Raw genomic sequence first — 68213 nt, 5'->3', positions numbered from 1 at the left:
TATGATGGTGTCCTATATCTAATATTTGAAATTTTTGTAGTTAAAACCATGATACTATAAATAACATGATACAATAAATAACAAGATAATATATTGCGCATCTCGAACAGAAGGGAGTCATGACGTAACTGGAGACCCAAGTTTGTAATGATTCGTAATGACCGAATGATTTCCGATTAGTTTGAATTGCTCGCGGTTGTATCCGCTGTGAGCTCGTACGTAGAGGGGATATTTACAAATTCTCGAGCGCCAGTAGTGGCAAGTCTGTAAACGTTTACCGGAAATTTGACATAAATGTCAAAGTGATTAATAAAGGCCCCGTCTCACCCATAGAGTTATATATTAGCATAGAGAGAGTGTCATTCAGAGCGAAGTGACGACACCATCTTTTTTATTTGGATTAGTGCTATTTCACTCTTACGCATAGTAAAGCTGCTACAGTTGCCCTCCTCTTCCGTGCCTATATTCACACTGAATGTCATCATAGATTTTCGATACAATGTGTTAGAAAGAGATGCAGCAAACCAGTCCATGAGATCTTGTCGTCAGGAAGCGCGGAAGGTAGACTCCCTCTATGTTAATATATACCTCTATGGTCTCACCATCAAATAATTGACAGTTATTTGATCAAACTTGACAGTTAGTGACACAAAGTGACAGTTAGTATGTATAGTTTGTGTCACTAGTCAAGTTTGACTGTCAAGTTTGATCAAATAACTGTCAATTATTTGATGGTGAGACGGGGCCTTAATGTAAAATTAAAAACATTAATTATAAAAAATATTAGTTGGTCAAAGCTGTGGTATATATTTTTACCTTAAATATACTTACGTTTTAAATACTGAATTTAAGTTTTTTTAATGTTCCGTAATATGTAATTATAATTTAATCTAAAAATCTTAGCGCCATCTACACGATAATTGTGAAAGTATCCGAAGTAAGAAATTCATATTTTATCAATAGAACGTCAAAATGATTAGCAAAATCTTAAAAAAATCGATTACAATTTAATTAATTTTTTGCGTTGTAAATGTTAAGCGATAACAATTAAATAATAAATTTAAAAATTACCGGTGAAAGATAATTCCAGTAATCCGCTAGGAGCGCCACCAGCGAAGCTCAGAGCGTATAGTCCAGGCTGTATGGTCGCCCCCGTTAGGTAAATTATTCCGATTCGATTTTTTTGCACAAACTTACTAAAAAAGAGTTCCTTATAACAAATTCGCAGGGTGTGGGGGTGCCGCAATCAGAAAATTGTTAAAACAATTTTTTTAAATGTTGTTCTGAAGCTATTTCCTTGTGGCATTTTTTATAATTAACTATTTTCTATGGGAAATAAGCCACAATTTTACTAAAAAAATGATTTTATTAACGTTTCGAAGCCCAAATCGGGTTTCGTTGTCAAAATACAAAATACTTCTAATTTTTTTAAACAAATTCAAAACATTAATTTTTTCGATTCGTTCTATTTTCTTAGATTTTTTGGATCATTATAATCCCGCGTATCAAAAAAAGTAAAGCAAGCTGAAAATCTGTTAATAGCTTAACGGTGTCTAGTCGGACAAACTTTGATGTACTGGAACAGGGGAAGTTTTAATTGTGGAACAGTTTAAAAATTTGAAACGTCAGATTATGAAAACGTCCCATGTATTTTGTCGGACAGAACATCCAATTGATTGACTCATTCATTAAACTCTCCTGCAAAAATCAGACTGCTATTACTAACCAACATGATTTCTGTCATTTGACATGTTCTTCGTGTTCCACTCGTTAAAATGCCCAGTTGGTGATAAACACCAGTCTGATTTTTGCATGAGGGTTTAATGAAATGGTAACAAATCAATTGGAAGTTGTCCGACAAAACACATGGAACGTTTTCGTAATTTGACGTTCCAAATTTTTAAACTGTTCCACAATTAAAACTTCTAATGTTCCAGTGTTCCCATACATCAAAGTTTGTCCGACTAGACACCGTTAAGCTATTAACAAATTTTCAGTTTGCTATTAATCAACTGTTTTTGGTAAGCGGGATCCAGGTCTCTTGTGATTCTTCTCTAAAATTTATTATTGTCGAGTTATAGCTATTTAATATTTGAAAAACGCGAAAATCGCCATTTTCAAGGCTTAATAACTCAGTTAAAAATTATTACTATGAAAGTTAGAAAGTGACCAAATCAAAGTTTAAAGTCCACCCTACAAAATCCTGAAGAAATTTTTGTCATTATTTTATTACTAAGCTGTTATTTTTAATTATTAACAATGAGCGCTAACTGCATATTATAGGCGGCCGTCAATAGTGAGTGCGAAAGAGATGCACCATTCCGGCCGTGTAATGGTGCATCTCACTTGCACTCACATTGACGGCCGCCTCACTTAGCGCTCTTGGTTAACAATTAAAAGTGACAGCTCAGTAATAAAATAATGACAAAATTTCTTTAGAATCCTGTAGGGGGGCTTTCAAATTTGATTCAGTCACTTTTTGACTTTCATAATAATTTTTAAACGAGTTATTAAGCCTTGAAAATGGCCATTTTCGCGTTTTTCAAATTTTAAATCGAGTATAACTCAACAACAGTCAATTTTAGAGACACATTACAAGAAACCTTTTCGGTTCATAATGACTCAAATAATGAAAAAAAAATTATATCTACGAAGTGAAAAATATGATTTTTTGAATTTGTTTAAAAAAATTGTATAAACAATTTTCTGACCGCGGCACCTCATGTCACTCTGTATATTTGTTATAAGGAACTCTTTTTAAGTGAGTTTGTGCAACAAAATCGAATCGGAATATGTTACCTAACGGGGGCGACGATAGAGCCTGGACTATAAGCTGACTAGAAGCTAACAACAAGAATTCAAATTCCGGTCTCCAGTTACGTCATGCAATGCGCGAACTCGAACGTATTTGCGCTACGGGAAGATACTATCTTGTTATTTATAGTATCATGCCCTGTATGACACTATGCAAGTTCTTGTATCGAAAATTGAATGAAATTCGGAACGCGATTGGTCGAAATTTTGTTTGTCACCACGGTTCTTAGACATTACTATAATAAAGTCTAATAACCGTGGTTTGTCACCCTGTGTCACGTTACATTTGTATGGTAGTACTGCGTCTACAGCTAATTTTAAGGATTTTATAGAATTTATAAACTTTTCAAAACTACCAGAATTTTTACGTTGACTGAGATTGATTATTTTTGTCTTTTTATTTTGTTTTGATATTTGTACTAAAATAATATTTGCATTAGAATTATCTTCACTTTGATCTAAATTAGGAACTATTGTATCTTCCTCTATTAAAAAAATAATGCAACACAATGAAAGTCAAAGTTATCGTTTGAACTTATATAGAGTTATAAATATATGGTTATTAGTAGAACAGTAATCCATACCAAACGGTATATTAAGTATCAATAAAAGATTTATAAATAATACCTACAAAAACACAAATAAATTCATCAAAACATATGATCCCATTTTCAGCCGCTATTATGACATTTAGATGTACCTAGATGTTTTACCAGCAGGTTTCACGTTTTTGCTCTTTGCGCAGTTCTTGTACACGAATCTGTGTCTGACACAAATTCTTGTATCGTTTCTGCATAGGGATTACGAACACTCGATACGAATCGTATCCGCTGTTTTCCCGTAAGGCGCTATGGTAAAACATGGCGGATACGATTCGTATCGATTGTTCGTAATCCCACCTCTGATATCTGTGTATGACACTATGCATTTTTTTGACATATCAGAAACCATACAAGAAAATGCATAGTGTCATACAGCCTCTTGCGGTGAGGTTACCTACTATAGTTTGTTTAGCACTGTCTACGGACAACTATGCTTGTCCAACACTTCTGTACTTTTGGGCCAATGTACTCGGTATTTTTGTCGTAATAGCAATATCACTCACATCACCTATTTCTTTAATTTGCTCAGAGCCTATTTTACTTCAAATCAGGCCCGAGGCACTATATAATTTTCGGGCCCCTAACAAAAATTTAATACAAATAATAATTTTTTAAATGTATCAATTATTTAATAGAAATATAGTTGCACCAGGAATTTAAATTTTTATTAACAATAAATAAAATTTATATTTAAATAATTAAACATTGTTGAATTGTTTAAAGTGCAAAAACTACCGTGGAATTTCTCTACTATGTACAGCATATTATTATAAAGTCCTCACGTAAGTATATTATAAACCAGCGGCTCCAACCACTAGTAGAAAATATTAATTAGAGAGTATCCAACGGGCTGCAGACGGGGACGATCGACAATGGATCAAATATTTACAGTCAAGCAGGTCTTGAGCAAATCATGGGACACGGCATTCATGTTCACAACAACATGTCTTTAGACTTCATACAGGCATACGACTCAATCAAAAGGAACAGACTATACATATGATCAGCTTATTTCAGAAAGGGACTCGAGTCATGTTAACTAACTTTCGAGATATGTATATGCAAAAAACTGTCTGGATATAAATTGCTTTTCTATAGTAAACGAGAAGTACGCCATACGATTTGTCTATTATTATAATATATTTAACCTGGTTCCTTTCTACAATAAACTATATGTCTATCACCGTAGTGAATAAATCCACTCTTAACAAAAAATAATAAAAGACTGACCTTTCCCTTTATGTAATAAGCTGTTCATATATTGGCTGAATTGGCAATACCACACAAGCTAATTAGACTAATTAAAGCCACAATGTATGAAACTCAGGCATGTGTACGAGTACAAAACCACCGGACAGACTTTTTCAAAGTCTCGTAGGGATTGAAGCAATGGAGATGGGCTGGCCCCAACATTGTTTAACCTGGCACTGGAGTATGCGGTTAGGCAAATACAAACTGGACGAGAAACCTCCTGACCAACAGAACCGTTTAACTGGCCTCTTATGCCGATGATGTTAATATTATGAGTAGAACATGAACAGGAGCACAGGAAACATACGCAGAGTTAAAAAAGCAAACGAAAAGGCTAGGTCTGGAAATTAACATAGAAAAAAACAAAAATATTGATACAGACGACAAGAAAAAATATAGTCCCACAAAACATTATATCTGAAGATGACATTGAAACGGTTGGAAAGTTTACATACCTGGGAGTAGAAATATGCCGACAGATCAGAAAATGAAGAAATACGGAAAAGAATACCGCAGGGAAACAAAGCTTATTTAGTCCGCTCCAATATATTTCGGTCTAAAAGTGTCTACCGAAATACACAGATGAGAATCTATAAAACCTTAATTCGACTAATAGCATCCTATGGCAGTGAAGTATGGGTCCTGAAAGAAACATCCAAAAACAAACTAGACACATTCGAAAGGAAAGTACTGAGGAGAATACTAGGGCCTGTGAGGGGAAACGGAATCTTCACAATTCGATACAACAACGATCTTTATCAACTTTATAAGGAAACACCCCTGTCAGACTTCATTAGAATAGAAATATTGCAATGGGTTGGATATGTGATTGTGATAAAAATGGGAGAGGATAGGCTATAGTCGATTCGCTAATCGGAGACACAGCTGTCTACACTACAATCACAATAAAGATGCACTAGAAATAAACAAGTACGAGTAGCACTCCCAAATCATGATTTGGGAGTGCTCCTCGAACATTCAACGTGTCTTGGTTTGTTTATTTCTACATAGTGCATTTTTATTGTGATTGTAGTGTAGACAGTTGTGTCTCAGATTAGCGAATCAACTATATCAAAAAAAGCAATGAACGCTAGGATGCAGGGAAAGAGACCGGTTAGAAAGTCTAGAAGTGCTGGGAAGACACAGTAACCAGCGATGCACAAGTATTTTTAGAAGTCCGTGTATGGATAAGAGCAGTCACAGATAAAAAAGTGTGGGGGCAAAAAATAAAGAAGGCCAAGGCTCAATTTGGGTTGTAGTGCCATAGAACAAGAAGAAGAAGAACATAATGGGAGGACGAACTTCCTTTTTGAGCACTATTTTGAGGTGTAAAATAAGATAATATTTCATCTTTTTGTGCCTGCCGTTTCTGTTCTCTTAATTTTTTGCTTTTTTCATTTTTTACTTACACTTAAATGATTGTAACTCATGATAACGAAACGATTACTTAGATAAGAAAAATAAGTGTTTACAGAAATTTAATAAACGACTAACGATTAATGAATAGATTAGTTGAACTAACTTAAAAAGCACAGGACTGAAAACTAATACATACAATCAAGCAATACCTTATCTTTGCATAAAACGGCATTAAACATCAAACTAAATATTAAATTTAAAAGTGCATTTTAAATAAATATGACAATACGTGACGATGCCTCTTTTTAATTCTACCTCTTGGCTCTTGTATCTGTAATTCTTCGGAGTGGTGTATAAATTTTGCTTATTGTTATTGGTGCCGACAAGGCAATCTATTGTACCTACTCTTATTGAATTTTTATGATGGTTTATGGTTTAAGAATGATTTATGGACTTATGGTTCATGAATATCACTCTAACCTAATTTGTTATCATTTCCTGTTCGTAAAATGAAATAATTTTGAAAATTTATTTTGTTTTTTCAATAAAAAATTTTCTTTTAGTGATGTTTTCGGGACCCAATAAAATGCGGGTCCGAGGCAGGGGCCTCATGGGCCTAGTGGTAAAATAGGCCCTGCACGAGCCGCCACTGATATAGATACTTCCGGTTTCATGCACGTCTGTCCGCCCTTCTGTCTATCCGCCAATAAAACTCCACTCTTATTGCATTTTTATGATGGTTTATGAATGATTTATGGACTTATGGTTCATGAATATCACTCTAACCTAATTTGTTATCATTTATCATTTCCTGTTCGTAAAATGAAATAATTTTGAAAATGTATTTTGTTTTTTCAATAAAAATTTTCTTTTAGTGATGTTTTCGGGCCCCAATAAAATGCGGGCCCGAGGCAGGGGCCTCATGGGCCTAGTGGTAAAATAGGCCCTGAATTTGCTTAGCAATATTCTGCACTTTTGCTATGTGTTGAGCGATAGTATCTAGGCTACTTATATTGATAAAATCGTTCATGCAACATCATTTTATTTGATTCTGATTTCTGCTCATAAATGGACTCAAGAGTCTGCATAATCTCTTTAGCAGTATTACAACTTTCAATCAAAGTAATCTGATTAAACTCACCGCAGATGTTAAAGTGAACATAGCCTGTGCATCCTTTTTAAACTAGGCGTGCCATTCGTCTCCTGCTGCTAGTTTGATTAACGAGCCATCAATAACTCCATAAATACCTTATGCTCTAAAGGCATATTTAAGTTGGAACTTCCACTGCTGGAAGTTAAAGCCACCAAATTTACTAACTGTGGTTATATCTATTTTGTCACCCATTGTTAGCTTCAAATTTCACGGTGACACACGCCACTCTAGTTCTTTCTTTCACTGGGGCAAAGCCCTATACCCGGACACACCGGAAAAGTCTTTTCTTGCTTTTCGGACACACCGATACGTTTAAACTACACAATATACGCAGCAGGTAAGTATGATCTGGGGCCAATAACCTATTGGAGTTTATGTTTTAATTTAAAAAAGAACTAGGATTTTACTTTGAGTTAAAACTGCTTTTATTTATTCGACAACTACATTCTTATTTTATTAACAACAACGACCTACTTTGTTTTTAATATTATCATTAGACTTAGGCAAATATGCAAATAAAAAGGTATGAAATATGCGCATAAATATGCAGTATTTTACCCAAAAATATGCAAGATTATCTAGAAAATATGCATGTAATAAAAAAATATTTACAACATTTTTTAATTTACAAAAATATTTAAAATATCTTCACATGTTGTATTAATTAACATGTGTATGTACTTTATAAACTAAGCTTATGTAATTAAATATTTAAGTATTTTAACAAATAAATGATATTATTTCGAATTGTGGTAACAAAAAAATGAACAGAAACATATGGCTTCTATCTGAGTACATAGAAAAACTTCTTACGACATCAACTGATGTAACTGGGGCATTTTTCAAATTCACCATAATAGTTGGCTCTAAATTAAGTGGTTAGGAAAATATCCAAGCTCTACTTGAACCACTTCAGAAAGAACCTGGTAACCACTGTTTTTTCCATGGTTGTTGGAAAATGTTTGGAAAGTTTTCTTTCCAATATATTTTACTTTTAACGTTTTGAGACAATGATTCAAATTCTTTTATTAAAAATGTACTGTCTAACATTGATAATTTGGAGGAATCTAATTGGGTAATAGTTTTCTGAACGAAACTATAGTTTGATTTTATGAATGACACTGAACACAGGTGTTCACGGCTTATTTTACAACAAAATTGAAAAGGACCGTCAAACTAAAAAAATTTACCTAGGCCCGGTTTCACCAACAAACAACAAATAAATCAATGAATATTTAGTTATTCTTCGAATAAAATTTATTAGACGTTTATATTTTTATTTTGTTTCAATATAATTCTGATAATTTAAAGTTAAATTGACGAATATACTTTCTTGTAAATATTTACAGTGAGATTAACTTGCCAATTTGTTCGAAGATTGTTGTAGATCGTTAAAAACCTCCTTCCCTTAGACAAGGAAAGAGAGAGGACGAGTAATCCTATGACCAAAAGTGAAGCCAAACTGACACCAGAGATTTTGATCATCGACGTATCTTTGGGGTATTGTTATGCATTGAGTATTTAAAATAAAAACATGAAATGTATTTAAAATGAAGAATTTGTGTACGGTAAATGTTTTATTAAGTTTCTCATATTACGTGCATATGTTTCAATACATACATATGTTTTTATTACGAATTTTAGATGATGATTTACTTTATTTTTTATGAAATTTTAACCTTCAACGAACAGCCACCACTGGCAACCCATTGTTATTTTTGACGTGACCGCCATGTTTCTGGTGACAAACAAACCAAAAACTGGCTTCACTTTTGGAACGTGTGTGTTAAATGAGTGTTACCCGTCCTCTCTTTTTTCCTTGTCTAAGCTCCTTCCTGTCGTTTTTCTAATAAGAAGAAGAGAACTGACAGATGATAGAGGTTAGACATGTTATGTTAACCCTTTAATCGGTAATCCCGCCATAAGGCCGGCATTCAAATAATCGAATTATTTTAAAATGGAAAATTTATTTGCTCTCATATCGACTACACCGCTTTTCGGCAAGAATAGTGTCGACCAGTGGTAACGGTTTAAAAGTTGTAGGTTCAGTTACTTGAGAGATAATATGGTCAACTTGGAAACATGCAAGTGAATCGTACATAGAAATTATTGCTCTGGAACACGTGTAATCGAACCGTAAAATAAAATAGTTCTAGTTGACCAATTGATTTCATATTTTTTTTGGTAAGTACTTATAGTATTTGTGTGATAGTTTACTAGCGTATTTGGTGAAACATATAAAATTAGTGCTGTTTTTGAGTGCTGAGTGATACCCGCCTTTTGGCCGGCATGTCGGTGTACGGTAAAATAAATCCTTCGCGTATTTGAATAAAAGTACATATTTGTATTATTCTACTTTTATTATTTATACATTTCTTTCTTTCTATTGTAGAATATGGAAAAAATAGATCTCAAAGACGAAGAATGTATGGTGCGAAAAGGTATAACGAGCCGACAGACGCGGAAAAAGGACAAAATACGATCTTTCCACAATAACCGATGAACAAATCGACGAGATCATGAACTCTAATCTTGATTCAGATGACGAGATAGTTTACGAAGATGATGATGATAGCACAGCCGATCCGGATTATCACTACGTGTTCACAGCCGAGAACGATGAGATCATTTTTCCTGTTTACGTGAAAATATTATTGATTTGGAACTCTCCATGAACCTTCCGTTGGAGCTAAGTAATATCACTGATGTTAGTGTTTTAGTAGGATCACTGGTTTAGTGGGTGTTTTAGAATCACATGCAAATATATCTACTTCTGAAATGGCAACATTAACTTTGCCGGAACTTATAATATCAGAAAATACATCACCAGAAGTTCCAACAACTATCCGGATACTCAAATGGACGTTTCAGTATCACCCGTACCGTTAGCATCAGAAGAACCAATTGCATCCACTTCCACACAACTAGCAACAACCACTAAATTCAAACCAAAGAAAAGACCCAGATCCCCGTTACCAACTGTAGAAGCTACGGGACCCCAAATAGTACCATCAGCGGGGGCTTCACTGGCACAGGCATCTAATAAAACACGGAAAGTCACAATCCCAGGCAACCAAACGACGTTTTTATAACGTAGATAACACGTCATAAAAATGACCAATTGACGTGTTTCTATGACGTAGTACTGACGTTGAAAATCACGTGTATTTGTCTCATCGATTTGACGTTATAATTGTGACGATTTTAAAACGTAATCGTATCTACGTTTTTTTGACGTCGAGATCGTGACGATTTTTAAACGTTAAAAATATGACGACCTTTATACGTCGTTAAAATCACGTCTTTAATACTTTCAAAAAGTGAACTCTTTCAGATTTTTCAAAATAGTATAAAAAATAGCTAACATGAAACCCATAGGCCTCTACTTCCCATGTGTCGAAGATATACTACCACTTGTTTAAGATCGCTTGTGCGCTAGAAGCAACATTGATTCTGCATGATTGTACCAACCCTCACATTATAGAATTTTCACTAGTTATATATACCTACTTACTGTGTCAAAACTGAAACAACGTATATATCAAACTAATAAATAATTTATTAACAAATTATCCAGCATACTTAATATCTTAATTTAACGCTGTCTTAATATCTTCATTTAACGCTTAATTAAAAACAAATAAACATAACCTCAAATAGTTGTCAAGAAGAATTACTGCATTAAACTAACTCACTGAGCAAAAACGCATAAAAATCTCTTAATTAACACGTTTCTTCAACTAAATATCTAAATGAAATGTCTTATTTTATCACACAAGACACAACCGCGTAAACAATAAATGAGAAATTTCTTATAAACATTTTAGCGTTATACCACAGATTAACCCAACATGTTGAGTTAATCTGTGGTTATACCTAAACGAAATGGTTTGGAGTCAATACAAACAAGCAAGCTCCTCCCAATTTTGTGACGTCAGACTTAGGCTGTCTGAAATTAAAACGTTTTTTAAACGTAATTTTAACGTCATTAATCTTACGTATTTATAATCACCTACAAAAGACGTCTATATGACGTTATGTTTAAACACGTGTTATATTCAACCAAAAACTGACGTTTCCTCAACGTTATATGACGTCACTTGGTTGCCTGGGATGTAATACTAATTTTTTCTCTTTCTTTGAGTTGACCTCATGAATTCTCATATGGGGCGAAGTGGTCCATTTTCTGGATATGGTTGTCACAAATGCGTTCATTTTGTATCAGATAGATCATATAATGAAGATGCTGAGAAAACAGATTTCAAAGAAGAAGGAGCTTCACAAGATAAAAACATAAGACTATTCCAATTTCGTGTGAAAATTGCTCAAGTTCTGTACTCTTCTCTTCAGAAAAGACCCATTTGTCGACCTTCAAATTCACTGCTCGCTCACTACTAATAGTACTAAAGCTGGTATAAAGGCAGCACATCCTGTTGTAGACGTATGTTACGATGGAGTAGATCATGTTCCTGAATGGATTCCAGGTAGCAAAAAGGCCTGCAAATACTGCAAGAAATCAGAAACACACACTTTCTGCCTGAATTGTCAACTACATGTATATCATTAAGGTGCCAAGAATTGTTGGAAAGACTACCACGTCCGTCGTTAATGTATTTCTTTCATTAGTATTTACCTGATAATTTTTTTATCAAGTTTATATCAATAACAATTTAAATGTTTTTATAAGCAACAAAAAGCACTAGTTAATTTTTCCCTGTAGAACGATATACCGGCCGTACGGCCGGCATTCTTCTTTTTCACTTTGTGGCTGAGTCAATGACGATATCAAAAAATTAACTTTCCATTCGTGTTTCACGTAGCACAATTGCCCCGAAACCAAAATTTTCAGAAAGTTGAACCCCCTATTTCTATTTTGCCGATTAAAGGGTTAAGAGATAAAATTTGTATTTTTGTAGTAATCCAATATAATCCTAGGAAATAAATGATAAATATGAAAGCAGCCTCTTTTATTAATTAGACCAGTTGATGATTGAAGTAAACAAAAGGTTATGGCCCAGTTCACGGATGAAAAATAATAATAAGGTATCAATTAGCAAATATAGGTTATACACATGTACACGATGGAACAAAGAAAAATGTATAATATTGAGGCCCTAACAAGTGAGAATTACTTATCATGGAAGTTTCGGATGGAAATAATATTGGCAGAAAATGAAGTATTAGAGTGTGTAAAAGGCGAAACAATCACAACAGGTCTAAGCGAGAACGAGATGAAAAAATTCCAAAAATGCAACAATAAAGCCAAATCAATAATTGTTCAATGTGTTTCCGATGCACAGTTAGAGATATTGCGGGACAAACAACAGGCCTACCATATGTGGAAAAGTTTAGAAGAAAAATATGAGAAAAAGGGGCTACCAGGACAACTGTTCCTAAAAAGAAAGTTGCTGTCCATGAAATTGAAAGAAGGTGAGTCATTAGAACGATTTATTGGTGAATTTGAGGAAGTCCTGAGACAGTTAAAAGCCACTGGGGTAAAAATTGAAGATCAAGATATAATATGTAATTTGCTGTTAACTTTGCCAAAATCCTATGAAACTGTGGTAACAGTTATCGAAAATTTGTCGCCTGGTGTACTATCATATGAAGAGGTAAAGAAAAGGTTATTGAGTGAAGAAGAAAAGAGGTGCCAGGGTACAAGTGCAAGTCGAGTAGTTGGTGCTGAACAAGTTGCTTTCAATGTTGACACATCTTGTTATGGGTGTGGAAAGAGAGGCCATTATAAAAGAGACTGTCGAGCAAGAGTATCCACAAGTTATCCAAGAGGGTCTGGCAGATTTACAAATTTTCAGAGTCAAAGAGGTTTTCAGGATGATCTTAGAGGAAATGGGTCAAATAGAGGTAACAATTACAGATCAAATTTTCAGAGTCAAAGAGGTTTTCAGAATGATTTTAGAGGAAATTGGTCAAATAGAGGTAACAGTTATAAAGGTTCGAGAAACTTACATCACAACAGAGGAATGCATAGAAGCAACTTCACCCAACAGCAGGACGGGTCACATGAGATTGATGATATAACTGATGAAGTGTCTAAGGTATGTTTTATAACTGAAATAGGTAAAAATGTAGTTAATAGTGAAACAGTGAACAACTTAGAATTTGTGATTGATTCAGGATGTACTGATCACTTACTAAATGATAAAAGTATATTTACAGATTTGGTAATTTTGGATAAACCTATAGATATAGCATTAGCAAAAAATGGTAACTATTTACCTGCAGTTGGTATTGGAAGTATTAATGTTTTTAGCAATGTATGTGGTCGACAAGTAGAATGTAAAATTGAAAATGCTTTTTATGTACCAGAGTTACGAAAAAATTTACTTTCTGTAAAACGATTAGAAATGTCTCACATTACTGTAATTTTTGAAAATGGTGTTGTAAAATTAATTAAAAACGGTTGTTTAATAGGATTAGGTAAAAGAGATGGTTTATACAAGATCAATTTTGAAGTAGTTCAACAAAAATGTTACTCTGTCCAAAATGACCAAAATAAAGAATTTATTAGATGGCATGAAAGGTTTTCACATTTAAATTTTAAATCATTAGAAAAATTAATCAAAAGGAATTTAGTCGTTGGAATAAACAAGGACATAAATATTAGCGGAGTAAATTTTTGTGAACCATATGTACAGGGAAAGTTTTCAAGGTTACCTTTTTCAACCAGGTCAAAAAGTAATAGAATTTTGGAAATAATTCATTCTGACGTCTGCGGCCCAATCAGTCCACAAACAATTGATGGTTGTAAGTATTTTGTCACTTTTATAGATGGTTTTTCAAATTTTACTATGCTTTTTTTAATTAAAAATAAAAGTGAGGTTTTCAGTAAATTTAAGGAATATTTGAGGGTTGTTGAATCAAAATTTAATTCAAAGGTTTCTAAATTAAGGTGTGATAATGGGGGTGAATATGTTTCAAATGAATATAGAGAGTTTTGTAAAGAAAATGGCATTTTATTAGATTATACAGTACCGTACACACCTCAACAAAACGGTAAGGCAGAGAGGATGAACCGTACTTTGGTGGAAAGAGCTAGATGCATTATGAATGCTTCAATGGTTCCTAAGTCTTTCTGGGGAGAAGCTATAAGGGCATCATGTTATGTGATAAATAGGTCACCTTCGGAAAGCCTGGATAGAGACGTTACACCAGCTGAAATATGTAACGACAAAAAACCAGATGTTAGAAATTTAAAAGTTTTTGGGAGTACTTGTTATGCTCACATTCCTGATGAATTGAGGAGTAAGTTTGATGATAAGGCAGGAAAATGTGTAATGTTGGGCTATGCACCTACAGGTTATAGGTTGTGGAATACAAATAAAAATAAAATAATTATTGCCAGGGATGTAAGGTTTAATGAAAATGAATTTTATTTTAAAGGATTGGCAACACTAGATGAAGACGGAGAAGTTAGGAGCAAACGTGATGAAGATATGGATAGCGTAGACAATATTGCAAAACAAGAAATGAACCGCAGAAATGAAATAGATCGAGTTAGTATTAATGAAGAAATAAGAAATGAAGAACAGAGCACAAGTCGAGCAGAAGGTAGAGCAAGTAGAAATGTAAACCCACCAAAATGGTTAGAAGATTATGAGACTTATATGGCTCTATGTGCCATGAATTTGGTTGAAGATGTGCCACAGTCATTTGAAGAAGTAAAAGAAAGGGATGATAAAGATTGCTGGGTTAAGGCCATGGAAAGGGAGATTGATTCGATAAATAAAAATGGTACCTGGGACATAGTCGATAAAAAACCTGTTGGAAAGAATATTCTGGATACGAAATGGGTATATACTTTTAAACCTTTTGAAGAGAGTAAATGTGATAAATATAAGGCTCGATTAGTAGTTCGAGGATTTGCACAAGAGAAGGGAACAGATTATGAAGAAATTTATTCTCCAGTAGCGAAAATGACCACCATTAGAGCGATCTTGGCTATTGGAAACCAATTTTCATTTTATTTCAGACAACTAGATGTTAAGTCAGCATTCTTGAATGGAGCTTTGGAAGAAGAAGTCTATATATATTCGCCAGAGGGAGTAGGATGTAAAAGTGAAGTATATAGGTTAAATAAAGCATTGTATGGGTTGAAACAATCATCAAAATGTTGGAACATAGAAATTAACTCTTATTTACTTGAAATTGGATTTATGAGGTCCGAAAATGATTTTTGTTTATATATTACAAGTAATGATAATTTTGCAACATATCTTTTAATTTATGTAGATGATATAATAATTTGTGGTCCTGATAATGATTTTATAAACTATATTGTAAAGCAGTTAATGAAAAAGTTTGAATTGAAGGATAAGGGTAAACTTGAATATTTTCTTGGTTTAGAAATAAACTATGATAGAGGCAAAGGTATTTTACATATTAGTCAGACAAGATATATTAAACAGATCTTAAGAAAGTTTGGTATGGATTCTTGCAATCCTACTTCTATACCAATAGATCCAAAATTGAATTTGACATGTAGTGATAATAATAATTCAAATAAACCTGTGAGACAATTAATAGGTTGCTTAATGTATCTTATCTTAGGTAGTCGACCTGACATATGTTTCGCTCTTAATTATTTCTCTAGATACCAAGACAAGGCATCAGATGAAATATGGATTCATTTAAAAAGAGTATTGAGATATTTAAAGGGGTCTGAAAATGTGGGTTTGGAATATTGTAGGAAAAATGAACAGCCAATGGTAAGTTTTGTAGATTCTGATTGGGGAAGTGACCAAATTGATCGAAAATCAGTTACTGGTTATATAATAAAGTTATTTGGAAATGTAGTAACGTGTGATCCAAAATTATTGTCACCATAGGTGGCTCTGAACGACAGAGATAGCTATACAGTGCATGTCTATTATTAATTCAGATATAATTTCCAGTTTACGTCAACTTTGACAGATACTTGTCAGTGTACATATGTCAACTTAAAAAACACTATAATTGAACATAAAAAGTAGCAGAGGAAGCAAAATTTTAACTTAATACGAATTAAAAGGTCTTGAGATGGGTATCTTTTCAACGTGTTTTCAATCGTTATTCTTTATTTTGGAAAATCAAAGTGATCATAACAACACTGAATATAGCCGCAGTTGTTCGTGACGTCACACTCCGGCTGTCTTTCAGATTAAAACAAGACATACGTAATTTTTTCCACGGATTGCTTTGATCCCAATAATTGTGGATCGCTCGTTATCATGGGTAACAAGAAAACAAAACTGTATAACTTTATCAACAACGGAAGCTGAACTAGTAGCTTTATGTGCTTGTGTCACAGAAAATTTATTTATAAGAAAATTATTAATTGATTTAAATATTGAAGTGAAGCGAATAACGATTTTTGAAGATAACCAAGGGTGTTTAGCACTTGTGAAAAATCAGGGAAATAACAAGAGAGTGAAGCATATGGATTTAAAGTATCGATTTGTTACTGAGGGCGGGTTGTTCGAACGCTAATCAACATTGATCACTATCAAATACCTAATTACTGTCACAACTGTCAATGTCAACTTTGGTTGGGTTGCCGAAAACATAATTATTGATGACAATTATGAAATTAGTTAATCAATTATGTTAATAATTGTTATGTTAATTGACTAACTAATCTCATAATTATAATTAACTATATTTTGAGCAACCCAACCAAAGTTGACATTGACAGTTGTGACAATAATTAAATATTTGATAGTGATCAATGTTGATTCGCGTTCGAACAACCGGCCCTGAGTGTATGGAAAAGGGAATTTTAGATTTAAGGTATATTAATTCTAAAGAGCAAGCTGATGGGCTTACAAAAGGCCTACCCGTAATAAGTTTTTCGATATTTAAGAATTCTCTATGTTTAAAAGGTTTTTAACGAGGGAGGGTGTTGTAGATCGTTAAAAACCTCCTTCCTGTCCTTTTTCTAATAAGAAGAGAACTGACAGATGATAGACGTTAGACATGTTATGTTAAGAGATAAAATTTGTATTTTTGTAGTAATCCAATATAATCCTAGGAAATAAATGATAAATATGGAAGCAGCCTCTTTTATTAATTAGACCAGTTGATGATTGAAGTAAACAAAAAAGATTAACTATTTATTTAATAAATAAATAAAATAAGTCTTATTTGACGTTAGTAAAATGGAGTAATGCCAGTTTATTGGTCGAATAACTTTATTCATAGAATAAAATACTAATTGTCGTTGGTGAAACCGGCCACTATATAGTGATATAAACTGGCAGATTTTGGAACCCTTGTATCAAGGAAAAAACGTGACAAAATTATGCATAAGACGGTATCTTTTATTAGTTCCGATAACAAAAATTTGAATACCAAGAGTCTATAAAACAAAATTAAATATTGAGATTTCCAAGCTATTTGTTATATGAATATTAAAATATATACACCAAACTTTCAAATTATATGTACTTTATGCACATTTATATGAAAATATGCAAAATTGGATATTTTTGCATCTTTTATGCATAATATGCAATTTGCATATTTGCCTAAGTCTAATTATCATATATCATTCCTCATTGCTGTCAATTTTTTACATATTCCCGTAATTTCCAACGTTACAAAACATATTCCAATAGCTTGTGTAAATAATTTTGGGGATATTGTGTCCCCTTGCCTAATTCCTCTACTTATTTTTATTGGTTTGGTGTGGATGTTTTACTGTGACTGTTGCTTTTTCGTAGAAAGTTTCATCTTGACCAAATTGTTTAGAACAAATTTCACACTTTAAAGACTTTTCTTAAGTGTGTATTCTTAAATGCTCTTTCAAATTTCCATCTTGACTGAATTGTTTAAAACAAATTTCACACTTGTAAGGCTTTTCGCCAGTGTGCACTCTTAAATGCTTTTTCAAATTTCCTGCTTCACTAAATTGCTTAAAACATATTTCGCACTTATAAGGCTTTTCTCCAGTGTGCGATTTGATATGATTTTTCAAACTACCTGCTTGACTAAATTGCTTCAAACAAATTTCGCAGTTGTAAGGCTTTTCCCCAGTGTGTATCCTTAAATGATTTCTCAAACTGCCATCTTGACTAAATTGTTTAAAACAAATTTCACACTTGTAAGACTTTTCTCCAGTGTGGAGCCTTACATGCACTTTCAAATGGTCATTTCGACTAAATTGCTTAAAACAGATTTCGCACTTATAAGGCTTTTCTTTAGAGTGTATTCTTAAATGCTTTTTCAAATTTCCTACTTCACTAAATTGCTTAAAACAAATTTCGCACTTGTGCGGCTTTTCTCCAGTGTGTATCCTTAAATGCTTTCTCAAACTGCCATCTCTAAATTGCTTCAAACAAATTTGGCACTTGTAAGGTTTGTTCCCAGTGTGTATTTGCAAATGCCTTTTTAAAGCTTCTGCTTTACCAAATTGTTTAAAACAAATTTCACACTTGTAAGGTTTGTTCCCAGTGTGTATTTGCAAATGCCTCTTTAAAGATCTTAACACAGTAAATTCCTTCAAACATGTTTCACACTTGTACGAATTTTCTCGTGTTTGTGTTATCAAAGATCCTTCACATTTCGTTTTAACTTCATTCTGACGTAAACCTAAAATAAAAATCCAACTATAAAACGTTGCATGTAGAAACGGCAGATCGTAAATAGAATGTAACAAGTTGAGAATAAATAAATAAAGTAAAAACCACACTATGACAAAAGGTCAGGTGATGATGATAACTAAGTCTTGTGCACAGATTCTAAAGGTGCCGGTGGAGGACGGTGGCTATGCCTATATACTATTATAGTAGGGTCTAGGACATTTCGCCGTCGCCATTTCGCCGTCGCCGTTTCGCCGTCGAGCCATTTCGCCGTCGCCGTTTCGCCGTCGAGCCATTTCGCCGTCACCATTACTTGTATATAAGTTTTGAATGGTTTTCGAACGATTATATTTCGAACACTTTTGCATAATGAAGTTTTTTATTTTTGATACAGTAAAAGGGCCATTCCATTTCAAATCACTCAATTTTGGAGCAAAAAAATTTTGGACCTCCGATTTGTCTGAAAATTGGTATATAGCTTCTACGGGACGTAAAAATAAGATATTTAAGGTCAAAAAAAATTTCTTCTTCTTTTTTTCTCAAAATGTTATTTTATGCGATTTTACAGTGATTTGGTGTTTATTTATACAAATTTGCATTTTCTATCGTAAAGTATCAATGGAAAACATATTATTTTAATAGAAGGGACTCAAAAATGTCATTATATGGCATTATAATAAGTTACTTTGATTCAAGACAAGCTTTTGATCAAATTTTATAGTGTAGAAAACGTTAAAATACCGTTTTTTTACATTTTTCTCCATTCCCAAAATACATCATAATCGATTTGGCTGAAAATTTGCCCACAGATAGACAAAACATAGGACTTTAAGTGGTGAGAAGGATTTGAATTATAATACAATACCAAAAAAGTTACATGCAATATTATAGTCAAAAATATAGGCGTCTACTGTAAGTAAAATTAACTCGAAAATATCGACCTCACGACAAAAATTGTTAAAAAGAAATTGTAATAATTGTAAATACGATTTATTTGGAACAATTTCAGTTCCTACCATTTTTGTCGAAAATTTAAAAATGGCGGAGATATTGAGCAAAACAGGTTCTCCTTTAAAATCAAGATGGCTGCTAACGTAACGGAGGAATTCATTCGTGATTTTAAATTTAGGCTACTGTTGACTCCCCTAAAGATCAGAAAAATAAAATTTTGGGCAGCTCGGCATTCAAGGTCAAATGTTATCCCGACTAGACTAATATATACTTTTGAGTCTGATATTATTGCATGCAACTTTTTTGGTATTGTAATATAATTCAAATCCTTCTAACCACTTAAAGTCCTATCTTTTGGCTATCTGTGGGCAAATTTTCAGCCAAATCGATGATAATGTATTTTGGGAATGGAGGAAAATGCAAAAAACGGTATTTTAACGTTTTTTACACTATAAAATTTGATCAAAAACTTGTTTTGATTCAAAATAACTTGTTATAATGCCATTTAATGACATTTTTGAGTCCTTTCTATTAAAATATTATGTTTTTCATCGATACTTTACGACAGAAAATGAAAACTTTTTTAAATAAACACCAAATCACTGTAAAATCGCATAAAATAACATTTTGAGAAAAAAAGAAGAAGATTTTTTGACCTTAAATATCTTATTTTTACGTTCCGCAGAAGCTATATACCAATTTTCAGACAAATCGGAGATCCAAAATTTTTTGCCTGAGTGATTTGACATGGAATGTACCAAAAACAATTGAAATTGAAATCCCTTTTCTCAATATTGTTTATTTCCGGGAATCTGATAATAGTCATATTTTTAATACTGTAAAAATTTTATTTTTCAGACGAAAACAATGTATAGTTGAATATGAAAATATAACTTGGTTTAACTACCAACATCAGCATTTTATTTACACTGACATTTAGTATAAAAAAAGTTAGTATGTTATCACGTTCTTGTAAACTTAAACAATGCCGGGATGGCGACGGCGAAACGGCCGACGGCGAACTGGCTCGACGGCGAAACGGCCGACGGCGAAGTGGCTCGACGGCGACGGCGAAATGGCGACGGCGAAACGTCCCAGTCATTTATAGTAGGTATATGAGAGAGAAAATGTTCGAAATAATGAAATAGCAAATAATATAAAATTTGTAATATACAGCATGGTTAGTGTAACCAATTCAAATTCAGTCGAATTCGGGACAATGCTGAAAAAAATAGATACCTGAAATCGGGGACATTTTTATGTTGACAATGATATTTTTGATGGGATTAAGCCACAATTGGTTGTAATGGTAATTACATTTTTGTTAATTTTTGACGTCTGGACTTTCAATCCGGAAATCGTTCTCAAACTTTGAGAAAAATTATAAAATCAACTGATGGATTTCCATGTAAATATAACCTTAAGTTAATAATATAAAAAATTAATTATGAGTAGTAGGACATTGATAATTGACAAAAAATTTAATAACAGATTTCAAAAGCTTGTTGCTTGCCTCCACCTACGGCGTCGGTCTGTTTCTAATAAGCAGCCAGCTTGAGAAATCTGTTATTAAATTTTTGAGGATTTATCAATGTTCGAGGATTATTCGAAAGAATTTTTTTGCTGGAGTCCGGTCCTGAACATGGTAACACAAACTGTGTTTACATTTCAGTCCCAAAAAATCATCTTTTTTCAAGTAGTTTATATCCAAATAAACTTGAAAATAAGCAAAAAGTAATAGTATATAGTGCAGTTACCTTACGGAATAAACCAGTGAGTTTTTATTATTTATTTATTCAAAACATTACAAAGCATACCGTTTGTAAGGTTAAGTGACGGCCGAAAGGCCAGTTCTCGGAACTAGTTCTGGTTCTGAAACTGGTTTATAATTACTAATGAGTATACCAAATGATACCAGATCCGACCTAACTAATTTGTCAACAATCATGACTGAAGATCATCAACAACCTCAAAACAAAACCTCATATTCAACTGTGCTTAACAATGCTTCTTCAATTCAATTTCCTTCAAAGCTGCAAGCAATTTTATTTAATTCGCTATCTGATACTAAAATAGAACAGTACTTAATAGCACTTGGTGAAGTTGTTCATCCACGGAATATTTTATTTTCATCAAGGCTATCAAATAACAGAATATGTATTTATCTCTCCAGCGAATCCCTGGTGGAAAAATTTATGTCCGGTCCAGCAGAAATAACAATTAAAGGCGAAAATCTAAAAGCACGAAAACTGATAACTCCAAACGAAAGACTGTTACTATCGGGTGTTTGCCCCTCTATTCCACATATTCTAATAGAGAATGAGTTAACCAAATTTGGTCTTAAATTAATGTCACCTTTAACCTTCCTTAGAATCGGTAGTCAACTTCCAGAATTTCAACAAGTCCTCAGTTTTAGAAGACAAACTTATATTCAACCACTTGTAGATATAGACCTTCCCTCTTCTTTCTTAATGACATATGATCAAACTTCGTATCGCATATATTTAAGTTTAGATAAACCTTCATGTTTTATCTGTAAGAACACAGGTCACGTTGCAGCAAATTGTTCAAATCATAATCAACAAAATGATTCCTCTCATATCCAACACCAACCGCAACAACCAATACAACAACAACCAATACAACAACAACCAATACAACAACAACCAATGCAACAACAACCAATACAACAACAACCAATACAACAACAACAACCAATACAACAACAACCAATACAACCACAACCAATACAACAACAACCAATACAACAACAACCAATACAACAACAACCAATACAACAACAACCACAAGAATCCCCCAAGTCTATTCCATCACCCCTAGAAATGGAACCAAATCATCCAGTCAGTAATTCTAGTGCCGAACCTTCACTTAACCAACAAACAGATACTAATTTAATGCCCCCCGTATTAATTATGGAAACTAATTGTATATCTAAGGATCAGTCAACGACCAATAAGAGAACAATTTCGGAAATTAATACTACTCCATCTCCCACTGAAGAATTAAATAAAGAATTTAAAGTACCAACACAAACCAAAAAGAAACAAAAAAAGCAAACTGAATCTACCAGATCAATTCAGGAAATAATGATGCCAACAAAAACAGTATTTCACGATACGTCAAATAATTTTAACTTAACATATGAACAAACACTTGACTTTTTTGAAAATTATACTAGCTCGACTGATCCCATTAGTTTATTATAAACATACACAACGGATATACCCAACTTTATTTACATGTTAACAACAATTAAGCCATATTTTACAGAAAAAAGCATGAAAACTAAATGCACTAAATTAATAAACAAAATCGAAAAAATGCTAGACGATCCCGCTTATCAAGATAGTGATTGTTCGACAAATTCAGCTCCAGAAATAAACTAAAATCTTCGAACCGATACTACAATGGAATGTTAACGGGTTTTATCCCCGTTTAGAAATGCTTAAACATTTATGTTCAATAATCTCACCATCAATAATATGTTTACAAGAAACAAACTTTAAAGGATATCATAGTTATGACATGAAGAATTATTCTTGTTTCCATAAAAACCGAGACAACGCAAATATCGCTAGTGGAGGAGTTGTTACGTATGTTAACAAAAAATATGAATCAGAAGCATTAGTAATCAATAGTAATTTAGAAGTAGTAGGAGTATCAGTGTCCTTTCCACAAAAAATGAATATCTGTAATATTTATATTCCACCTGACTTACCTATCACAGAAGCAGATATTTCAGATGTATTAGATCAGATTCCCACTCCCAGAATAATCGTTGGTGATTTTAACAGCCATAATCCAATATGGGGATCTCTTGGAATAAATTCCAAGGGCAAAATTTTAGAAAACATAATTACCTCAAAAAACCTAAATGTACTGAATGATGGACAATCAACAAGATATAATATTCATACAGGTACTTCATCAGCTATCGACCTGTCATTATGTGATCCTGTACTGTCAGCAAAGTTTTCATGGGATGTAATTCCGTTTTTATTTGGAAGTGATCATTATCCTATTAAAGTCTCTTTTAACAGTAATTATGAAGATACTAATACAACCCCAATTCCAAAATGGAATCTAAAGAAAGCCGATTGGTATTTATTCAAAAAGTATATTCAACAGAACTGCCATAGCTTAAAAGAAGTCACCGAAAATCATCATATAGATGAACTTTTGAATTCGTTTATATCATTAATCCATCTTGCCGGTGAAAATCATATAGGTAAAACACAAACTCTACATAAAAGAAATTCATTACCATGGTGGAACGCAGAGTGTACTGATATAATAAAGAAATATAAAAAATCCTTTAACAAATTGAAACGTCACAAAACACTTGAAAATACTATAGAATATAAGAAGTTACGGGCTCAAGCTAGATATATAACTAAAAAGAACAGAAAAAAATCTTAGCAAGAATTTATGTCCTCTATTAATTCCACTATGCCTATAAGCACCGTATGGGAAAAAGTTAGAAAAATATCTGGAAGTAATACCTATAAAAAGATTCCATTTCTATGCAATAACAAACAGATAGTAACATCTAATAACGAAATAGCAGATTTATTAGCAAAACAATTTGAAATGAACTCCAGCAATAACAACTTTTCTAAAGAATTTATCAATACCAAGATGATTTCGGAAAATAAATTAATAGATTTTAATTGCATTGAAGATAATCCTCTTAATATAACATTTACCATGGAAGAGCTTAATCACTCTTTAAGTACCAGCAAAAAATCGGCGCCAGGACCAGACGATATTCCTGTTAGTTTCTTACAAAATCTACCAGATAATGGAAAACAATATCTTCTTAACCTATACAACAGAATTTGGACTAATAATGAGTTTCCCACAAAATGGACGCAGGCGATAATAGTTCCATTACTAAAACCAAATAAACCACGAACTGATCCCGAATCCTATAGGCCAATTTCGCTTACCAACACAATGTGTAAAATCTTGGAAAAAATGGTGAATAATAGACTAAGGTAGTTTTTGGAAAATAATAAATTAATAATCAATGTTTCGCAGGAACAGATCCACTATAGATAATTTAATTGACCTAGAATCCGAGATAAATGAATCGTTTGCAATTGGACAGGAATGTCTTGCGGTTTTTTTCGATATAACAAAAGCGTTTGACATGGCTTGGAGATACGACATTCTTAACACACTAAGTCAGTGGGGCGTCAAAGGTAACATGCTATATTTCATTCAAAATTTTCTTAGTAAGAGACAATTTAAGGTTAAGATAAATGGTACACTATCCAGCACTAAAGACCAAACAAATGGAACACCTCAAGGATCTGTTATTAGTTCAACACTATTCTTAGTAGCAATAAACAAAATCTTAGAAAACTTTCCAAAACTTGTTAAAGCGAGATTATACGCTGACGATTTAGTTATATATTCAAGAGGAAAAAATATTCTTTCTATACAGAAAAAATTACAATGTGCATTAAATCACCTTGAAAACTGGTCGAAAGCTGTAGGATTGCAATTCTCTACAACCAAAACTAAATGTATTTTATTTTCAAAAAAACGGCAGTCTACAACTCCAGATCTTCAGTTATATGGAAACAACTTAACTTATGTGGAACACTTAAAATTTCTAGGAATGATCTTTGATAAAAAACTATCTTGGAAGTACCACATTATGGACATTAAACAATCCTGTCAATCTGGTCTCAATTTAATGCGTACACTGTGCAATCGTAATTGGGGTTCAGATTGTAAAAGTTTGATTCTTATTTACAAATCTCTAGTACGATCCAAACTCGATTATGGATCAATTGTATACTCATCTGCAAAGAAGACACTTCTTGCTCAACTAGAAGTCATACAAAATACAGCATTAAGAATAGCCACAGGAGCATTCTGTACTAGCCCCATTAATAGTTTACAATGTTTAACCGGAGAACCACCTTTAAATTTCCGAAGAATGTACTTGTCATTAGCCTACGCATCATCCATATATGCAATAGAATCGCATCCCACTTTCCACCACACTATTGCAGAACGTTTCAAAGAAACTTATGTAAATAAAAAAAGAACTAACCCCCCCTTTTACGAGAGAATCAGAAAATATCTCTCTCTCAATAATATTCAATTCCCAAAATTTTTTAATCAGACAAATACAGTTACTCCTCCGCCCTGGACCTTTCCTCCTGCAATATGTGATCTAACTCTTTCTAAATACAATAAGCTTGATACCCCCCATGCAACAATTAATCAATCTTTTCTCAACATACTTGCTTCCTTCCCAGGTCATTGTTATATTTATACAGATTCATCTAAGACTGCTGATGGTGTGGGATCGGCAGCTGTAGATTCAAACACTATATTACAATTTAAATTATCTTCCACTTGCAGTATTTACTCTGGAGAACTATATTCAATTCTGCAAGCCCTCATTCACATTCGTACTCAAAAAATTCCAAAATCTGTCATAATTACCGACTCTCTCAGTGCATTACATACGATAGAACAGTTATATACAAGTAATCCTATAAGTATTTTAATAAAAGAACAATTACATTTACTGAAGAACATGATGCAGCAAGTAAGCTTTATATGGGTTCCATCACACATTGGACTTCAAGGAAACGAAAAAGCAGATTTCCATGCCAGAGAAGCAATACACAGTGCGTCTTCAGTGTTAGTGAACTTAGTGCCTGTTTCCGATTACAAACCATTCCTTAAAGAAAAAGTGTTAAACAAATGGGAAAACGAATGGAATCTTTCACAATCATCTCTACACACAATAAAGCCCTCAATTGAACCTTGGTGTGAGATAGACCTAAATCGCCAGCTGTTTGTGAAGCTAAATCGTTTACGCATAGGGCATAGCAGACTTACTCACAGCTACCTAATCTCTAAGTCAAATCGCCCTACTTGTGACCTGTGTAATTGCGACATCAATGTAACACATATATTAATAGAGTGTCCTAAATATCTTAATGAAAGACAAAAACACTCCATACCGCTCAATATAAAAGCAGTCTTAGGATCACACTGTAAGCATTTGTTTAATTATTTGAAAGACATTAATGTTTTAAGCAAACTATAACCACTGTTAACATTTTATAATTCTTAATTTGTAAATTATGATATTGTTACCTAAATGTGACCTTATGTAATAGTCAAAATGTTATTAGATTTAAGTACCCATGTATCAATGACAGTACAGCTAATAACCCAAAGTGGTTGATGCTGATAACAAAATAAAAAAAAAAAAAAAAATTTGCTTTTGACATGTTGAATTTATACCTATTAATTTATGTGAAACTTCAAAATTGACATTTATGTGTATCTGTAGCAACGAAGTGAAAACAGCCCATGGGATCTGTTATCAGTGTAATGTTGCTTTAGTTGATATTTTTATTCACATGACCTCAAATGTATAAATTCCACTGGATTTCTAAGTAATAAAAAAATTTTCATTACAATCAATTGTGGCTTAATCCCATCAAAAATATAATTGTCAAACATGTCATAAGAAAACAGCTTCAGAACATTTTTATGCTGATTACATCTTACTATCATATTTGTTGAACAATTGATGAATTGGCTTAAAAATCAGAGAAAGAAGAAGAAAGCCTTTAAAAACCAAATATTTTCTCGTCCCACCAATTCAGTGTGATGTGATTTCTTGGAAGAATAACATATTCAAAATTTCAAAATAGAATTTTACCAAAATGTTGAAAATGCGGATGGCCCGGAAACCTTGTCCGGGACGCCGGGACACACCTTCGTAATTCGGGGAGGACAGCTGTTCTGCTGTTCACGTGGGCTCAAAATGGTTTGACTCAGCCATGTTGTCTTTTTAATTTATAAAAGAATTTAGATGTGATATTATTCACTTTAAAGGGTTGTTATACCCGATATCTGTGGCTTTTGCCCAGTATCCATGTTTTATATTGTGTCGTTTAGCAATTGCTCTTCTATGAAGGTTTTATAAGAGGACGAAGCTCTGATGATGGCACGTTATGTGTTGAAAGTACTTTTTTTTTTGAGTGAATTTGATGGCCTTGGCCGAGCCAATTAGCCAGACATTTTGTTATTTTAAAAACAAACAAATTTGATTTTTCAATCAGAGGAATTTTTTCTGTATTTCTAACTCTAAATACATAACAAACTAACATTATTATCTACAATTATTATCTAAATAATACTCTGTTTTGGTTGTTCATTTTTTTTTGTAAATTTTTATTTTTTTTTTGTATTTTTTTTTGAATTTTTTTTATATTGTTAATTTGTTTTTTTTTATTAATTTCTTTATTGTTATTTTTTATAAATTGTTTTTTTACTACGCTAAGACGTAAACCCGATTCATCCTCGCGGAGGTTTACATCTTCTTAGTTTTTTTTTTGCATTTTTTATTTTTTTTGTTTTTTTTTGCATTTTTTATTTTTTTTGTTTTTTTTTCTTTTCTTTTTCTCTTTTTTTTGTTCTTTTCTTTTTTCAATTATAATATACAATAATTACTTAAATCTACAGGATTTAAAACAAAATAACAACAAAACAAACATGTTTGTTTTGTTTTAACAAACATGCCTGCTTTGTTTTAACAAAATTTCTTAAATACAGGGTAAATTTTATTGCTACAATCTATATTTACAATTTTTGATATGTTAGTAAATTGTTTTGAATATATTAATCTCTTCAGAAAAAATCAAATTGTTCAGGTAGACGGGAAGTGGAAAGTACTTAGCTGATAATAAAACATTTTTTACACACTATCAAAAGTTTTTTGAGAACATACACCTGTTTGCCGTTTTGACCTATTTAGAACTGTGTACAAGTCTTACAATCTTTTCCAATTTTTTAAAGATATGAAAATTTGTGTGGAGAAAGAGGATTGAAATTAAAAGGTGATGGTTCGTAAATTACCATCCTATTACTTATATCTTTGCAGTACATGCCGCTCAACTTTGACCAGTTGTATCTCAGGAACCACTCGTCGAAATTAAACGTTTTTTCTTTTAAAAGAAGTGTCATTGTATGTTCTTTCCAATATCGTTTTCATAATTTAATTTAATATTTCCCGAGATATTATATTTGTTTATAAGCCAAAAAATTGTTTATAATTTTAAAATATTCCTGAGGCCGCTTAAATATTCCAATTTCAATTCTGTAAAGTGCATTAGATAGGTCTAGTTACTTTTTATACAAAAATCATAGTTACTCTTAGGCATCATAATTATTGTGGTTACTATAGCGACCGTAAATTTTTAATTAACAATTTAATTGTTGCTAAACCGTTTATTCAATTTCCATTGGCTTCTGGAAATATAATCTATACCAAATGGGCTTTTATATCATCAAGTTATTTAAATATTGATAAATAATTACTAATCTAAAATTTTAGTTGAAAAATAAAGATTTTGTTGAAAAACCCGCATTTTCCGAGGAAAATATTCGACGAAGTAAATCGGGAAGAACATTTCTCTATGCAGAATTTAATTACGGTGAATTTTTGTTTGGTAGTTTTTGGGGTAAAGTTATAATCTTCGGAGTTATAGAGCAAAAATTGGAAAAACACGATTTTAGGGCGCCATTTTGTTTAATAAAAAAAGGAGCACACTATCTGCGGACTTTGCATACCTATATTATTAATATATAGAATCATAAGACCAGAGGCGGCTTTACCTATTATGCAGGGTGTGCGGTGCACACGGGCGTCGGGATGTAAATGTAAGACTTGCAAGTGAATGTGAATGTTTGGAATGAAGCCTTTAAGAAATTTGGGATGAAAATAAATATTGAAAAAACAGAAGCTTTAGTAATATCGAAAACACAAGAAAATATAAATGTTAAGTTGAATAATGAGACCATTACACAAGTTGAGGACTTCAAGTATCTACGATCAACAATGAATGGGCAAGGAAATATAGAACCAGAAATAAACAGCAGGGTAATGAGTGCAACAAAATTATACTATGCACTAAATAAAAGTTTTATTAGGAAGAAAGAAGTAAGACTGAAAACAAAAATGAAAGTATTTCAAACCGTATACGAGCCGGTGCTACTCTACGGTAGTGAAACGTGGACAGTGAACGACAACATCCGTAGTAAAATTCAAGCATGCGAAATGCGATATGTACGTGCGGTATCCGGGGTGACCAGAGGGTGACCAGACGTGATCGTATAAGAAATGAAGACATACGTGAAAGGTGCGGTGTTGGAAGGACAGACTTGAAACGAAACAGTTAACGTGGTTCGGACATATGGCGAGAATGAGTGAAGGTAGAACTGTAAAGAGGGTATGGAAAGCGGCATCTGACAACAAACGACGAAGAGGCAGGCCAGCAAGAACGTGGAATGCAAATATTGGAAAGGCTTGCGGAAAAAGAAATATTGGGTGGAGAGAAGCAGAAAGACTAGCTACCGACCGAAAGGCATGGAGACGTCTCATTTCTCCACTTACCTCGACACCGTAAGGTACAAGAGGACGGCTTAAGTAAGTAAGTAAGTAAGTAAGTAATTTGGACGTCGAAACGTTAATAAAATATTTTTTTTCAATTTAATTGTGGCTTATTTCCCATCTATATAGTTAATTAACGAATTTTCAGTTTGCACTAAACTGCTTAAAACAAGTTTCGACACATATGACTTTGCTGCAGTATGTATCCTTAAATGCTTTTTCAAATGGTCGTCTCGACTAAATTGCTTAGAACAAATCTCACACTTGTACGGTTTCTGCCCAGTGTGAATCCTTAAATGCTTTCTCAAATTCCCTGCTTCACTAAATTGCTTAAAACAAACTTCGCACTTGTAAGGCTTTTCTTTAGAGTGTATTCTTAAATGCTTTCTCAAATTTCCTGCTACACTAAATTGCTTAAAACATATTTCGCACTTGTAAGGTTTTTCTCCAGTGTGTACCCTTAAATGCCTTTTCAAAGTTCCTGCTTCACTAAATTGCTTAAAACACACTTCGCACTTGTAGGGCTTTTCTTTAGTGTGTATCCTTAAATGCGTTTTCAAATGGTCATCTCGACTAAATTGCTTAGAACAAATCTCACACTTGTAAGGTTTTTCATCAGTGTGTATCCTTAAATGCTTTCTCAAACTATCATGTACACTAAATTGCTTAAAACAAATTTTGCACTTGTAAGGCTTTTCCCCAGTGTGTATTCTTAAATGCTTTCTCAAGTTTCCTGCTTCAATAAATTGCTTAAGACAAATTTCGCACTGGTAACGCTTTTCTAAAGTGTGTATTCTTAAATGACTTTTCAAAGCTCCTGCTTCACTAAATCGCTTATAACAAATTTTGCAGATGTACCGCTTTTCTCCAGTGTGTATTCTTAAATGATTTTTCAAATTTCCATCTTGTCTAAATTGTTTAAAACAAATTTCACACTTATAAGGTTTTGCTCCATTATGTATCCTTAAATGCACTTTCAAACTTTCATTTCGACTAAATTGCTTTGAACAAATTTTGCACCTGTAAGGTTTGTCCTCAGTGTGTATTCGCAAATGCCTTTTTAAAAATTTTAATGCAGTAAATTCCTTCAAACATGTTTCACACTTGAACGAATTTTTTCGTATGTGTGTTACTAAAGATCTTTCCGATTTCGTTGTAACCTCGTTTTGACGTAAACCTAAAACAAAAACCAAACTATAAAACTTTGCGGAAGCGGCAGATCATGAACAAAATGTAGCAACTCTACAGTAAATAAACAAAGTAAAAACAACACTACGACAAAACCACCCGAAAAAAATTAAAGTCTATTAAGATGCACAAGAAAATAGCTCTAATTTTCCGAATAAGTTTGGGTACACTTTAAAAAACGGCAATCGCTGCAGAAATATACCAAGTCCTATTCTGAACAACAACAGCACTAGTGCAATGTTCACACTAGAGCACAGAAACGTGGCGGCTATCATACGCGACAGACTTATCGGCAAGTTTATCTACACCTACACAATTGGAGCATTTGCTAACCATGTGGAAAAGGAAGGCGAAACGATAAGATGCACTGACGAAAACAGTTATATTAATACCTGGACTAAAACGATTAAAGGGCTATGTGCATTAAAATTTATCCTGTAAGGAAGTTGTTTCTACAGCAGACATGTCAAGTTGGCTATATTCTGGGGAAATTAATAAAATGTTATATTTTTTATGCATTGTTTCATTATTGATCAATCAAAGGACCATCAATTTCATAAATAAGTGTACACATTATTTATCTTAGAATTACTTTACAAATTTCACACTTGTAAGAATTTTCCTTAGTGTGCAATCCATACTTACATACTCTACATAGACTAGACCTCTCACGTAAATGGTCAAGGTCAAGACAGCAAATTAGTTGCTTTTTCAATCCAGAGATTAAATTAATAGTCCAAGAAAAATCTCTCTGAATTTACTAAAGCTAATTTTTTCGCAGTCGATTACTGTGATTGTGTAGAGAAACATACTGCGGTCGGTCAAGCGAAACGTAGAACAGAGGTTACTGATAGGTTATCAAAGTTGCTTTCCTACGAAGGTAATGCAATCAATTTACTAAGGCTGAAAATCAGTACACATTCTAAATTGAATATGTATAAATAAAAGTTATTATAGTCGGTTTAGCTGTATAACGGGACAGAGCCGGTCGGTCGGCCCCAGTGAATGTACAGGGTTATTAACTATATTTTAACCCTCTGTAAACTGCTTTATTTACAGAATTAGAAAAAAATGTAAAATACAAAAGTTATTCGATTTTTAAATTATGATTTTTTGACATATTATATATATATATATATATATATATATATATATATATATATATATATATATATATATATTGATGTGATATTTATTATTGATATGAGATAATATTCTTATATGTTACTTAATTTAATCAATGTATTAATACTAATCTAATTAATTAACCAGATCACATATCAATATGTTTTCAATCTCAGGGCGAATTATAAATTAATTACTTACTTCCGTGGCTTCTAAATATTTCTTAATGGTTCCTAATCGGGATAGAAAAGAAAAGAGTAAAAAAAATACACATATGGGTTACAATTATAATCAAAATATTTTTTTATTTTATTTAAAAGGCAATCAATGCTTAATATTTGCTATTTCTTATTATTCTTAAACATAACATTTACAAATGGGAATCTTATTTCCTTTTGGTTTTCAATTGAAAGTTTTTATTAACATTTAACTATTAGGAGTTATTAGGAACAACTCTATTTAAGTTTGATGAAGCTTTTCTGATATTATTGATTATGTTATTAAATTTTTTATGTGGAATTTAATACGAAAAACCCATACATTCATGTCCAAACAAATGAGACTGACCTTTTCCTGGTGAACTGAAAATGTCCTCACACAAGACCCTTTCCTGCTATCCTTGGCTGCGATCAAACCTCGTCCTGGCTTCCAGTGATGTTCTCCTTTGAAAAACTAGCTCGAATAGCTCTCGTTCCTGCTTTTGTCGTGATGCTGTGTTCTACCTTTTTCGAAACTGCTATCAGCTACCGGGACACTCTGGGCTCAAGGAGGTTCTTTTACTCTCGACCTGGCCTACTTCTCGTTCCACGATAGATACTCCACACTCACGGAACTACACCGGCTTTCCCACTCCTCGAACACTACCGTCTACTACTCGACTTCACTTCTCGACAGCTCAAAACATTCTGATCTCACTTTCTCATTCATTCCCCTACTTTCTAAATATCCCTTCCAAATTCACAAATCAATCTTCCACCACCAACTCTCATTCGTAATATTCCTCAAAACCAATTTTTAATCTTTCTAAATATGCTTAATGGATTTCAAAAGAAAATATTTAATTCCCATTCTAAAATACTTTCTAACTATTTACAAATTTTAATGACCTATTCTCTCTTTCAAATGAGTCTTATTTAGCATAGGCTAATGATCGAAACCTTCCGCGAAAAACGATAATGAACTATCATCTATTTCACTGAGTTTTATTTAGCATAGGCTAATGATCGACCTTCCGCGAAGAAACGATAATGGTACGCGTCATTCACTTTGTTTATTCTAAGCACATTGTTCCGAGTTTCGTACGCTTATTCTAATCACTTCTTAAAATTACATATAACAATTTGTTGTATACAGGTTGTTTTAAATTTATATGCCCGAGGTTGAGAAAATTAAAAATATTTTATATTAAAGTGAATTTTGTTTATAATTATCAAAATTTAATTTTCATATCAAATAGAAATATAACAAATCCCCGCCTTGTATTCGATAAAATTTATCTGCATTTTTAAATAAATTTTCTCGAGGCAAAACCAACTCCCTGTATATTTCCTTACTTTAATCTACGTCTTATACCCCTTCTTCTTGTATTACTCTAATTAGTCCCACCTGTAGAGTAATTGTTTCCTTATTTTCAGTGTCCTCATCCTGTGTTAGAGTGTCGGCTATTATGTTGTCTTTCCCTTTTTCCCATATTAATCTTCTGTCTTTTTCCTCAGATTTTTCACATACTTTTACCGTGTATTCTGCATCCACGTTTTCATATGCCTCCTCTTCAAATGCCACTGTTTCGATCATATCTTTTTCGCTTTCATTTTTTTTGCTTTATTTCTTCTTCTCCTGAGCTCGTCTCTTCTTTTGAGGAATCCCAGGTTTCCTTTGTTTCTGATACTCTCAAATTTTCTTCTTCTGGGCTCAACTCTTCTTTTGAGGAGCCACAGGTTTCATTTTCTTTTGTCTTTTTCTGACTTTTTCTCCCTTTTCTTCTTTGTCCTTGCTTCGTTGCCAAATTCATTTCCACTGTTTGTTCTTTACCTGATTCGTCCGTATTTTGTTTCTCCTGTTCCTTGTCCTGTTCTTCTTCTTTTTCTTCTGTTAGATTCATCGTATTATTTTTAAAATCTATCACTACACGTTTTTCTGCCAATTCGTCAACTCCTACTATCATGTCATGTGACATGTTTGGCATTATTACACATTGTAGTGCATACATCTTCTTACCCAGTCGTACCATTACTCGTATGCCTTCATTTATAGTTGCCAATGTCCGTTTGTTTGCGCCCACTAAATTTACCCTAGGTATTTTGTAAATTAAATTTGTTAAGTTAACTTCTTCTATTAGTTTTCTGTTGACCAATGTTATTTCAGATCCAGTGTCTATCATAATTTTAATTGGTTTCTCGTTGATAAATCCATCCACAAATTTTAAATTAACTCCATTTTTCTTTTCGTTGTTTCTTGCCAATTTAATAAACTCCTTGGGGTTACAAAAAATTCCTGTTTGATTTTTGGTTTTTAGTGAGCGCCGTCGTGAAAAAACGCCGGTTGCTCATCGTTGTTTATATTTTCGTCATAATGTCTCTCTCCGTCATATTCATCTGTCTGGGTATTATTTACTTCTCTTCTATTTTCTCTTGGTCTGTCGGATCTGTTTCGGTTTTCTCGATATCCCTGTTCATTTTGTCTACCATTATTTCTGTTTTCTTGATTTGAGCGTGTGGTGTTTCTATTCTGGTATTCTCGATTTCTGTCCTCATTCCATTGCCTATTTCTTTGTTCATAATTTCCTCTTCCGTTGTCTCTATTTTCGTTTTCCCTTCTGGGATTAAAATCTCGTCTTGTATCGTCCCTCCTATTTTCATTTCTATCTCTGTACTCCTGTGTTTCTCGGGGCCTGTAATCTTCTCGCGACCTTCTTGATTTTCTTTCTCTTAAACGCAATTCTCTTATTTGTAGGAATTGGCATAAACTATCTATGTCTTTGTAGTTTTGCAATGTGATATGGTCTTCCAGCGTTTCTTCGAAATGTCTTGCAATCAGTTCGACTAATTGTTCCGATGAGTAATTATATTGTAAATGTTTTGCGTTATAGTAAATTTGTAATGCATATGTCCTTTCTGTCCTTTCTTTCCTTCAAGTCAATGGATAGCACAAAAAAGAAAAGGCCCCCAGTCCCCAGCACTTCCCAAAGTCTTGATCAAGGCAGCGATCAAACAACAGACGGAAGAGGGGGTGCCAAGAATCCCTGGGCAGGACCCGGCTGCCACAAGATGACAATTTGGCTATGTTCTTACAATATTCGAACTTTGACGGACGACAATAGATTCCCAGAAATAGAAAATGAGCTAAAGGATATAAAATGGGATATCCTGGGTATATGCGAAACCAGAAGAAAAAGTGATGAGTATGTAATACTTAAAAATGGCACACATTTTATGCATAAAGGTGGCGAATACACTGGAGTGGGATTCTTGGTAAAACAAAGCCTCACACAGTGTATCGAAGAATTCAAGCCCATATCAGACAGAGTAGCATACCTTATCATCAGAATTAATAAAAGAACCACTCTGAAAGTGATCCAAGTATACGCCCCAACCAAAAGCCACGATGAAGAAGAAGTAGAAATATTTTATGATGAAATAAGAACAGCTATAGAAACAAATAAAGCAAACTACGAAATACTATTAGGAGATTTTAATGCTAAACTGGGCAAAAAAGAAGAAGATTATGAACATTTAATTGGCAATTATGGCTACGGGCAAAGAAACGATAGAGGAGAAATGCTTCTCAATTTCATTAATGAACATAACATGTACTCAATGAACTCCTTTTTCAATAAAAAACCAAGCAGAAAATGGACATGGATGAGCCCCGATAAAAAGACAAAGAATGAAATAGATTATATCTTAACGAAAAATAGAAACCTAGTAAAAGACGTATCGGTATTAAATCAGTTTGACCTAGGAAGCGACCATAGACTAATAAGAACAAAACTAGTAATAAACAAAAAACTAGAAAGAAAAAGAATACATGAAAAAAGATACAAATGGACATCTGAAGAAATAAAAAATAGTGAATTCAATAAAAAGATAATGCATGCATTAAATCAAGTTAACACGCAGCAGATAAACTCCAATGATATTGATGATTTGAATAACCTTATAACCGAAACAGTGAACAAAAGCATTCTGCAACTGAAAAAACCAAAAACAACACACAATGAATTAGATAAAGAAATATTACAACAAATAGAAAAAAGGAAGATCTTAAATAAATCTAACAAAAAGGGAACCGCAGAATATAGAGAACTTAATAGGCAGATTAGAAAAGGAATCAGAAAACAAAAAAGAAAAGAAGAAGAAAAATTAATAACAACAACTATTGAAAAAAATAAGAGTATGAAATGCCTCAGACCGACTCTAGGACGACGTCAGATAATATCATTAATGGGAAAAGACGAAAATGAAATCACAACTAGAGAAAACATACTGAAACGAATAGAAGAATTTTACACGGAACTCTACAGAACACATCAACAAGACGATGAAATGAGACCAGCACGGAAAATAATAAAAAATGTTGGATCGGAAATAATGCCAAAAGTAACAATTTCAGAGGTGACTACAGCATTGGGAAACTTGAAGAGAAATAAAGCTGCAGGAGAAGATAGTATTACTACAGATATGATTTTAGAAGGAGGTAAGGAACTCATTGCAATTGTAACTAAGCTTATAGACAGTTGTTTACACCAGGGCAAAGTCCCTAAGAGCTGGAACAACTCTAAAGTAATCTTATTACACAAGAAAGGTGATAATCGAAAGTTGGAAAACTACAGGCCCATCAGTCTATTGTCACACCTATTTAAAATACTCACCAAAGTCATAACTACCCGACTAACAAGAAAATTAGATGAATACCAACCATATGAACAGGCAGGTTTTAGAAAAGGCTATTCAACTTCCGATCACCTGTTAACCACAAAAATATTAATAGAAAAATGTAACGAATACAAGTTTCCAGTTTGTATAGCATTTGTAGACTACGAAAAAGCTTTCGACACTATAGAACACACGGCCGTAATAAACGCAATGCAAAATTGTAGAATAGACAGCAGATATATTAACTTAATAAAAGAAACTATGAACCAAGCTACAGCTACATACTACCTAAATGAAAATGAATACACGAACCCTGTACCATTAAACAGGGGAGTCAAACAGGGAGGCACTCTATCACCCAAACTGTTCACCTTAGTTTTGGAGGACGTTTTAAAAAATCTAAATTGGAAATATAAGGGAATAAACATCAATGGCCGCTATCTCAGTAATCTACGATTTGCGGATGACATAATCCTGATAGCTACTGACCTACAAGAACTGCAAACCATGCTTTCAGAACTACACACAGAATCTTCTAAAATAGGACTGAAAATGAATTTAAACAAAACAAAAGTCATGCACTCCGAAGAAACGATGACAATAATAAACAACAAAGTTATAGAAAAAGTTGAAGAATATATATACTTAGGACAAAAAATAATACTAAATAGGGAAATTCAAACGGAAGAAATAAAAAGAAGAAGAAAGTTAGCATGGGCAGCATTCGGCAAACTGAACTATATACTCAGAAATCAGCAAATTCAACGACATCTTAGATCTAAAGTTTTTGATGCATGCATTATTCCGATATTAACATATGGGGCACAAACATGGACAATCACAAAAAAGAATATGAACATACTCAGAGTCACTCAACACGCGATGGAAAGAGCAATGCTTGGCATATCACTTAAGGACAGAAAAACAAACACATGGATAAGACAGAAAACCAAAGTCACCGATGTGGTACAAAAATCACTAAAATTGAAATGGGAATACGCTGGACATGTAGCTAGGAGCGATCTTAACAAATGGCACAGAACAATTCTAACCTGGAGACCATACGAACACAAAAGACCCAGAGGCAGACCTCCTATGAGATGGACAGATGATCTGAAACGAACTGCCGGGAAAAATTGGCTACAAGTAGCGTACAACAAAAAACAATGGAAAGGAAGACTTGAAGAGGCTTATGTTCAGATGTGGACGTAAATGGCTAGACGAAGAAGAAGAAGAAGAAGATGTCCTTTCTGATATACCCATCCTATCATTGTATTTCCCATTTTGCAATTCCTTGTTAATTTCCAATTGTTGGACTTTTCCCCAGAAATAATTCAAAAATTTTTGTTCAAATTCTTGCCAACTGTCAAATTCTTCTTCTTTGCAATCGAACCATAGGCTTGCTTCATTTTTGAGATGGTTTCTGATAGTTTCTTTTGCTGTTTCGAAATTTCCGATGTGCTGTATTTTCTTTTTCAGGCTATTTATGAACGGCACTGGGTGTAATCTTCTTACATCCCCGCCAAACCTTATCTTCACGTCATCTGTGCTATGTATAACCATTTCTCTTCTTTCTCCTCCATTTTGTTGAATATTGATTTCCGCAATCTTTCTTTCCATTTCTTCTCTGATTGCTTGAATAGCGTTTTGCAACTTGTTTTCCAAACTTTCCATTTCTTTTTTCTGGCAATTCGTTATCTCCTTTATTTTGCTTTTGATTTATTTAATCTCTGTCTCTTGTTGTTGCATGTGATCTTTAATTTTCACTTCATACTTTTCTATGCGTTCCTCCATTTTCTTGTTGTTCTCTTCTATTGCTTGTTTCATTTTTTGTTGTGTCTCATCCATTTTTTGATCCAATTTTTGTTGTGTTTCATCCATTTTTTGTTGTGTTTCATCCATTTTTTTTTGTGTTTCATCCATTTTTTGATCCACTTTATCCATTTTTTTTATGTTTCTTCCTGATTTTTATCCATTGTTCGTTTTGCTTCATCCATTTTTTGTGACTGGAGTTGCATAAGTTGTAATAGTTTATCTATTCCTGATAATTCTTGCTGTTCTGATGCCATGATTGTCGTGTCTAAAATATCTTCTTGGTCTGAATGTTCTTTTTGTTTTTTGTTGTCCTTGCTTTGGCTTCTTGTCACAGACATTTGTTTTCAAGAAGTACTGTCCCCGCCAAATATGAAATTTTACTAGTATGTTACCAAGACGACTTTTTCTCACCCAAATATTATAAATTGTCAATAAATATATCAAATGTAAATATCGTAAAAATAAAATATTAAATCAGTTATGTAAAACTTGTACCTAAAGAGATCTAAAATTTTATGTTATCAAATGTAAGTATCTCACTTTTTACCACAGGCATATAAATTTTCAAATACCGGCTTTACTCTTTCTATCCTTCAAATTTGCCACTAGAAATACTTTACAATGCTTTCCACGTTGGACGACAGTTGATGTGATCTTGATTTTTGATATGAGATAATATTCTTATATGTTACTTAATTTAATCAATGTATTAATACTAATCTAATTAATTAACCAGATCACATATCAATATGTTTTCAATCTCAGGGCGAATTATAAATTAATTACTTACTTCCGTGGCTTCTAAATATTTCTTAATGGTTCCTAATCGGGATAGAAAAGAAAAGAGTAAAAAAATACACATATGGGTTACAATTATAATCAAAATATTTTTTATTTTATTTAAAAGGCAATCAATGCTTAATATTTGCTATTTCTTATTATTCTTAAACATAACATTTACAAATGGGAATCTTATTTCCTTTTGGTTTTCAATTGAAAGTTTTTATTAACATTTAACTATTAGGAGTTATTAGGAACAACTCTATTTAAGTTTGATGAAGCTTTTCTGATATTATTGATTATGTTATTAAATTTTTTATGTGGAATTTAATACGAAAAACCCATACATTCATGTCCAAACAAATGAGACTGACCTTTTCCTGGTGAACTGAAAATGTCCTCACACAAGACCCTTTCCTGCTATCCTTGGCTGCGATCAAACCTCGTCCTGGCTTCCAGTGATGTTCTCCTTTGAAAAACTAGCTCGAATAGCTCTCGTTCCTGCTTTTGTCGTGATGCTGTGTTCTACCTTTTTCGAAACTGCTATCAGCTACCGGGACACTCTGGGCTCAAGGAGGTTCTTTTACTCTCGACCTGGCCTATTTCTCGTTCCACGATAGATACTCCACACTCACGGAACTACACCGGCTTTCCCACTCCTCGAACACTACCGTCTACTACTCGACTTCACTTCTCGACAGCTCAAAACATTCTGATCTCACTTTCTCATTCATTCCCCTACTTTCTAAATATCCCTTCCAAATTCACAAATCAATCTTCCACCACCAACTCTCATTCGTAATATTCCTCAAAACCAATTTTTAATCTTTCTAAATATGCTTAATGGATTTCAAAAGAAAATATTTAATTCCCATTCTAAAATACTTTCTAACTATTTACAAATTTTAATGACCTATTCTCTCTTTCAAATGAGTCTTATTTAGCATAGGCTAATGATCGAAACCTTCCGCGAAAAACGATAATGAACTATCATCTATTTCACTGAGTTTTATTTAGCATAGGCTAATGATCGACCTTCCGCGAAGAAACGATAATGGTACGCGTCATTCACTTTGTTTATTCTAAGCACATTGTTCCGAGTTTCGTACGCTTATTCTAATCACTTCTTAAAATTACATATAACAATTTGTTGTATACAGGTTGTTTTAAATTTATATGCCCGAGGTTGAGAAAATTAAAAATATTTTATATTAAAGTGAATTTTGTTTATAATTATCAAAATTTAATTTTCATATCAAATAGAAATATAACAATATATATATATATATATATATATATATATATATATATATATATATATATATCGTACTAGTGAAGTCATCAATTTGGGCGTGATGACTGACAAGTGATCACGGTTACAGGAAAATACAGCGTGTTTTATATGTTCGTTCATGGGTATTCTTTCATTTTTCCTACCGTACATATTTCTTAAAGTATAATAATTTGACCCGTATCTAGCTTTTATTTTTATTTCGATTTTTGTAAATATAGAAAATTCTCGGACAATCTAGAAAAACCGACAATTTACGATTACTGATTATCAATCCAGTAATCAATGTAGCAAATACAGAAAGAAAATAATTTATTAGTAACAAATTAAAAAAAAAACACCAACACAAAATACAACATTTTGTGAAAACAATTAAAAACTACTTTTATATGTAAATGTAACAATGTAACAAATAAAGAACGAAAAATAATTATTGATGAGTAATAAATTTTACAAAAAAAAAATATAAACACAATACATATAGAAACATTTTTTGAATTTTTGAAAAAATTAAAAGCTACTTTTATAAAATATATTAGTAATTTAATTACATAAGGTGTTCAAAATGACGTAACACATTTATGCACACCTAAAACATTGTACATACACATTGTATTCTATTTTTCATCTCATACCTTGTTGGTGGAGGTATTTTATAAACTTCATTCAACGTAAAACTCAAAAAAATGAGTTCAGTTTATTAAATTCTGGTGACTTGTGTGACCACCCTATTGGTCTATTGAAAATATCTCGAAAACTAATAAATTTAGACATAGGAAATGTTATATAAAAATTAAAGTACGGTAAAGGTACTTTTCAATAGTGATAGAAAATAGAGCATGTTCCATTTAAAATGACTGAGAAAATAATGTACCTACTTGCGTTTTGACTCACCCTGTACTTGATAAAAAGAAAATTAGCAATATCAATCATTTTTGAAAATGATATCAATCATTTAATTAACCTTTGAAATGCCAGTAGTGTCAAAATTTCATAAATGTCATTAGTTTCAAAATGTCATAAATGTCATTAGTTTCAAAATGTCATAAATGTCATTAGTGCAAAATTTCATAACAGTGGAGTAAACTTGCTTGAGGTTGGACGAATTACAAACAAGCATTATGGCGCTGTCAATTCGAATTACTCCTCTTGGTTTAAAAACAGACCATAGTTGCCAGTTCAATTTTTTTGTTAACACACTCACATACACTCTTCCCATGTAGCCACGGTCCCTGTAACCGGGCGTGCAACGCTTGTGGTGCACGAGGGCGTATCCCCCACAATGGCGCCAAATCGAAGATTTGGTAAATAAGAAATATTTATTTTAAATGAGATAATCATTTTTTAATCGGAAAATTCCATATTTTGTTTTGGTTTAAGGCTATGGGTACATAATTCGCAAATATTTTACGTGTATCCCTACTTTTTCTGTCTTTAAACGGCAAATTACGTGTAGTAAAATTCACACTGATATGGATATGTAAACATTACTAGAATGTCATTCTACTTGAAAATGTCATCATTAATTTAAAGAGATGGCTTTTGAATGTTCTTGGATAACTGTTATTTTTATAATTGCAAATTATTAATTCAGTTAATAAATGTGATAATTTTTTCACTAACTATGTATTCAGTGATTGTAATAATTTATTTGTACAACAAAAACTTATACTCAATCGAGAAAAGAGGAAAAGTGTTAAAGTGATTTTTTTAATAATATATTGTTATGGAACGCTTACAATTTTGAACATCTTTAACAACAAAATACTTGGATCACAGAATATATTATCCTGATGTATTCTTTGCTTGGATCTTCCACAAATAATACACAATAAATAACTTTTTATTAAGTTCACGTCTTAAATCAATTATTTATCAAATACACTATATATCAATAATATTTCATCAATAACTCAAAATATTCCCGATGCAATGTCAAATATTTAAAATTGTCACTGATTGTCAGTGTCTGACTGACAATCTGACAATATTATATTCGGCTGAGTGCGTTGTAAGACAAAGATAGATTTGAAAATATTACCACGGCATTGTGTTTATTTTTTTCGAATCCTGAAAAAACCAATAAATATTTTTGAAAAATTTAAACGCAGAATGAAAGATTAAATTATTACCGAGGGCCGAAAGTCCCTTAGAATAAATAAAAAGTTTAGTTTGAATGAGATATTTGAAATTAAAAATCACACTAAATTTTCTCTTACGTTTTTCACCCCTGTAACTCATTAAAATAAACATTATAGAAGTTCTCAGGGACTTTTGGCCCTCGCTAATAACGTAATCTTTCATTCTGCGTTTAAATTTTTCAAAAATACTTATTAGTTTTCTCAGGATTCGAAAAAAATGAATCCCCATTTGAATAGCATTGCAGCCGAAAATACGTACCGATCCTCTTAAGATTTTCGGTAAAAATATCAATACTTTTTCTGATTCTCATCTGATTGGCAACACTTGTCACTGGCTATAAGAACACATAAAACATCAATAATTGTACATAATGGTAATATGGATACATAAATGAATTTAAAGAACTTGTTAAAATTATCTACAACTCTAAACGAACATCACTCACGGGTCTAGAAACTGAAAAAGAAAATATTGGCATGACATTCTGTGTCCAAAACGTCAAAATTTTTGTCCAGACAATAATAACGGAAATTTCCTTAAAGCTGTCAAGATGATTTCCTCATTTGATTATTATTATTATTACATAACAAGTAAGGGCAGAGGAGCGAGCTCCTATTATGCCCAAAAACAAAGAAAAATAACAATGTAAAATAACTACTGACAGTTACATAAAATAAGAGATATTAGTAAAATATCCATAGAAAATTTAACATCGTGCAATTTTTATGTATGAAATATTGTCGTATCCAGTCTGTTTTTAAACGTATTCACTGTAGTTGCTGATATGGTGTCTCGATCTAAATTATTCCAAATATTAAATATCCTGTTAGGCAAGAAGTTTACTCTGGACCGTGCTATTGCCTGCTCCTTCTTTAATTTGTATTGGTGGCCTCTTAATCTATCATCTCGGCTTATGGTAAACATGGTATTTAGGTTTCCAAAGTTGTATTTCAGAATTCGGAAGCACAAAATTAGATCACCTCGAAGACGTCGACGCTCGAAAGTAGTTAGATGAGCCATGGTGAGTCTATCTTCATAACAAGGTCTTACGCGGCCGAATGCGAGTCTTGTAACTTTACGCTGCACATTTTCGATTAATACCTTGTCACGAGCGAGATCTGGATTCCAAACCGGTCCTGCAAACTCAAGATAGGTCTGACGTATATTGAATAAAGTCTGCACATGGAATTTAAAGAAATACGTGTAAAACACTTACGTATCAGAAATAGTTTCGAGTTTGCACGTTTACACACCGACACAATATGCTCCGACCAATTTAAGTCACTGTTAATTATCACTCCGAGGTCGTTGTGGGAGGTTACCGAGCTTAAGGGATGTCCATTTATAAAGTACGGTAGTGACGGGTTGTTCTTGCCAATGTGTAGTACAACGCATTTCTCAATGTTAAGAGGAAGTAACCATTCCAAGGACCACTTCAATATTGTATCGAGATCATGTTGAAGAACATGTTGGTTAACAATAGGATTAACGTACAACTTGGTATCATCAGCGTAAATGGAAACCTTACTAGATATAATGAGTGGAAGATCGCTTGTATAGACACAGAAGAGAAGTGGTCCAAGTACCGATCCTTGTGGAACTCCGCTCTTGACAGGTTTATCTGATGAATATGCTTCCCCAACACGAACTCGGAAATACCTATCAGATAGGAAATTCTGAATCCAAAGGTTTAACTTTCCGCGGATACCAAAGTGATCCAATTTAGCTAGTAGTCGACGCTTGGGAACACGGTCGAAAGCTTTGGAGAAGTCTAAGTAGACTACGTCAACAGGATGCCGATCGTTTAAAGATGACGACCAATCGTTAACACAATGGAGTAAATTCGTGACTGCTGAACGACCTTTAATAAAACCATGTTGTTGGTGAGGAATCACATTTTCGTGAAGGAGAAACTCAGACATAGCTTCAGAAATAATGGCTTCCATGATCTTGCTGACAATAGGTACTAGGCTGATTGGGCGATAATTATTGCAATCAAGTTTATTGCCTTTCTTAAAAATAGGAGTAACCGAAGCCAATTTCCACGATGAAGGGAGATAACCCTGATTAAAGGAAGTATTCATCATAAGGGATAGAGGGATTGCTACAGAATCTGCGCATTGTTTTAGGAAAAAGGAGGTTAGTCCGTCCAAACCAGGCGATGAATTGTTGCGTAGTTTCCGTAAATGTTGTTTAATTACCTCCGGTGTGAAAGATATGTCATTAAGAGTTGCATGCAAACGTGGACACATTATTTGAGGAACGGCATCATTAGGTTCATCTGTAAAAACCTGAGTGAAAAACAGCGATAAAGCATCAGAGGATTCTTTATTCGAAGAACATAAAGACCCGTCGGCTTTTTGAAGCAATGGTATGGAGACTTTAGATGATAAAGATGTGCGAATGTACCGGAAAATTTTCTTACTATTATCACTTGCAATGATAGATTCTTCAAAATCTTTCCTTAGGTTTAGCAAAGATTGTTTTACTATATTGGAAAATCTACGGTGAAGAAGAAAATCATCAAGGGAACCTGTGCGTTTATAAGATTGCCAAAGCTTCCGTTTATGTCGAATTAAGCGTGTAGCGGCAAGGTTGATCCAAGGTTTTAATTGATTTCTAAACAGCTGACGTTCAGTTGTATGAACTGAAATAGTTCTAGTTGTAGTGTCAAGAAAAGTGTCCCACATTGACGAGGGATCGATTAAGTTATGAAAAAGGATATTCCAATTAAGTTGATGTAAAGCGGAATTAACTTTAAAGAAATCTGTAACTGTTATAGTCTTTGTATACATTTTGTTAAGACTTTTCGATAAGTTAAACTGAATGTGGAAAGTTATCACTGCATGATCGGATTTTCCAATTGGAGAAGATATGTCTATCGTTGAAATTAATTGTTCTTCGTTTGTAATTACCAGGTCGACCGTTGATGGTTGATTATTAAGTCTAAATCTAGTAGGTTTGGTGATAAGTTGCGACAGGTTGGAATTTATAATAAAATTTTTAAATAAATTATGAGAGCTAACACCGTCAGATAACGAAATAGCTGGCCATGAGATATCGGGAAAGTTAAAGTCACCTACGATAACAAGATTGTCAAGAAGTGATATTTCCTCAAGTAATTCAATAAAAAGATTATCAGTTCCTGGTTGGGTATCAGGGGGACGATACAAGCAAATTAGATTCATGGTAAATGAATTTCTGGTGATAGTCAGGTGAAGAATATCTAATCCGGCAGTCTGAATATCTTTAGCACAAATAGAAAAGTTATTAGTAATTAACTCCGAAAGATAAATACAGACCCCACCTCCTATGCGATTTTGTCGGTCTTTACGATAAATAGTGTAACTAGGTATGGCAATTAAAGAGTCAGGAATATTATTATTCAACCAACTTTCAGCTATACAGATAATATGAGGTGTTATTAATTGAATATTACATACAAATTCAGTAAATTTAGCATTAAGTGAAGCAATGTTTGTATAAAGAAGTAGCCAATCGTTGAATATAGAGGAGTTTGGGTCAATGGCGAAATGTAGTAATTTTAGGAATGCCTTGTATGTACTTAATTGTCAAGTCCCGTTCACCATTGTTTTTTCTAGTTTCCAGTTCGCTTCGAAGGTCTTTCAGACGTTGTTGTTGAATTGGAGTTTTGTCGTCAATTATGGAGAAGGATTCAGTGTCTTTATCTTCTAGAAGCTTGGATTTGTTGCGTAGAATTTGTTTAGCAAAATAGTCGGAAGACATAACCACTTTTAACATACGAGGGAAACGTTGATTAGGTTTGCCAACCCTGTAAAAACTCAGCGGAGTTTCTTGACACCCAACAGAACTCAATACCGATGTAATAACATTATTGTCATGATCTTTTTTAGCCTGAGATGTAGAACCCACTTCGGGGACGCCTCTGATTAACACATTTTTGGCTCTTGTAATACGATCAACAGCTTCGTTAGCTATATTATCCGCAAATTCTACTGATTTAAGAGAGTCAATCTGCTTTAATTTTTCATTTAATTCGGCCAGTTTATTATCAAATGCATCCATTTTACTGTTAATATCTAATTTGAGATCAGATAAAAGATCCTTAATTTGAGAAATGTTAGCAACGTTTGTGTTACAAGAGTTGCACAGAATACAAATACCACGAACTTTCTGTCTGGTTACCCGATCGTCAAGTGAAACCTCTGTGCAGCCCATGTGAATTTGTCGTTTACATCCATCGCACTGAAGTTTTCGATCGTTGGCAGGTATCGGTTTTAAACAATTCCCACAATTAGGTGACGTAGGCATTGTAGTTTTTACTGTGAATATGCTGATAAGGTTTACGAATATGATAAAATGTACTCACAAAAACTGTTCCAAAAGGCACTTTAGATTGCAAATTTTACACTAACTAATTAGCACTTTTTGTAGAGTTTATTGCACTTAATAGGATAGTTTATGTCTAATGAATTAATAATTAGTATATTATACAAAATCAAACGATTTGTTCGGAGCTACGAAATACGTGGCGATTGACTTGCCAGTAGCTAGTAGAAGCATTTGATCCAGTGATGAGAAAACATTTCAGTAGAGTTCAAACCTCTCAGGCAACTTCTTTTAAAATGACGCATTATTTAGGCAGTGCCGGATTAACCATTAGGCAAAATAGGCAGTTGCCTAGGAGAATCAGCCCCAAAGGGGGCTTCGTAGGGCCAAAAACGAAAAAATAATGATTAGAATTAAATAAAAACTAGAAATCATAGTATGTTAAAAATTCAAATATGTGCAATACTAACTTATTTTTAGTCTCTACCCACTGTGGGGAAGTTATGATCAAATGCTTAAATGAAACTCCACTAAGCGATCCCATTCGCCACGATCTAGTCCTTAAAAGAACAAGCAAAACTAGATGGAGTGCAAATAAAGATGCAACAAGATCTTTCTAAAGGTTCCAGTGCCTTCAAATCTACTCTTCATACTTTTGCTGAAGACACTACTCACTACTCAGACTGAGTCAACTGAGTTGACTCAGTCTGAGTAGTGTCTTCTTAGTCAACTGAGTTGACAACAAGAAGCAACAAATAACGGAATAATTAATAAAAACGCAGTCCAAATAGTAGGTTATGCAGATGATATTGTTATAATAGCCCGGGACAAAAGATCATTAATTAAGGCATTCTCTGAAATAGAAAGAGGGGCAAAAAGAAGAGGACTAGACATAAATATGGAAAAAACAAAGTACATGAACGCAAGCAGATTCAAAAAAACAAGACTAACACAAATGATAATAGATAATTACAGATTTGAGGAAGTAGATACACTCAAATACTTGGGAACGATGATTAGTAGAGATAATGAAAGAATAGATCTGAAACAGAAACTACAAGCAGGAGATAGAGCTTACCACAAAAATAAAAAAATAATAAAAGATAAAAAGTTAAGCAGAAATACAAAGAAGCAAATATATAAGACTACCATAAGGCCAGTGGTAATGTATGCCATAGAAACCAACACCCTAACGTTAAAAGAAGAAGAACAGCTGAAAGTATTTGAAAGAAAAATATTGCGGAACATTCTAGGACCAAAAGTAATAAATGAAAACGAAAGAATCCCTGGATCAACCACGAAATAGAACAATGGATGGAAGGAGAAAACATAGTGAAAGAAGCAAAAGCACGAAGAATAAGGTGGTATGGTCATATAAGTAGAAAAAGTGAAGATGATCCCATTAAAGTTATTACCAACTGAATAGCCCCTGAGACAAGAGCACGAGGCAGACCAAAAGCAAGATGGAAACAGCAAGTTGAAAACGACTTAAGAGTTATGGGAATTCGAAACTGGAAAAAAAAGACTGAGAGCCGAAATGAGTGGAGAAAAGTAGTGACGGAAACGAAGACACACCAGAAGCTTTGAGGAAACAGATTAGAAGAAAAGTGGACTGATCCCCGTGTCTTTATCATTGATCCCCGTGTCTGGATCATTAAAGTGAAAAACAGCTACAACTTCCACGGGAGTGTACAGCTTATATACATATACATACTACTCAGAAAGCTGAAAACAGTTCATAAGGCTAAGCGTTTGTCGAAAGAAATGTAAAAAACAGTTATAATAATTTTTGGGTAACAATTTTAGAACTGATTAACGTTGTCATTTAATCATTACAGAGGAGATTGAACTTCAAACTGCAGTTCAGCTTCTAAATTCATTTTTGGAGTTCTTAAAATCCCTAAGAGATAATTTTGCACTCGTGAGCACCAAAACTATATTTTGATGATGCTAATTCCAATGAAGTTTTTCTACAGGATGGAAAAAAAGTTAAAGGTTGAAACATATCTACCAACTTTGGGTAATTACTGAGCTTAGTTGTTGGTTGACAGAGTCAGCAATGAACTCAGTATTTGGTATTTGTGTGTTTTTCCAAAACTGAGTGATACTCAAATAAAGAAGTGTGCTTCAAAACTACCTGAAAACTATCCTGATCATATTGAACCTGAAATTGAAGTTGAACTAGTGCAGTCCAAATATTTTATAGCCCAGCTTCAAGAGTTGAAGGGAAAACAATTTATTCTTGCTTCACAATAATTTTTTGTTATTTATGAGAACAAACTCGAATCGAAGTTTCCAAATGTGTTAATTTGAGTTCTTGCAATTTCTGTGTTTTATTACAAGTAAGCAATAAAAAATTATAGGTTTATTTCATAATTAGATATAGTAGATTTAAAGGGCGCTAAAATATGTCAAGAACGCGGGCGCCGGTCAGCCCTGCATGTAGCCACATCTTCTTAGGTAGTAAGTGACTTCATATACATAAGTATATTAATAGGGCACAATTATAGGACAAAGAAGTATAACTGCTTACTTACATACAAGGTACACACTCTTTTTTTAACATAATATATACTTAAAACCTTGTAGAGTCTATTGGCTAATCTGAGCCACAACTGTCTAGTGACGTTGGTAGTTTTTTGGGAAGTTAGGTTGCTAGATGTGACTGGAAATTAGGTACTACACAACCAAACATACCTGCTCATAACCAATATTATTAATACAGTGGAACCCCATTAACTCGGATTAATTGGGACCGCGGCCGACCCGTGTTATCGAAAATCCGGGTTAGCCGGAGAAAATGGTAAAAATTAATAAAATATGGTATGCTTACAGATAAACTCCGTTATAATTGTCACACAGACACTGGTAAACCACGTTCCCATTCCACACAAAACCACACATACAAAGCGTCGTCAAATGTCTCATTCTTAGCTTTATTAGCTTTGCACCGATTGTCCAAACTGTCTTTTGTTATCATTTTGAAAAAAAATTCTTCGATTTTAGTTCTATTTTTCTTCCAATCCGATACTGTACATGTACCGACACCATAATTTAATGCTGCAAGATTCACCTTTATCAATTCTACTTAATGCTTCTAGTTTCTTTTCCATTGTCACTACAACATTTTTACGTTTTGTTGCCCTTATAGACAAAAGACACGCAAACACAAAATCTGAATAAATTTACGAACGATTACAAAACCGAAGCCAACAATACGACTTTACTACACACAATACCGTCTCTGATGTTATGTTATTTAATAACAATGATAACTAAGACCATTGTTAAAAAAAGAATTTTAATAGTGTTTTCTAAACAATGCTAAGAAAGTTTCAAATAAATAAACGATAATACAGGTGCCTGTTTTCGATAACACCACAATGAATGTGGTGTGCCATGATGAGTCATTTTTACTATGGTATATGTAGTTCAATCCGGTTCCATTATCTCTCAAATATTATATTACATAGAGTTGGTACAAAACCTCGTGAACCTTGAAAATGTGTATGTATAACCGAAATAAAATGAAGCAAAAAACATACGACTATTTTATTTGCTTCGAATTGTGCGACAGGGTCCCATCTGCACCCTGATATTTTCAGTAATGTCGGATTCAATCGTTTCGTTCATATATTGACGTCACCAAATGAATGAATTAGGTTCACGAGATTTTGTAACAGCAATACATTTTTATTGTTGAAATGTTTGTCTGATAAAAATCAGTCCGGGTTAGCCGGAGTTCCGGGTTATCGGGGGCCGACTTATCGGGGTTCCACTGTAATAGTAAACAGACATAAATAACATAAACCTTACGCCAATCAATAATTATTATGTATTTAAGTATACCATTATAATGTATTGATAACAAATGAGAAAATTATTTATTGTACAAAATAAAAATATTTTGTAGAAATAAATTCCACTTTCATAGTATATACACTCCCACTATTTCCAATGATTCTTCTTTTTTTAATGAAAGTTTAAGTTGCTTTGAGCAGTTAATAGTGTGAGGTAGGAATTTTTGTGTTGTATAGAAAATACAGGATGTTCTGCCTATTCTGGCATGCTTAGCGAAAACGCTGTATCTGCAAAAATCTGAAAAAATTAAATTTTTACTTCTTTGTAACCCAAATGTGCATATCTTATTTGCTTACTAAAAATGACGTAAGTTAAGCCAAAACCCATTACACACCACATATCGATGGCTTAGTGTGAAAACCTCGTATCTCATTAAATTACAATTTTACAGGAGAGACAAAAAACTGATTTTCTGCATAATATAATCTAAAAACAAAAACTACTGTTACGTATTTTAATTTGAGCACATTGAGATAAATATCTGATCTTGGCCCAGAGCTGAAAGTGTTAAATGTTGCTATTAAATTGAAAATACAAATAATAACTATGAAAAACACGTAAATATCCTTGCAGTATATAGAGCCTTTACCCAAGTAACTATGATAACTTCGTATATCTTGATATACGTGTTTTTCATCTAAAATGAGGTTGTGTTTATGATTATTTACGAGGTTTTCATTTTTCATAACTTATTGCACACCTCCAAATACTAGGTTGATACAGTACAAATCTTTTCATTTAAGGTTTATAAAATGTTTCTATATGCCGGACTACCTTTTGTTGTTCACAAAAAAACATTTCTCTAAGTCGAATTTCTTAATCAAACACTCCAAATTAAGTACCAAATTCTTGGTTACAAATATACGTGGTATTCACACTAAATCAAGAGAGAAATTGATATACGTGGTTTCTTTTTTCGGCTGTAGAAAATAGTTTAGTGTATTTGGATTTTTTCTAACAGTTGTAAATCGTGAGATACAAGGTTTTCAAAATAAAAACACCAAAATGTCTTTTTCGAAAAAAAAATGAGATACGAGGTTTTCACACTAAGCCATCGATATTATCCCGTATCTTGTGTAAATGTATACGAATACTTAACAAAAACCGATTTTACTCAAATGTGATGTCTCTGTAGATACAGAGTTTTGGCTAAGGACGGCAGTATTCCGAATGTGTCAAAATAAATCTTGGCTGAGCGAATTCAGTATAAACGTTTTTTAACTACTCTGGCAAGAAGTTTACCAATTCATAGTAGTCTATGTGTAAAGTAATCTCTTTCAAATGCAAACCATATAAAAAGAATAATCAGTAACTGAAGCAAAATTGATGTACATTTTAGATTCAGTCATTAACTCTATACATAATACTAAAACTTACCTTTTTTGTCAATGCTGGGCAATAATTTTTCTGTTTTTATACTTCTGCAATGTTTTTCATCATCTATCTCAGGTGAAGCTCCTATTTGCAATTTTACATCTCTCTCCGAATCTAATTTTTCAGTATCTGTACTGTTAAATAGAGTGTCACACCCGTGATTTACTTGTAAGTTATGTTCATCCAGTTCTTCTTTGATTTCTGTCTTAACTTCTTGTTTGGTAATGACAGGGTATGGGTTACTTATATCATATTGTAGCACATGTTCTTCTATTTTAATATTATCGGAACAATATGACTCTGATAAATAATTCTCTGTGTAATTACTTTCAAGCTCAAGCCTGCATTCCTCCAGTTCTGATTTAATTTGTACATTAACATATTGCTCTACAGAACCTCTACCTTTGTCAGGTATTAAAATATTTTGTTTTCTTTCTGTAGAATCTTCACTTAACTCCATTTCGAATTTAAACTCAATTACTGTTTCCAATATGCACAAAATGTATTAAATTAAAATACATACATAATATTAGTTACTAATCTTACTTAGTTACTATTTATATTGTTCAATGTCAGTGTTTTGTGTTTGTGTTTTTACTTTTGGTTTTGTCATTCATATTCATTGACATATTGACAATTTGACAGATGACTCCGTCGGCAATGTTGCCAGATTTTGCAAAAAATCACCAGAAAATAAAACAATTACAATAGAATTAATTCTAAAATGTTTTAATTATACAAATTATAAAAACGCTGGACGGAAGGGCCGTCGGAAGGGAAAAATTAGAAAAAGATCGTTCCACAAAATTTATTTTGAGAAGAAAAATAATTAATAGCACAAGTGACAGTGACACAAAACAGCTGTTTACCATTTAATTGTGAATCTGCTGATGCTTTCAGTTTCCGTTCTCGTTCCCGGTCAATTGTGCAGCCGCCTTTAAGACATGCGGCTAAAACTCGCTCTGATGGAATACAGTGTTGCCAGATTTACTGTTCCGTTCCGTCACAAATCATCTGTCATTCTGTCAAGAAAAAATTTTGTTTTGTTTTCAAAATTGTTGAAGTTCTATATGGTTCTATTCTTAGAATATAAAATAATCCAGGAAGGAGTACAATGCGAAATGACTCCGAGCTAGGAAGGAGGTTGCAAATGGCGATCAGCTGTCAGATTTGCTTTCTATCTCCAGTGACGTACCTTTGATATAGGGAAGAAAATAAATTCTTAACGATTTTATTACATCTTTGATGTTAAAGAAACAGCTATAGATCAAGAGAAAATACGTATTGATATAGGGTTTGTTCCAACATGAACTTTTGGACGGCCCAGAAACCGTCACGAAACTACTTGTACCGTTTGTTGTGCGCATGTTCGTAATTGTATCGCTCAGTTATCGTCCCATGACGGTAATCATATATTTGTCATTTTTGTTGGTGACAGCTTGTGTGCTTTTAGTCGATCAAAGGCTCAAAAAATTTAAAGAATTAAATCCTAGTGCTCAAGTCAGTCCAACCAGCACATTATGCATTTGCCCGATTACTGAAATGATCATCACGAAACCGTCACCGAAAGATCACAATTCTTGTTGGAACAGTGGGAAGGACGATCCGATGACGATCATATTTTTGTTGGAACGGATTTTCTTTACTGCGCAGGAGCGTTACCGTTTCGTGACGGTTCTCGGTCGTGTTGGAACAAACCTATAATATTTTGTTGAAAAGTCAGTTAAATAACATTTTATTATACTAATAACTTCAGTTAATTGATTGCATATACAGGAGCTTTACCGGATGGTACGCCTATGCACACAGCTGATCCAATACACAAACACCTTCTACCTCGTTGACAAAAACTTATGAGTCATCCACAGACGTTCAAGATGGCCAGTTCCGCTAGAAATTTAAGGTGTTGTTGATATATGACAGACTCCTTCCTGTTCTTTTATATTCTAAGGTTCTATTTTCTATTTGGTTTGGTTCTATTTTTTAGTCATGAAGTTAAGTAGTATCGTGGGATATTTGAAGTTCTTGGGTACTCAAAATTCAAGAAGTTTTAGAAGGAAAACAAGTTTTAGTCATCTTATTTTGGCTGGAAAAATAGAGGAAAGTTCTGAGCATACCATCAAAATGTAATATGGTTTATTCCTTCAGTAAGGTCCAATCCCCACGAAATTAAAGGAACCCTATCTTTCACAAATGGCATGAGCATTAGCCAAATGTTATGTTCTTGTAAAGTAGAAAATAGTGGAAAATGTAAACATGTCTCTACTCTTGTTAAATGTAAGTATAAGGTATGTAAAGTTCCAAAAATAAATGCAATCATGAAAGGAATATTTTTGATTTTAAATTGATATTGTTTTAGGGAAAATGTGAAATTAATGGAACATTCAGTACATGAGTTGAAAAAATGTTAACAGATTGGCAAATGAAGACCATTTTTAATTGATCTAAACATTTATAGAAACAAAGTATATGGTTAATATAAAATATTACCTGCCTGAAGTAACTTGATGTACAAATCAATAGTAACCATAATTTTTTTCCCAGGGCCAGTGAGAAACAATGTGCATTTTATTTCTAAGTGTTCTAAGGAAAGATCTCATAAGAATAAATAGATCTGTACAATGAAGATTAACCTAATCTGTTTAACCATCGAAATTATTGTATTGTTATAAAAATAATCTCCATTTCATATTATTTACACTTACAAACATTAGCCTGGAATTTCATTGTGTCTACATTAGTGGCCATAGTCCCAAACCTACCCTAGTCAACGGAGTACTGTCTTTCGCAGATGTGGTAATGCCGGGTTTGATACATTATTGCTAAATAAACTTTGTGAATAGTAACTTTTCACAAAATAAACAGAGTTTTAATAGTTTTCACTGTACTTAAATATTTTTTACATTCAGTGGTAATAACATTATATTTTGTTTTGGTATTTAAATTTACCTAAATATTTATAGAAATATACTATACTAAATTCAAGATGCAGTAGAAATAAACAAACCAAGACACGTTAAATGCTACTATGAGCAGTCCCGAATCATAATTTACAATGTATATACATTGTAAATCCCAAATAATAATTTTCAAAGTTTATACATTGTAAATTATGATTCGGGAGTGCTCCTAATAGTAGCATTTAACTTGTCTTGGTTTGTTTATTTCTACTGCATCTTAATTTTAAATTTAGTGTAGATGTGGCCATCATAGGACTCTTACTTATAGATGCAATAAAATTATTGATTTATTTTCATTTTAAATGTTATACTTCCAGTATTGTATGTAGTACCTAGTATTAAAACATATTTTTAATTAAAAATAAAAATATCTTATTTCTATAATGAACAACATTAAATTTACTTCTTGCGGGAGTAGAAAAAAGTTATAGTAAATATTTTTAACTCGTTTAGCTTTTGATGATATTTGCCATATGTTTGTGTAAGACATGTTTAACGAGTAGTCTAAGGGCATATTATTATACTTTGTTATACAAAATATACATAAAATTTTGAAACTTTCAGTTTCATTTTTTCAATATTAAATCCCAAATTTAGACTCTCCACCATTTTCTCATAAAAAAGTATGTTCAGTTTTTACCCCAGGTAGACCGAAACCACCAAAAAATTGATGTTACTTAAGTTTTTAAGTACTAAAAAAATGCGTTTCATCAGATACACAAAATAAATGCAACTGATTATGTTCGGATAGTGGGGTCCCTCTTAATTTTTATTCCTAAAAACTTTACTATTAAACCAAAGTTTTAGTTAAAAAAAAAACAAAATGTTTGCTTCTGTGTGGAGTTACAAAAATAAGTTGAAATGCTATTTAAGTTCGTATTATTTCCTGGTGATCCTCTGCCATACTAATTTTACACTGTTCTTACATGCAAGCATTTGTAAATTAATTTACCATTAAAGGGCGGCCTAAGGTATATTCATCTTAAATGGGTGGTTGTAGTTTTGTATATTTTATTTTCATTTTGTATTATTTTTATTTTAGTTTTGTAATATTTTGAAGAACAAATAAAATAATTATAATTATTCTGAACTGTTGTTTCTTTATCGAACTTCTTTTTTTTTGAAAAAAGTATCAACAAATCCATATATTTAAATTCAATATAAATGTAAATTTTATAGATAGAATTTACATAAAACAAGAATTTTTCATGAATGTTTGTTCAGTTTATCTATTCTTCTTGTCTTTTTTCCTTATGCCTATTACGGTGTCGGATTATGGTCCGTTGTTTCTTTCACCCATTTTTCTATGCTTTTCTGTTTTTGGCTAGGCTTTTCATTTCTTCTTTCGTTTTCCCTCGTACATGTACTATATCCTCTATTTGATCCCTCCAATTCTTTCGGGGATGTCCTCTTCTCCTTTTTGTTGCGTTTCCCATTTATTATTATTATTATTATTACACAGAAATAAGGGCTGGGGTCATGGAGACCCATAAGCCCATTTACAAGAAAAATGAAATAGTACCTACATAACAAAAATTAGCTTCGCAAATAAACTATAGACTAATAGATTGTGCACAACACTGATCAGTTTACAAACAAATAACTGTCTAGTTGGTTTTTGAAAACAGTAATAGATGGAGAATTTATAATTTCCGTTGGGAGACTGTTCCATATACTAAAAATGCGATTACACAGAAAATGTTGGCGCTTTATCGACGAAAAGGGTTCCTTCTTCACTTTCAAACTATGTCCACGTAGTCTGCTGTGATCGTCTAAAATAAACAAGTGTTGCAAATCTCCATATCCATACTTTAAAATTCGGAAGGTGATAATTAAGTCACCACGGAGTCGACGAGCTTCAAAAGTTGATAACCCGGCTAAAGAAAGTCTTTGCTGGCCTTCTTCGTTTGAAACATAGTCTGGTGGCCTTCTTTTGAATATTTTCGAGAAGAGTTCTATCGCGCACTAATTCTGGGCACCAAACCGTTCCACAGTACTCCAGTAGGGGTCGGACATAAGTTTTATACGAACGAATAGAACCCGAAAATGATATTTTTGTAAAAGTCTTACTAAGTAGGTATAACTTACTATTCGCTTTTTTAGTAACGTTTGAAATATGCTCCGACCAACTCAAATTTTCAGTAATTGTTACACCAAGGTCACTATATGATTCCACAGTATCCAGTAAATGCCCGTCTATCGAGTAAGACAAACGAGGGTTATTTTTTCCCAAATGTAAAACCACACACTTATCTCTATTTAGAGGTAACATCCAATCCGAACACCACTTGAAAATCGAATCTAAGTCACTTTGTAAGTCTTGCCCATTCAAGAGTGGGTCAGCAAAAATTTTTGTATCATCTGCGTAGAAAGCTTTCCTAGATTTGATATGAGATTCAAGATCACTAGCATACAACACAAATAGAAGTGGACCCAAAACAGATCCTTGTGGAACACCACTTAAAACCGTTTTTTTAGATGACAGCGACTTGCCAACTCTAACACAAAACTCCCGATTTGTTAAAAAATCATTAATCCACTCAAGAACCCTAACAACACAAAACATTCCAGGAATGTACTATCAAAGTTCTATTAATGTTTGAATGTACTGGACATTCAAGGAACATTCGGTGAATATCTGATTAAGTTATTCGTGGAATGTTACCACAAGACATTCTATGAACATACTACCAATGTCCTATATTTTAAGAGAGGCCATTTACTATTCAATTTGCATTCATTTTCAAATTTGCTGCGCGTGTATATGTATTTAGGCAATCCAAACCACGTGACTTCTGGTTCTGGTTGGCATGGCATACAGGTTACAGAGGTTATGTTTGTAATATCATTTCATTTCATCATTTCACTGTTTATCGTCATATTTTGGATTCATTTGGATTTCGTTTGCTGTATTTTGTGAACTTTATAAACTTTACCACACTGCAAAGTGATTATTTAAGGAAATTATTATTGGAGACACCAGATGTTTGGAGAAAGGTAGGGCAAACAATTTTTATCAATGTTCATTTTTCTCTGATATCTATCAATATTGATGAATTTTGCAAGCAATAACATTATTTCTTTTATTGTTTTAGATATTTATTGAAGCTGAAAATAATTGGGGATTTAGATCCATATACAATTCAGTCAAAATTGGATTTTACCATAAAGTGCATTCCACCAAATTACTATTATAGATATTATAGATGAAAGCATACAAAAGCCTTCAGGCACATAAATATTTTACAGCTGGATTTGTTTTTAAAGTTGGAGTAAAGTTGGAAGTCACAAGCAACAACTTCGTAAGTACCTACCTACAAGAATATTGAGGAAATCCAGCTCCTGGATACTACTGGGCAAACTAGAAGATTGAAGAGGACAAAGCCTTTTGAACTAGTTTGAGTGATAGTGAAAAGCAGAGCATAATGCTTGTGTGCATGTGTATGTTAGAATAGTGCGGTTAGAAAAGCAGAGCATAGTGCTTGTGTGCCTGTTAGATTAGAGAAGAGACGCTATGGGTAAGCTCTTCATTTTAAGGAACAGTAGTAATTTAGGTTAAATTAAAATTGCTCATTGGTCAGACTTATGACCAGATTGTAATTCTAATGAACAATTCAATACAATGAATCGTCATCGTAGTGATGATTATGGAAAAAAATATATGACAAGATTTTGTGCAATAAAAATGTTTATATTTATCAAGGATGTATTATTTGGTATGGCTACATATACAGTCGGAAAAATGAAAGAATACCCATGAATGAACATATAAAACACTTTGTATTTTCCTGTCACCGTGTCACAAAGAAAATTGTCCAGTGCAAGTAACAATAATTATTATATGTACTTGTGCTGACCAGTTTTTTGTGTGATACGGTGACAGGAAAATACAGCGTGTTTTATATGTTCGTTCATGGGTATTCTTTCATTTTTCCTACTGTACTTCTGGTATATCGTCGGTGATGTAACAATACCTCCTATCTGCTTTTTCATGAATTTTGTAGGAGATGAAAAACTTGTTTGGGCCACCTCGTGCTTTCATATATTTTTTGATTTGTTTTGTAGTAAATTCAACTATCTATTTACTAGAAAACAAGTCAAAACTTAGGTATGAAAACAGGAGGTGACCGTAAAAAATGTTTTTCATCTCCTGCAAAACTCATGAAAAAACATAGGAGGTATTGTCACATCACTGACGATATATTTCAGAAAATGTCTAAAAAATATACTTTGAATGTCCTAAGAACATTCATGGAATGTTTCAACAAGACATTCAGTCTAAACAATATACTGTGAATGTTCAAAGAACATTCGTAGACATTCATGGAATGTTCCAACAAGACATTCAAGGAATGTTTAAAATGCTGACACAGCACTTTCCTGGGACTTTCCAGGGACGTTCGTGTGCTTTTGGGGACATTCCAGGAATGTTTTCAATGTCCTGTGTGTACATTCTAGGAACATTCCTGGAATGTTTTGTGTTATTAGGGAAGTTGTCCGCGAATGCCAAAATGTTCTAGTTTATACATCAATTTTCTTCTTGGTACTCGATCAAATGCTTTTGCAAAGTCTAAATATATTATATCCACAGGTCGTTTTTTATCTAATGCTGCTGTCCACTCATTAACACACCACAGTAAATTAGTCATGGTTGATCGACTTTTCACAAAGCCATGTTGTTGTAGAGGAATAATTTTTTCTCGAAGTAAAAATTCTGAAAGACACTCTGTAATGATTGATTCCATAACTTTACAAATAACAGGTGTAAGGCTTATTGGTCTGTAATTATTAGGATCTAACTTATTCCCTTTTTTAAATATAGGTGTCACCGAAGCACTTCCAAATTAAAGGCAAAGAGTGTGCATTAAAAGATGAACGCATCATTAGTGATAGTGGAACAGAGAGGACATCTGAACATTTTTTCAAAAATAATGTAGAAATTTTATCGGGCCCTGGAGATGAGTTGTTTTTTAATTTGTCAATATGGCGCTGAATGATTTCAGGTGAAAAATCAATATAATCAATTTTGGGAATAACTCGTGGATTACTGATTATAGGAAACTGATTTTGAGACGGTTCAATAGCAAAAACTTTAGAAAATGTATCTGCGAGAATATTAGCGACCTCACACGTGTTCTGACAAATCGTTTTTCCAGAATTTCCAGAATTTTCCTGGCCATCCTTTCTGGTTTCATTCTTATGATATGTCCATACCATTCCAGTTGTTTATTTTGGATGTGATATACTATTGGCTCTATTTATGTTCTTCTTCATTTCTTATTCTACCCCATTTTCATTTTCCTGCAATCGTTCTTAAGTGTTTCATCTCCATTGCTTCTATTTTTGACTCATGTTTCTTCTGTATTGTCCAATTTTCACTTGCATAGGTTATTACTGGTCTTGTGTTATTGTATTATGCATTTTCCTTTTCACTTCCATTTGTAAGTCTTTATGTCCTAGTATGGGTTTACTTAAGGTATAAAATATTCGTGTCGATTTGTTTCCTTCGTTTGCAATTTCAGCGTCTATTTTCCCGTCGTGGGTTATTATATTCACTACGTAGGTATGCATAGGTTGATACTTTTTTTAATGTTATCTGATTGCACTTTATTTCTCTGTTGTTTAGGCCTTCCTTGTTATTTATTATCATTGTTTTGGTTATCTCTTAAGCTTTCGTTTCATTTTTCTGTACGCCTTACACCTTATTACTATTAATCAATATCATGTATTCCTTTTTTGTTCTTCAGTTTTACTACATCCTTCCTGGCTCTTGGCATTTGAACACTCCAACAAAAAAATTATAGACATCAATTTCAATCCTATTCTTTAATTAATGTATGGTATTATATTATATCTGTTATTTTTGTAGTCTAAAAACAATCATACAAACAAATATTTGCATATTATACATATTATAATAATTACATACAATTGAACACATCTAAGATGAACGGAATTATCAATCAGTAGCCTCCGTCCTCCATAAATACTGAAAATGAAAATATTATTTTTTAAAGTCTACTGCCCCACCCACTCTTCTATGGTCTACTGTCCTTGAGTGACTTCCTGAAATTTGAATTGCCCGCCAAAAGTGACATTTCTCTCAGCCAAAATTTGGCAACACTGTATTCCATCAGGGCCCTGATTCTAATTCATTTCGACAGTCGCAATTTCATTTCGACACCGCCATGACAGCCGCAGAATATAGCGATTCTTATTCATTTCGATATTAGTTACAACTGGGGATATTAATCTTATCATGTTGAGACTGCTCAGAATTTGGGTTGGCGCTCCCGTTTATTGGAACTTGTTGATAGTCTGGGAAAATTATCGAAAAAATGCCATTTTTGGGAAAAATTATTTACCAGCTATTTTATTGCTAAAATCGAATCTTAAGATTGCATATACAGTGCGTCCATAAAGTAACGCATAAATTCATTATTTCGTAAACCAGCGACATTAATGAAAAATCCTGAAACGGGTCGATTTTTATTTTTAGATTCAGATTTTTTGGCATATATATCATACTAGTGACGTCATCCATCTGGGCGCGATGACGTAATCGATGATTTTTTTAAATGAGAATGGTCATGTGATAGCTCATTTGAAAGGGTATTCAATTCTCTATTCACTAATATAAACATTTACCTAATTATTTATACAAGGTGTTCAAAAAACATTTTTTTAATTAAAATAATTGAAACAAAAAGAAGAATGTACGTAATTTATTTAATTCAAAATACGTTTTACTGTTGTCAGAAAACAGGAAAAAAATGTTTATTTGAGAAATAAATATTGTTTTTTGCTTAAATTCAATGTTAAAGCTGCCACCCACCTGTCGCTTGGCAGTTTGAACATTTCGTTTAAGCGAAAATCAATGTTTATTTGTCAAATAAAATTTTTTTCTGTTTACTGACAGTAGTAAAATGTATTTTGAATTAAATAATTACATTATATTCTTCTTTTTGTCTCACTTATTTTAATTAAAAAATGTTTTTTGAACACACTGTATAAATAATTATGTTAATGTTTATATTCTTGGATAGAGAATTGAATACCCTTTTAAATGAGCTATCATATGACCCCTATTCTCATTTAAAAAAATCATTGATTAAGTCATCACGCCCAGATAGATGACTTCACTAGTATGATATATATGCCAAAAAACCGTAATTTAAAAATAAAAATCGACGTGTTTCGGGAATTTTCCTTAAAGTAACCACTTTACGAAATAACGAATTTATGCGTTACTTTATTAGTAATATGGGGTATGACAAGTCCGCAGAAAGTGTGTTATTTTATTTATAAACAAATTAGCACTTCTAAATCTTCTTTATTTTTCAATTAGTGGTCTGTAACTCCTAAAATTTTTCCTTTGAGCCAAAAACACTCAAATAAAAATTCACCGTAATTTAGTTCTGCACAAAGTTATTTTTTTTCCGATTTCCTTCAACAAAAATTTTACTCAGAAAATCCGAGTTTTCCCAAAAAATCTGCAATTTTCAATTAAAATTTTAGGGAAGTACCTAATTATTTATCAATAATTAAATAATTGATGACATGAAAGATTTATTATAGTAGATTATACAGAGGGGCTAAATTATGGAATAAATTCATTTCTTTAAAACGGACGATTTTGGAGCAAAATCCCGAAAGAGGTCGATTTTTATTTTTAAATTACAATTTTTTGGCATATATTTCTTACTAGTGACGTCATCCATCTGAGCGTGATGACGTAATCGATAATTTTGTTAATGGGAATAGGGGTCGTGTGGTAGGTCATTTGAAAGGGCGTTCAATTCTCTATTCAGTAATATAAACATTATTATCATTAGGTATTTATACAGGGTTGCCAAAAAAATTTTTTGAATTAAATTAATTGGCGCAAAAAGAAGAATGTATGTAATTTATTTAACTCAAAATACATTGTACTGCTGTCAGAAAATAGAAGAAAAGGTTTATTTCACAAATAAGCATTTCTTTTCGCTTAAATTAAATCACAAACAGCCTCCCTCCTACCTATTGGCAGTTTGAACATTTAATTTAAGCTAAAAGCAATGTTTATTTGCAAAATAAACATTTTTTTCTATTTTCTGACAGCAATAGAATGTATTTTGAGTTAAATAAATTACATGCATTCTTCTTCTTGCGTCAATTAATTTAATTCAAAAATTTTTTTGGCCTCCCTGTATAAATAATGATATTAATGTTTATAATACTGAATAGATAATTGAACGCCTTTGTAAATGAGCTACAACACGAACCCCTATTCCTATTTAAAAAAAATAATCGATTACGTCATCACGCTCGGATAGATGACGTCACTAGTTTGAAATATATGCCAAGAAATTTAATTTAAAAATAAAAATCGACCTGTTTCGGGATTTTTCTCTAAAATCGTCCATTTTAGAGAAAATGAATTTATTCCATAATTTAGCCCCTCTCTGTATATCAGGAGACCGGCGACAATCTAACCAATAGTTTAGCAATAATTAAAATGTTAATTAAAAAATTTCGGTCGAAATAATAACCAGAAAGATTATGATACACCAGAATAACTATGATTTTCGTATAAAAAAGCACTATACCTATTCAACGTTCCTTACAGGATTGAAATTTGTTGAATACCCAGTAAAAATAAGCAACGGCAAATCTAGGGGATTTTTGTTATTGTATGATGTAGTTGGAAACAATGTTATATAAGTGTCACATGTCAACCGTAAGCAAAAATAAGTGTCAAGGAAAAATAAATGTTGATTTTGATGTTTAAGTTATTTGTAGAATTATTGAGTTTTCTTTTAAAATAAAACTGACTAGAAGTACTTCGGTGTTTAATTAACATCCACGCAATTCTGCAAAACATCAGGTTATGGGCCCAGATCACTTGTTTCGTGAGTATTTCGCCAGTAAAAAAGTCAGTGTTGAAGAGCCTGTGTCGGTAGTTTGCCGCGGCCAACGAAAATAAAAAAAAGAAAAGCTGAAAAAAAGGTGAAAAAGAAGCTCGAGTATATATACATAAAAAAAAGAAAAACATAAATCCGAAAAATGGAAAATTCATCGGCTGCGTTGAAACTTAGTGGTGGTGACAACTGGGTAGCCTGGAAATTTCAAACAAGGGTAGTGCTAAAAAGCCGTGGTTATTATGACATAGTAATAGGAAAGTCTGTGAGACCGAGCACTACTGGAGATGACCAAAAGAAATGGGATGCTAGTGATTCAAAAGCACAAGAATTTATAGTAACCAGAATAGAGCAAGGCCCTATGACACACATTTTATCCTGTGAGACCTCGAAAGATATGTGGACAAAGTTGAAGTCTGTCTACGACAAAGAGTCAGAGGTGAGCATTCATTTAATGCAACAAAAGTTTTTTCTCTTGGAGTTTTCATCAGGTAAAAATGTTGCCTCATTCATATCACAGCTTGAAGAGATAAAAAATAAGCTAAAGCAAGCTGGTGAAGAGCTGTCCGATAAAATGATCATGACAAAAATACTTATGGCATTGCCAGAGGAATATAAGCATTTTCGATCCGCATGGGAATCCGTACCATCTGATAAACAAACCCTAGATGAACTTACATCAAGACTACTTATCGAAGAAGAAAGAAGTAAGTCAGCACAGGGCAGCACAGCATTGGCGATGAAAAGTGATACAAGCAGAGAATTTAAAGGGCAAAAGAAAACCAGATTAAAGTGCCATTTTTGTGGCAGAGGTGGCCATATTGCGAAAAATTGCTTTTTCAAGAAGAAAGAGAGAGATAATAATAGCCAGAAAGACATAAAAGTATGCAGTCAATGTAAAAGACGAGGACACAACTTACAAGAGTGTTGGTTTAATAAAAATAAAAATGAAAAACAACAAACAAGCAGAGAAGAAAATAAAATTGACAGTAATGCATTCATGGTATATACTGGGAGTAAGAAAAATAAAAATGAATGGTGCTTGGACACAGGAGCTAGCGAACATATGTGCTGGAATCAAGATCTGTTTGAAGAATTGATAGAGATAAGCTATAAAAAACAAGTAAAAGTCGGAAATGGAGAAAAATTACCAGTTAAAGGTATTGGAAAAATAACTCTATGGGCATTTAATGGTAAGAAATTTATAAAGTCAACCCTGTCAGATGTATTATTTGTGCCAGATTTACAATTTAATTTATTCTCAGCTGGATGTGCCTTAGATAAAGGTTATAAGATGTTTTCAAACAATGAAAAATGTGAATTTTATAATGACAAAGGAGAAATAAGAGCATTGGCAACACGGGATAACAAATTATACAAAATGTTATTCTCACAAGAACAAAACACTGAAACCTTTGCAAATATTTTAATTTCGGAACGCACCCCTAACGAAAACTTGTCTGACGGTCAAGTTCAAGAAAACAGCTGTTTAGTAGATGTATTTTTATCAGAGTGTAATTCTGCAAAAACAACAGAAAGTTTGAGAGTTTGGCACTGCAGACTAGCACATCAAAATACTACATATGTGAGAAACTTTTTAAGGCAAAATAACATTGATTTTATAGACGAAAAATTCGTGTGTGAACACTGTGAACAGTGTTTAACAGGTAAACAACACAGAATACCATTCAAGTTAAGTGAATCAAGAGCAAGTGAGCCATTACAATTAGTGCATACAGACGTATGTGGCCCTATGGAAGAAGAGTCTTTAGGGGGAAATAGGTATTTCCTGTTGTTAAAGGATGACTATACAAATTATAGGTACGCGTATTTCATGAAAAATAAATCAGAAGTTAAGAAACACCTTAAAAATTTTATATCATTAGCCGAGAGAGAGACAGGCTGCAAGATGAAAAATTTACGATCAGATAACGGTTTAGAGTTTATGAACCAAGAAATAAAGGAGATGCTTGACTATCAAGGCATAAAACATCAGAGATCAGTAGTGTATACGCCTCAGCAGAACGGTAGGGCTGAGAGGGAAAATAGAACCCTAGTTGAATCAGCCCGAACTATGATACAAGGGCAAAAGTTGAATAAAAACTTGTGGGCAGAGGCCATACATACAGCAGTGTATGTTTTAAACCGAACAGGCCCTAGTAGCATAAAAAATGTGACACCTTATGAATTATGGTACAAAAAGAAAGTCAATAATATTTCTACACTCAAGAGTTTTGGTTCTAGAGTATCAGTGCATGTCCCAAAAGAGAAGAGATTAAAATGGGATGCAAAAAATATGCTTGGTTTCTTTATTGGCTACAGTGAGGATGTAAAAGGTTACAAAATATTTGTCCCAGACAAAAATAAAGTTGAAATTCATCGAGATGTCATATTTTTGCCCGAGAAAACCATAGAAATAAAAAATGGGGAGACAGACATGAATAAAAACATACAGATGATATGTGAGGAGATAAAGTCAGAAGAAGATGACAGTGAAGCAGAAGAACCTCAAAATAATAGAGAAGAAAGCAGTGAGAGTGACCTCGAAACTGATAGCAGTGTTGAAGATGTGAATGAAATAGAGCAGGAGCATGGATATGACCTGAGAAGACATATAAAAAGACCCTCAAGATATGATGATTATGTTCTGGATGATGACGAAATGAGTTTGTTGACTTTTAGTGATGATGAAGAACCCCAGAGGTATGATGATGCAGTGGCCAGTAGTGAGTGTAAAAATTGGAAGAAAGCTATGCAATCAGAAATAAATGCGTTGCTAGAAAATGAAACATGGGAGTTTGTGCAAAGTAGTGATGGTCAAAAAGTCATTGAGTGCAAGTGGGTGTTCAAGAAAAAGAAAAATGAAAATGGTAAAGTAGTGAAATATAAAGCTCGTGTGGTAGCTAGAGGTTTTCAACAAATTGGTATGTTTTTTAATGATATTTATAGTCCAGTAGCAAAATTACCATCAATAAGGATTTTCTTAGCCATGTGTAATACTTTTGATATGAAAATTCATCAAGTAGATGTTTGTAGTGCATTTCTAAATGGGGATATTAAAGAAAATGTTTTTATTTCACTCCCAAAGGGATTTAAAGAAAAAGAGGGCACTATTTGCAAATTAAGAAAATCCTTATATGGTTTGAAAAGTTCACCTAAAAATTGGAATGACAAATTTCATAATTTGATGCAAAATTTGAGTTTTTCAAGATCTGAATATGAATATTGTCTTTATATTAAAGTAAATGAAAAAGGTAGGATATACATTTTGCTGTATGTTGATGATTTGCTGTTGGCAGGTACAAATGATCAAGAAGTTGAGAAAATAAAATACATTTTAAACAAAAACTTCAAAATGAACGACTTAGGTCAAATAAAACATTTTTTGGGTATGTGCATAACTCAAAATTTGTCTGAAGGCAAAATAAAA

General features: G+C 33.0%; 1 protein-coding gene and 1 long non-coding RNA gene across 4 annotated transcripts; one reads left to right on the top strand and one right to left on the bottom strand.

Moving 5' to 3' along the window:
* Positions 1-7632: 7632 nt before the first annotated feature.
* LOC126879148 (zinc finger protein 883-like) lies at positions 7633-53529 on the bottom strand. 3 transcript variants are annotated; one of them, XR_007695991.1, is made up of 3 exons: positions 52927-53529; positions 17096-18765; positions 7633-8578 (listed from the first exon to the last, which is right to left on the bottom strand). XR_007695991.1 is itself a non-coding variant. In XM_050642144.1 (2 exons), exons 1-2 carry the CDS (start codon positions 53381-53383, stop codon positions 17954-17956), a joined length of 1269 nt encoding a protein of 422 aa, XP_050498101.1. In that variant the 5' UTR covers positions 53384-53529; the 3' UTR covers positions 16938-17953. The 3 variants fall into 3 exon arrangements, 2 of the variants coding, with proteins under 2 accessions (XP_050498101.1, XP_050498100.1); XM_050642144.1 differs by lacking the exon at positions 7633-8578 and having other exon boundaries at positions 16938-18765; XM_050642143.1 differs by lacking the exons at positions 7633-8578; positions 17096-18765 and adding an exon at positions 28229-31339.
* A 4935-nt stretch (positions 53530-58464) lies between these two features.
* On the top strand, positions 58465-59581 carry LOC126879147 (uncharacterized). Its single transcript, XR_007695990.1, has 2 exons — positions 58465-58880; positions 58979-59581. It is a non-coding gene; the product is annotated as an uncharacterized LOC126879147 (long non-coding RNA).
* The last annotated feature ends 8632 nt before the right edge of the window (positions 59582-68213 follow it).

The sequence above is a fragment of the Diabrotica virgifera genome, chromosome 1, assembly GCF_917563875.1.
Source record: "Diabrotica virgifera virgifera chromosome 1, PGI_DIABVI_V3a".
NCBI lineage: Eukaryota > Metazoa > Arthropoda > Insecta > Coleoptera > Chrysomelidae > Diabrotica > Diabrotica virgifera.
Note: the sequence above shows the minus strand (reverse complement) of the source record. Positions and strands in the feature narration are given on the sequence as shown.

What these genes read in the sequence shown, in the direction of transcription:
- LOC126879148 (XM_050642143.1), bottom strand. Translation starts at nt 53,383, where the DNA reads ATGGAGTTAAGTGAAGATTCTACAGAAAGAAAACAAAATATTTTAATA. An exon ending in GCCCAGCATTGACAAAAAAG is followed by an intron (nt 31,340 to 52,926) that starts GTAAGTTTTAGT and finishes TTTTTGTTTTAG; the next exon opens with GTTTACGTCAAAACGAGGTT.